Source organism: Rhipicephalus sanguineus, chromosome 3 (genome assembly GCF_013339695.2).
Source record: "Rhipicephalus sanguineus isolate Rsan-2018 chromosome 3, BIME_Rsan_1.4, whole genome shotgun sequence".
NCBI classification, from domain to species: Eukaryota; Metazoa; Arthropoda; class Arachnida; order Ixodida; family Ixodidae; genus Rhipicephalus; species Rhipicephalus sanguineus.
The window spans coordinates 158126655-158198743 of record NC_051178.1 but is presented as its reverse complement, the minus strand read 5'-3'; the positions used below and the strand labels follow the sequence as shown (position 1 = coordinate 158198743).

Sequence of the window (72089 nt, the reverse complement as noted above, 5' to 3'; positions counted from 1 at the left end):
GTTTCGTTCACTGCCAATGAACGGCCACTAAATCACGTGGAATGCTGTTCTAATGTGTTGCTCGTACAGGGATACCTGTCAGGCGTTGCTCGCCTTTTCGTACTGTACCTTTCATGAAGTTGCATTCAATGTCTAAATAAACATTCATTTATTCATTCAAAATCGGATAATCGAAAAATAATACCTTGTCTGTCTTCGTATTGGTGTCTTAAATCGTTCTCATTTTGAACTCGCCTAATTCGTTGCTGTACTTTCAGATATCCCAAACTATCAGTGAAGTAAACTGCGCACTGGCCTGTCGCAAGTTATACAAAGTCTTTTATTTCTTTTATTTTTCTTGGTAATGAAACAATAACTAGACAAAGTTGGAGCATTTAAAGTTTTTATTTGGCTTCCGTATAGACCGATAACAAGACACCCTGCTTGCTTCCTCTTCCCACTTCCCACTCGTAGAGAATTTTGCACATTCAAAACAGAAATTGTCCCATAAAAAATGTTCTCTTTCTCTGATTATATATATATATATATATATTTCCGCACCACGATTAAATGGGCAATGGTAGCTGCAGTATCAAAAAAGAATGAAGAAAACACCTGGCATGTTTTGTTTGTTTGTTTGTTTGTTTGTTTTTTGCATTGCTTAACGAACCGCAGGCATTTTGACCGTTTCTCTCTACGTATCTATCTATTATCTATAGCCGCCTACGTCTGGGTGCTCTCGTGGTCGTCACCTCAGCTTGACACATACCAAAATTTGCATCGGAGGGAATTAGTGTATGACGATGAACAGGTCATTACGTCAATGGGTTGAGACACTTGTCTCGTACGTCATGAAACCATTTCCTTCAGTCCCGTGTGGCACATACCCGTAAATCGCGGCCCATGGAATGCGGGTACGAGCCACAGGTTATTCAGTTTGTATCAACCCAGGAACGGCGATAACCGACTTTCAAAAATATATGCGCGATTGCGGTATGGAGCTTGTGTCGCAGGAAATGCGGACAGGCTTCGGCAGCATTCTCGGTGAGGGAAATATTAGATGGGCCGAAAGATTGAAAATCACGGTCAGAGCCGCAATCGAACCCAGGCATTCTGCGTGGCAGTCAAGTATTATTCATCCACAGAGTTACGCCAGTCAGTAGCGTGCAGCTGATTTCGATAAAACTGACATATGTGCTCTAAGGTGAGTAGCGACTTCACGTCGGACCATACAGGATACCCTTTGGGCGTCGGTGTAGTCGACGAGCCTGGTATACGACCACGGTCAATCCCGTAGCCAGGGAGGAAGGGGGGGGGGGGTCTTAGAAGGCCCCTCCCGCCAAATAGTTGCTTCCTCCATATAGGTGCTTTCCTCAAATAGTAAGGTCTTCAGCAAGTGCTCCCCGATCTTAGCATCGAAAAAAATTCCTCGCTACGGACCTACCCATGATATACTCATAAATACTTAAAATGCACAAAGTCGGTCCAATTCGCAACGCTTGCCTGAAAGCAATAAAACAAAATTCGGCATAAGCCATTACTTGCCTACTGCTTCGCATGACATCGATTCCGAGAATGAGCGGGATCTGCCGTAGTTTCAGGTCGAAGTTGCGAGCGGAGAAGGTTAAAGAAATAATAATATCTGGGGTTTTACGTCCCAAAACCACGGCATGATTATGAGGCACGTCATAGTGGCGAACTCCGGACCATCTGGCGTTCTTTAAGGTGCACGAACATCGCACAGTACGCGGGTCACTATAGCGATTCGCCTCCATCAAAATGCCACCGTCGCGGCCGGGATCAAACCCGCGACTTTCGGGTCAGCACCCGAGCGCCGATACCACTGTACCACAGGGGCGTAGGCAGAAATTTTTTTCGGGAGGGGGGGGGCGAGGGCACCTCCATGATCTGAAGTGGGGGCAGGGCAAGCGGAGGATGTGGTCGAGTGTAATTTTGTGCTGTGTATGCCATGGCAAAAAAAAAAATTCGGGGTGTGTGTGGGGGGGGGGGGGGGGGGGGGCACGGGCCCGGTGTGCCCCCGCCCTTGGCTACGCCACTGCTGTACCACCGAGGCGGACAACGTAAAAGAAAGAAAAATTAACAAAAGATAGGAACAAGATATTTCCCCGAACGTTTCAGACTTCATAACGCGGACTTCGGCAAATTATATTCATTGAGCTCAAGTCACAACGCACCAACTGAGACGTTCATCGCTCATCGACCGGCACCGAAATGTCCGCAGACGATGCGTAGAGGCATTTACTTGCGTTCATAGAGCTCAAGTATACATTTGTTTGAAAGTTTAGGCAATCTGCTTTAGACCAATTTTCCGCTACTGAAGAGCCGTGGGTTGCGTACGAAATTAATCCTTACACTGCTCCTATACTGCCAACTACGCACGATGAAATAACGCTGCGTTAGGGAGGCTTTTTGCAGTATACAATTCAAATATTCCCTTGTAAAGCGACGAATCGACATGCAACTATCTATAGTTTTCGTGTAAGCGATAAAACACCGCGAAGAAACGCGCTACCGCAGTGTTCGCTTAATCAAACGACCTCGGGTCAAGATATATAGTGGCGGAAGACGTAACTTGGAAACCGATTGTTGAGTCATAATAGCTTATAAGAACCGTGACACAAACAGGCAGAAAAAGAGAGAAACGAGGGCAACAACACGACGTATGCGAGCACTCTTTATTCACGTATTTCTCTGCTTAGCGCCAGCATGAACTAGTTAACAGTTAACTACGGCGCTGCTCCGCTGCTCTCGACGTTGGAGAAACATGCGTATCATGCATACGCAGGCGCGTGGTCCTGCATTACGAGGGTGGGTGGGGGGGGACCATTTATATTGGCGTCGCCTCCCCCTTTGGTGCCTGTGACGAAAAGAAAGCCTACTTGCACAAATTCCATGATTTTTTGAGCGAAAGCTCTACTAAACTGTCTCCCAAGGTCATTCATCGCATCACAATGACCGTGTGTGGCAGGCGTGGCGTCACGTGATCCTTTGCAGGGAGGTGTCGCAGCTGCGCTCGCGCGGAATGTTTATTGTGAATGCTTTTGTTTTCAGGCCTGTTCGTCGGCATTTCAACTGAAATATGTAAGCGCCGTGCGTTCCTAGTAAAATCATAGAAGTTATAGGACCTCGCTCAATACGGAAAGCCGAAAAGGGGGGGGGGGTGGCAACATTTTAGAAGTTTGTTGCCAATCACGATTTCACGATAGAGTCATTAAAGACATCTTTCGTAGGGAAAAACTACATCACAATCGTAGCTCATTCTGTCAGAGCGCATGGTACGTCTTAGTTCGGTTTTAGCATAACTCCTTTGGGGTATGGCGGCTCTCTGCGGGCATAGCCATGTCCGTAGGGTGACTTGAATGGGCATAGCGTAGCGCAATCGCAGAGCTATAGAAACTATATTTATTTGCAGGTCGTGCTAGCTGATGAAAATAGACGCATCGATTAAACAATACCGGGAATAAAACAGTATCACCAAATTTAAAAAAAAAGTACAGTTTCAATTAAGGATCACGAGTTGCGCCGGCTATTCGATCAGAGAAAATAGCGCAAGAAAGGAATGATTTCATGGGGAGTTGACTTGCCAAAGCTTGACTGCATGACGTAGTGCTTTCTATTTTGTAATTATTTCCTTCCGTACGTATTACTTACAATCACTTGCACGAACTCTCCAACTGTGCATCCTTCGGATGACTGCGGGGGACAGGCGCATTTACCGGGGTTTAGGACCCCGCCTCCCTCCCAAAACTGTTAAAAGGAGAGGGGGGAGGGGCTAACCCCACCCCACCGCCACTTTCGAGAGCGGTTACTGTCGGCAGCGCACCGACCGACCAACAACTATGGTGGTGTTTTCTCAATACAGCTTTCACTTAATTTGTACATTATATATCTCCTGCACAGAGAAGGCCGTCTTCCGCGTATCCGATCGATCTGCATCACCTTTCTATTGCGTGACCTGCAGCGGCCGCGGTGGCTTGCATGAAGGAGTAAAAAAAAAACGCAGGAAATAAGACTTCACGACGCACACGAACGGCTCGAGAGTGTTATACTACAATTCTGAAAATATTTATTATACGCTGATAAATTCACTCTCGCCAGCTGCTACGACTAGCCGCTGCCAAATTATCGGCGGCAGCCGTTTTCCATTCTATTCGAAAGAGGCATGGTTATTATTCCGAAAAAATTCCAAGTATTTCAAAAACGAAAAGTATTTCAAGTAGTTATTGTACGTCGGTTACAATTAGTTTTGAACAACCAACATCTGATTGAAAACCAGCAGATAATGAAGCCGAGGTAGGTATAGAGGACGTTAATTGTGCTGTTTTAAATGCATTGTAGTAATTATGATATAGATGTGAGGAAAGCAAAGTGGACGAAAAGACAACTTGCCGCCGGCAGGAACCGAACCTGCAACCTTCAGATAACGCGCCCGATGCTCTTACCAACTGAGCTACAGCGGCGGTCGTCCACCGTCCACTTTGTCGGTATCTATGTGCATGCAAACCTGGGTGTGTTAGTCAGCGCCGATCGTAGTCATGACGACGAGTGTGGAACACTCTTTATTTGTCAGCAGGCGTCACGTGGCATGTGATCCTTTAACGAGCGGACAGCTGACCAATAAGCCATCGCATAAAACCTGAAGGCATCAAGTCTGCCGGAACGAAACCCTCGCTATGAATTAATGAAAGAAGGAAATTTTGAGGGCTATAGTTTACTTGTTTGACACAACCTTAATGAAAACCAACAAAGTAATGGAGCCGAGAATGGTAAATAATTTTTTTTTTTTTACGCGGAATGGTTGACATCGTCCATCTCTGGAGTTTTGCAAGACGCGTGGCGCCACCTCTCGGAGCAGTATTGGGTAGTGCGAAGTCAGACTTCCTTGCAAAGTTTGCTGTGGAACCAGGTGCAACTAGCGAGTGCGAAACAGCGATTTTAGCTTAACATTGCTTAATATTGCGTGTGTTTGCGCATTTAACACTAGAGCTATGAAGTTCTCTCCGCTCGTCGGACGCGCCACCGAACCGCCACGAAGTGCTTGCTGGATCACTCGCTTGAACGACGGCGAAAACAAAAGCAGACGCGACAGCTCTACGCGCTACGAAGAAACGCCGCAACCGACGTTACTGTTGCGTAGCTTTCGTACGAAGCAGAAAGGCGAGCCGGTCACATGAGAAAGTGTGATAATGTAGCTCTGCTGTTATTGTTTTGCGTAGCCCTGCGTAGCCCTGACGGAGGACCGCGGTAACCTTGACTATGAAGCCCAGCAGATCGAGTCTCTGACCGCGGTGCGCGCCGTGTAACACGGAGTCAGCAGCTAGAGGCAGACTGAAGATGCGCGATGTACATTACCAAAAGCGTAGCCAGAAATTTTTTTCGGCGGGGTGGGGGGGTTCCTTTTTTTTATGTTCGTGCGTGCCTTTGTATGTGTGCGTGTATATATACACATGCAAAATCGAAAAATTTCGGGGCGGGGGTTCAACCACTCCAACTCCCCTCCCCCCCCCCCCTTGGCTACGCCCCTGAACATTACCACACAGCATCGCGCATGTACGTTTTGAAGGCTCGAAGCCCCACTTTGAACTAGCAAATGCTAACACGCGCGTCTACAAGTAAATCGCAAAATCTTGGTCGTGACCACCTGCAGCTTTGTTGCTTCCGTGGCCTCCGCGATTGCCGGGGCTAATCTTGGAGACCTTTGGTTGTATGTGTTGCGTGTATATATACACATGCAAAATTGAAAAATTTCGGAGGGGGGGGGGGGGGGGGAGGGAGTTGAACCCCCCAACCCCCCTCCGTGTTCTTTCTTATCTGCTTGATACGCCCGCTTGGCTTACTTTGCACGTATCCCCATTTGCAGTATATACAAACTGAGACAACCGTCAACAGAACATCCGAGTGTGCGTAATAAAGCAGCCCAACGCAGAGGAAGCCGGGAAGGGACGCAAACGAAAAGGCAAAAATCGCCGAGGCCATTCGATCGTCCCTGATAAAGCGATCATTGTGCCACTGATCGCAAGATACATAGCTAACTAAATTGATTGTGTATGTACTTCATCGCTTTGACATTATGTATATACCCAAATCAAACATTTAGTCGCTACAGCTAGAACTAACGTCGGAGGGCTTGCCTCGAACTCGATGTCGTGCGATGCTCAGTCGTACTTGCGAGGTGCAGCGCGCCGAAATAACTGAAACTGCTCTTGCATTGTACCCGCAGCTCGCTTTGATGAACTTCCTACTTCTCCGAAGTGTGCATTGGCTGAAGAAGCTTTCCACGTCCTTGATTTTCACGAAACCGTGCCTCGACACCAACGAAAGAGGGTGTTGTTCTATTGTGGCTCATTCGCCTCGGGACGGTTATCTTTGCACTACACAAAGGGCTACTCTTTGCACTACACAAAGAATAAGGATGGGTTGGGGCTCATTCGGCAAGCATTATCAAATCATGAATGGTAATCTACCACTATCCCTCAAGAGGAAGGTATATAACAGCTGCATCTTACCGGTACTTACCTACGGAGCAGAAACCTGGAGACTTACAAAGAGGGTTCAACTTAAATTGAGGACGACGCAGCGAGCGATGGAAAGGAAAATGATAGGTGTAACCTTAAGAGACAGGAAGAGAGCAGAGTGGGTAAGGGAACAAACGGGGGTTAAGGACATCATAGTTGAAATCAAGAAGAAGAAATGGATATGGGCCGGGCACGTAGCACGTCGGCAGGATAACCGGTGGTCATTAAGGGTAAGTGACTGGATTCCAAGAGATGGCAAACGCGTGAGGGGGAGACAGAAAATTAGGTGGGTAGATGAGATTAAGAAGTTTGCAGGTGTAACGTGGCAGCAGAAAGCACAGGACCGGGTTGATTGGCGGAACATGGGAGATGCCTTTGCCCTGAGTGGGCGTAGACAGGCTGATGATGATGATGACACAAAGGGCCAGGGCTGCGATGAGAGCGCTGGTGGCGGTGCTTTTCACAGTGTCGTCTGGGCAGAGTCTGACGTCTATGGGACAAATTTTCAAAAAATAATTAAAGATGGCCTTTTTTATTTTTAAACAATTTTCGAACTTACTTCGGCGTTTCTTTGTGAACATACGTATCAGTACAATTTTCAAGTATAACGGCGCGTGTAAAAGCCGCGAAAATCGTCTCAAAAGAAAGCGCAAATATCAAACTACTATCTACCAAGTTTTATTATCCTCAGTTTAACGTTTCTACTGGCAATAAAGTACTGAATTACGGTTATTTTTGGCCGTTTACCATATATTTGTGATTTTGTTCTCATAATTCTTTGCGCCACACAGAGAAATAAAATACTCATCAGGCGTTCTTTTTCGGGAAGAAATATTGTCACCAAGAAGCGTACTCAGATGTTCGAAAAGGCGAATTTGGCGGAATAGTGTTTTGGGCGGCCGAAAATAGTATATTTTATTAGGCGAACAAAGTATTTTCCCACGAAACTACCGTCAGAATAATTGTCCTGGGTGCAAAACATGCACGCCTACAGAAAGTTTTATCCAAATCGGGAATGGCGACCGCGACATCGTGTTCTTTCTTATCTGCTTGATACGCCCACTTGACTTACTTTTACAGACTTCTCCAAAGCATTTGACTTGCCAACCGCAATGTTTTGTCAAGAAAGTTGCAATTTTATGGTATCGGAGGCATAGCGTTTAATCGCATCATATTTACAGCACCAAACTCACATATTATAATGATTGTAGGCTGATTGTAGTGGTGTGTGTCGCCCACTCCCCCCCCCCCCTTTCCTTTTCTTGAACAACTGAACAAGATCATATGCCAGTGCTGCGGAATTATGCGGAGTTGCAAGTTTCTACATGTCCCGATCCCATTGAAAAAAGGCTTAAAGACACTAGTGTCGGTATCATATTGCCAACAAGTTTGCGCGTTAATTGAACTGCATGCAGCTAAAGACGTTTGATCGGCTTAGCTAACACGCAGAAATTGGATTAGGAAAACAAAAAAGTTCCACCACGTGAAAGTGGGTGACCCTCTCCACTGAAGCTCTGTGCCCCTTACGTCGTGTTGGTATTTTTGTACCCGGACGGACCCCGGACGCGAGTTTGTAATATGCAGAGCCCTCAACGCATGGCAACGGCAGCGGCGCGCTATTGGCTGCGCGCACACAGGGACGCCGCTGCGGAGTTCCGCCTAGCAACGGCCGCGCCGCGCTCTCCTTCTCGGGGTGCCTTCCGCGGGAATTTTAAACGGTGAACGCGGCCGCTGGGCCCGCAATGTCAATCTGGCTCCCAATCTCTGGCCGATGCAACCTTGGGTCCTTGCTGGTTATTGTTTGTAATTTATCTATATTCTGTCAGTCGCGGTGCTGGCAATTATTTCCAACTGAGCTTCAGTCAATCCTTATAAGGTGTTATGCATGCCCAGGTGCGTTAATCTCTCTATGCTGGTGCTTTCGGGCAAGCCTATAGGGCCTGCTTAAAAGCTTTCCTTACGAAAATATTGATTTTGTCCTTTTCTGTCTTGTTCCATTTAAGCCTAAGAATGCTAGCCTCCTTCATTCCGTGATATACTTGTTTGTGATTCCCCTGATCAGCCACTTGCCTTAGTGACCTTAGTCACTATTTTTATAAGAGTATTGCTCTTAGTTGGCTCCGACTCAATGTTGAGTACAAGGACCCTAACTTGTTCAATGATGGGGACCTTTTCGTGCAAGTCTGTATCTCCTCGCACTCTCTCTCCTTCATGTATCTCTTGGGCCACCTCCTGTTAAGTATGGGCCTGTAAAGTTCTGATTTCTCTGGTGAAAATTCAAGCCTAGTGCCTGTGAGGTAGACTTCCACTTTATCTACCACTTCCTGTAACTTCTGTTCTATTTACCCATCACTGCCTTGCGAGATCCATATGGCAACATCATCCGTGTATACGGAGTGATTGATTCCTTCGATGTCTTCACGTTTTTTCTGACAATCCTGTCATAATGAGATTAAGAGCATGAGCAATATCATGGAGCCCTGAGGTGTAACTAAACTGTCCATACCCCTCACCTCAGACTCGAGTTCCCCCATGTTGAAGGTAACCTTCCTATTCGTTAGGAAGTATCGGATGTAATTGTATGATATTTCTCCTAGGTTTAAGTTGGTGACCTAAGTGAGGTTTAAGTTGGTGACCTAAGTGAAATGTGCAGGTTTGTGGAATACTTTCGTGAGATCTAACCATAATGTAGATCTGGTTCACATTGCGCTCTGATTGCTCTCATTATTTTCCCATCCTAGGTACCTACGCCATAACATATGAAAATAACTAGAACACAATTACTTATGTGGCTGCGGCACTTTTTCGATTTTGTTTCGCCAACCGCACGCCACGTATAAGGGGAGCCAAGTGCACACATAATACGACCTAATTGAGAACGGCTGATCGTTGGACATTATCCCCAAAGCATGAAGTTAAATTACCACAGAAGATTCCGCAAGTTATTTTTGAAGTTATGAAACACCATTTTTGTATTACCTTTCACACCTTGATGTTGACTTCACGAAGTCTACAACCCACGATGTGTTTGTCTTCAAGCAGTAATCTTCTACACAGCCGCGAAAAAAAATAATAAAAAAAACACAAAGGCACACTCGAACCCACGGCGATCACGTCTTGCGACAACGCGAGATCGCAAAAAACACTGGCGACAACACATATATTCACGTGAAAGCGTTGTTACGAGCGGGTGTTTGGATCCATCCCACCGCTGCAACCAGTTGTTACGAGCGGGGACGTTGTCCGATGTGGACCCAGGGGGTAGCGTGGAGCTGAGCGGCGACAGTCGTACCGCAGGCCCAGGGACGTCCGGAACAGCAGGAAGCCGAGGCAGAGAGACCGACGTTGAGGAAACTTAACAGAGGTTTATTTACAACATCATAGAGGACAGGATCGTCAGAGCGACATCTAGTCCGATCGATCCGTCCCGAGCAGACGCTCTGCTGCTCCTTAAATACGCTTCCTTCCCAATAGAGGGAAACTCCTTAATTGGCAATGTCCAATCACAAACGTGCATGCCTTTGAAGCTGCATAACTAGCAAACGTCCAATCACAAGCATGCATGCCCTTGGAGGGTCCGTCTCTTCGACACATAGGTCACCGCCCCCAGGATGGCATGCCAGGGACCACTGCACTCTCACTCTTCACGTCCGACCAGTTCGGAAGAAAAGGGGGGGGGGGGGACAATGCCACCTCGGGGAACTGATAATCCTTTTACGAACAAAGGCACCAGCTTTAACCAAAAGCACACTCGATGCAAATACGCGTCCCACGGAGGGGACCCGCGTGTAGCAGCCAGCTTCCCGCCGAAGCGCTCAGTTCAGGGAAAAGACAGCAGGTGTAGGTAAATCTGTCCTCCGAAATGAGGGGGGGGGGGGTGTCCAAGAAGCAGGAAAACTCGTTTGGAGACAGCTGGCCCAGGACCTTCGTATCTGCTTTGTAACAGCTTCCCCGGCGGCAGGCCGAGACCTCGACGTACAAAGGTTAACCACCTTTGTGGGGAGAGGTCGATGAAGACTATGCTGGTATGCCGAAGTCGTGCACACCCCGATGCTGCTCTGCTGCATTCCTCTGCTACCTCCGGTGACCTCGAACATCTGGTAGCGTCGTCCAAATTCGGAGAAAAGCTTCTTGCTCTGCTGGCCTACATTTCTTCTCGAAAGACAGCACCTATGTCAACCACGCGAGAACCACAACCGCCAAGCAGGCCCGTACTCTCTCCCTGAGACCCACCAGGCTTTTACTTCAAACAAAATGACCTGTTCTCAATTACAATAGTAGCAGCAATTCCAACAGCCAAACCTGAAATAGGCTGCTCAAATCCACAAACCCATGTCGTGATGAAGCATGACCACAACAACAAAAAAAGGCAATTGCAAACCTGTCACATAAAAAAATGAACCTAAATACACAAGCCAGAGTACTCGATGCCATCAAGTTCCCAGGGAACAACGAGTAAAGCCCTGAGCGTTGCCACTGTTCAATTCGTGGGACACCCTGACGTAATGCTTCATTGTGTCCTCGCATGACACGCAAGTGAAACCTTACAAAATATTTTCAAACTTAGCTTTCGTAAAACTCATGGAGGGCATTCTCCTTTTACGCACTCAACTCGCTCTGATGCGTGTCCCTATTCTTTCGATAGATAACATCACACGCATAACGATAAAAAAAAACGTAGCTCTAAAACTAGCTATTAAATCATCAAAAGACAACGAGGCCGCAAAAGAAAACTATATCATACAAAAAAAAAACAACTACCCCAAAAGGAAAAAACCTTTTCAGATGGCCAACGTCACCATTCCCCGAAAAGGTTACAGTCGCCTAAACAACCTTTGCGTCTCCCTCGTGGTTTCCAGCGAGTGAGCGCGTGCACAACCCTCTTCCCGAACGTGAGGTTCTTCTGCCGCAGCAACAAATCTGATCTGTTTGAAAACACATAGGAATACTGTGTCGGCAGATAGTCAGACACGGCAGCCTTTGTATGCAATACGCCAAAGGGGCCCTCGATGCAAACCTTAGCAATCGGAAGGCATACGTTTCGCGCTTCCGCTGCTTGCTTAAACCAAGCGCGTTCTCCTGTGAACTGCCCCGGTTCTACATACGAGGAATGCACCACGTCCATTGTTGCTGCCGAATCTCGCAACACGCGACACTCCTTTCCATTTACTCTGAGCTCTCGGATATATGGCTCCAAAAGTTGCGTGCTTTCCTTCCCGCTGTCAACTGACAGGCAAGCAACCTTAGGATTCTCGCAGTACGCCGCCATATGACCCGGCTTGTGGCAATTGTAGCACACAAGCGGACGCCTCTTTTCAAAAGCCCTCTTTTGGTGCTTTTCCTGAGCCACATCGGCTTCTTTTACTGCCTCCCCCTTCTCTACGGGTTCAGCGTTGCGCTCTCGATTATCTTGGACGGATTGTCCTTTCCACTCAGTCGCCTTTCTATTCTGGCCCTCCCGCTGTGGAATCTCCTTTCTATCAAGCGCACGGCGCGAGACGAACTCTTCCGCAAGTTCCGCGGCCTTCGAGACAGTGGTTACGTCCTCCCTGTCTTGCACCCAGAGCCTAACGTCTTGGGGCAAACGACGGTAAAACTGCTCTAGACCGAAGCACTCCATCATTTTCTCTTTATCCTCAAACGCCTTAGCCTCTTTGAGCCACTCCCTCATATTCGACATTAACTTGTATGCGAAGTCAGCATACGACTCGTCTTTCTGCTTTACGGCGTTCCGGAACTTCTGCCTGAACGCTTCCGCTGACAATCTATACCTCTTTAGCAGGCTCGACTTGACCTGGTCGTAATCATCTGCTTCTTCTTTTGTCAAGCGGGCAATTACATCGGCAGCCTCACACGGTAGTAAGGTAAGCAAGCACTGCGGCCACATCGTTTTGGTAACACCCGCCTTCTCGCACGTGCGCTCGAAGTTTACCAAAAACAGACCTATGTCCTTTCCGGAGCGGTAGGGTTGCATTAGGTCTTTCATCCTGAACGACTTCCGTTCTACTGCGCTAGACGCTTCGTTACCTCCACTATTACTTCGAGCCTTGAGCAGCTCGACTTCAAGGCGCTTCATCTCAAGCTCCCTTTCTTCCGCTTCGCGCCTTTCTTTTCTTTTTTCCGCTTCGCGCCTCTCATTTCTTTCTTCCGCTTCGCGCCTTAGCTTTTCTTTTTTTTCTTCCTCAATTAGCTCTAGACATTCTGAGAGCTCGTCGTCGTCTGCCTCAAGATTCTCAATAGCCTCGATAATCTCTGGCTTTCGCATTTGTTCTCGAGCATCCAAACCCAAACTTTTGGCTAACTCTAGCAAAAGCGGTTTTTTCAGTGCCTTCAGATTCATGGTTGCGGCAAGTGCTGCTAACTTCACTACTACTAAGACGCTACGTTCCCATGCACAGGTCAACGTAGAGTAGTTACCCAAAATTACCACCTTTCCTACAAAACTCGAGACAAAGCCTGGTAAAATCTCAGTGAAGAAAAGTCAAGCACTCACCACACCCTGCAGCCATGATCTCGGCGGAGACGATCCCGATGCTGGCACGAGCTTGTTGCGACTTGTCGTGAGCAGAATCCCGTCGCTGCCATCCAGTTGTTACGAGCGGGGCGTTGTCCGATGTGGACCCAGGGGGTAGCGTGGAGCTGAGTGGCAGGTGTCGTACCGCAGGCCCAGGGATGTCCAGAACAGCAGGAAGCCGAGGCAGAGAGACTGGCGTTGAGGAAACTTAACAGAAGTTTATTTACAACATCCCAGAGGACAGGATCGTCAGAACGACATCTAGTCCGATCGATCCGTCCCGAGCAGACGCTCTGCTGCTCCTTAAATACGCTTCCTTCCCAATAGAGGGAAACTCCTTAATTGGCAATGTTCAATCACAAACGTGCATGCCTTTGAAGCTGCATAACTAGCAAACGTCCAATCACAAGCATGCATGCCCTTGGAGGGTCCGTCTCTTCGACACATAGGTCACCGCCCCCAGGATGGCATGCCAGGGACCACTGCACTCTCACTCTTCACGTCCGACCAGTTCGGAATAAAGTCCCTAGATTTTCCAGGGAAATATCTAGGGATTTTAGTTCGGTAGAAAGGGGGGGGGGGGACAATGCCACCTCGGGGAACTGATAATCCTTTTACGAACAAAGGCACCAGCTTTAACCAAAAGCACACTCGATGCAAATACGCGTCCCACGGAGGGGACCCACATGTAGCAGCCAGCTTCCCGCCGAAGCGCTCAGTTCAGGGAAAAGACAGCAGGTGTAGGTAAATCCGTCCTCCGAAATGAGGGGGGGGGGTGTCCAAGAAGCAGGAAAACTCGTTTGGAGACAGCTGGCCCAGGACCTTCGTATCTGCTTTGTAACAGCGTGTTCAGCGTTAAAAAAATAAACAAAAGCAATCAGCCCAACACAACAACGATTATGTCTTGCGACAACGCAAGGGCTCAAAAGACACAGCGGACAGCACAGATATTCAAGGGCGAGCGTGTTCACTGTTAAAAAAAAAAGAAAAAAGCGTAAACGCGCAGTGGAACACAACGGCCGATCGCGTCTTGCTGCAGCGCCAAGGCACAAAAGACAGTGGCGACAACACAAATGTTCATGGGCGAACGTGTTCACCGTTATAACAAAACAAAATGCACAAAACACAGTCGAACCTTACGGCGACGACGGCGTCTTCGGTCAACGCGAGAGCAGTAGCAGTTCACAAGCGGTGACGAAAATTCCACGGGGCCCGGCGGCGTAATTTTCTTTCCTCGGGGGATCGTGCACGCGAGAAAGAGAAGGGAGGAGTGCGAGGAGGAAACCGCGACGGGCGGACGGCTGTTCTACCGCCGGCCTGCACAACCGGGAGGACGTCCCGAGCAGGGAGACGTTGTTTTCACAACTCGCCCGTCTAGGGCGGGGCTTCTGCTCCGCGACGTCATTTGTCACGTGCGAGGCAGTTTATTTTTCTCTCTCTCTCTCTCTTTTTCTGTTTGGTTTGATGCGCGCATTGCACGGGCGCGGTGTAGACTATACTCGGCGACAACTTTCCTTGACAGCACTGTGGAAGCTACAGAACCGAAGTGCATGCCTGCTACCGCGCCAAGAAATAGTACTTACGTTTACTGATAATTTTCTCGTTTTTCTTGCTGAAATAAATGTTGCTTTATTTATTATGAGACTGAAACAGTTGCGGGAAGTCGTAGGTAAAATACAGTTATTGTTCACCGCGCAAGAATGCCTTCCCTTTTCTTTCCATTTCTTAGACAGCACCACCTTTTCAGCATGCCCGTTTTCCAAAGTAAACATGGCGTCCGTGACGTAGTGGGTCAGTGTGCGGCCGCAAACGCACCGTTTAGTTCTCCAAAAAAAATGTACTCGTATTATGACACTAAAACGTACTCTGAACAATCGAAATGTCTCTCCCGTTCACATTCCCTTCACATTTTTCGTGAATATGTTTTCTAAACGCGTTAACGATGCGAGCGAGCAAAACCGAAATCAGCCGCAAGCTGCCGTACTACTTGCGGAGCAACACGAATGTGCGGAAGCCCCGCCTCCGTAGCCTTCGCTCCAATGTCAAGATAAGTTGTCGTCGAGTATAGCACAGTTGTCCAATGTAGCGCGTGCAGTGCCGGTTTGGCCACACTTCGTGTCTGCGTTGTCGGCGTACCCGCGCGTCTAGAGTTTGGTGTTCAGCTACTAACTACGGACATATCTACTAGCGCGAAAAACACACAAAGGACGAGGTAAACACGGCAGACAGGACGCAGCGCTAATCTGCCGTATTTACCTCGTCCTTTGTGTTTTTCGCGCTAGTAGATACGTCCGCAGTTAATACGCACCAACTAGTCCAACTCGCTTCTCTAATTCAGCTACTACTTCGCGTACGCAGCTGCAAGAAACGGGGCAAATAAGGAATTAATGAATATAAGTGTGTTTAAAGCGGCTCTTCGTCCCGGGTCAGACGTTGCAACCACCTACTACCTGGTACTGCGTATTTTCTGTTTGTGTGTGCATGTGTGTGCGTGTTTTACACACCATCAGAAGGGGGAAGGCTCGTTCCTAGGAGAAGCTATCGCATTGTGTGCATGTGTGCGCGCATGCGCGTGCGCGGCTGCTTCGTAAGGACTACACTCTTGACGTTTCTCCGGCGTACTAATGAGCGGCAATGTTGACCTACGAGCGCCCATTCTAGAAGTCATACAAGCATACGCAAGAACATATGTAAAGAGGAGTCAGACAACCTTCCCACCCGGAATGAACTCCTGGAACTACGCCCCTACGCGCTAGGCTTTTTTGTATTTTCTTTTGGCATGGTCGGCTCAGGATCTAGAGGTTATGTATCCATCCTGTTGAGCGCCGATTATATGATCCCTGTACTTCTCACAATTATATTCTGTGCTTGATAATGTGAGCTCGTGTACAACATGCAACCACTCGTGTTCATCGTAGCAGTGTTTGTAGATTTCCAAATTATTGATAATTTCCAAAGCTAACCAACCAGCTGAAATGCTGAACAGGAAATAAGTCTCAATTTATCAGCATTACGTGCATTTCATATACACTCGGATTTGTATCTGTAGACTGCAGCCTAATGAATTTGAAGGCTATCAGTCATTAACGTATGAGAAGTAAGCATGTCATTTGAGATTAGGTTGTTGGGCGTGCCTCCTCTAGCTTGATATCTACCAGTGTTGCGGAGTTGCCACTCCGGAATTGGAATGAATCCGGAATCATTCCGCATTTTCGCGACCCTGTAATGGAATGGGAATGGCATGGGGACAACGCTTGGTGGAATGGAATGGGAATGGAATTAAGCGCATTTTGTACGGAATGGAATGGGGTTGGAATTGCGTCTTTTTCCGTAAATAGAGCACGTTTTTGTCTATGCGCTGTTTTTCAAACTTCAAACATTAGTAAGTTAGAGCCTCGAATTTAGCAATAAAGCCGTATTTTTTAAATGGCTTGGCTGATTACAAGCACGGTACATTTATAAGCAACGTGCCTACTACAAACCGAGGCATAAGCTAGTGTACAAACAAATGTATTATCCCAGCAGATACTGAAGGGAGAAACAAATTATCCCTGCGAGTTGGTTCCCATTGATACCCCCACACGAAAGTAACACATACTCTAAGCACAGCCTGATCTTTATCTCACGAGCACTTTAGTACCTGACACACGCGAATAACCCTTTTCGATTTTAGGTACCCAGACCAAATGCCATCTTCATGCCAACTCCGGCGATTTTTCAAGGTCGATGGATCTCAATGAAATTCGCTGGGTACGTTCCTTTGCGCGTTTCCGTCATTTATGACAAATTACAGGCTTGAGACATGCGCAGATTGTTTGCAAATGAATTTTAAAGATTGTCTGCAAACGCCCTCCTGGCTTCCCACAATTATTGGCAACATTGCGTCTGTGACGTCAGTGTTGGCAAGGCGGCGGAAGTGACGCAGCCGAGGGCACCGCTAACTTCGGCGCTTAGGCCGCTACAGCGAGCGTCTGCTGTGCACAAGGCGACAGACAGCGTTGGTTTGGCCGGCGCTTCGCTGGTCGTCCCGGCTGTCACAGTTTTCATACTCCGCGCCGGCGTGACCGGCATACCTTGCACGACTTCCGGTTCGTTCGTAACAACGTCTACGTCATACGTAGACAGTACACTCGGTTGGGTTTCGGTTTCGGTGTTGCGCTTTTTTGCTTATTTAAAATTATTCTCCAATTTGCCGAGTATTTCAGCTATCGGGCCCGTAACAGGAGCGTCTCAGGAACATAAAAGCACCATTACTTTGACATGGCCGAAAAATCGCCGGAGTTGGCCTTTAAGTCCTGCAAGTGCCTTCTGAGAATAGGCTCCTGAACATCAACAGAACTGCTCATCGTCGACACGCAGATTCGCACTACGCGCTCAAAAGCTAACAGGACTCACGCAGCTCACTCGCGCCAAACCAGTCAAACTTGGTCGGACAGGGAGCGGGCGCCGAGCGCCAGCGCCTCCTCTCCCCCTCATAAAGAAAGAAACAAAAAAAGAGAAAAATAAACTGCCACACACGTCTCCCTTCTTGGTGGTTCGGGAGGAAAAGGAAAAAGGCACCTAATTTCTGTCTGCCTTTAGGCGACACGGCGCGGTGCCTTATGGGAGACCAGCGCTGGATAGGTGGCGCGCCGAAAAAGGGCGCCTGGCGGGGAGTCGCGACATAACTCAGCCGCTCGCATGGCCTCCGCGCCGCCGGCTAATCTCGGAGGCAATGCCGCTCGCACTCAAACGACCGGCCGCACTGTACCACGGTGAGCGCACGCGTGTGTGCCGTTCCCGTGCTTCATTTTGGCGCGAACACCTCGAGCAGCCATTGCGCCAATGATACTGCTCTATGGTTTAGAAAAATAACTTTGTCTGAAGGCTACTTTCTCAAGAAAGCATTGGAAAACGGAGACAAGTCCTACAGAGCAGACTACGTCTGTGCATACGGCGTCAAAGAGACAGTGCTGTGCCTTGGTGGCGACTCCGTCGTCACCATTTTCTGATTGCGCCCTGGGATTTGTGTCAAGCTAGTGCAAGCTCACAGCCTCCATTGATAAGTAGGTGCTGCGTCGATACCAGCTGCCCACTACTGCAGTAAAAAAAAAATAAGAGGCAAGGAGTATCTGCGTCAACGTTTTTCTGCCGTGATATGTATGCCCAGCCTGCGGTATGTATGCACGCGGACGTTGATCAAGCAAACCACCGTGCTAGCAGAGCACGTATGGTGTCGCGCTGTTATGCTCGAGGGCGCGGGACAGATTCCCGGCCACGGTGGCCGCATTTCGATGGGGTTGAAATACAAAGAACACCCGCGTACTGGGATTTATGTGCACATTAAAGAACCCCAGGTTGTCAAAAATAATCCTGATTCCCACACTTTGGCGTGCCTCATAATCATACCTTGTTTGGCACGTAAAACGCTATAGCAAGTGTCGATGTTGATCAAACACGTTTATTCTAAGCAGGCACAGGCAAGCGAAAAAACTAACACAGTACGTTAGGCGAATTAAACGGCGAGTAAAAATCCAAGATATTTGACCCCTTTCTAGCGAGGCATATAATTGCGATGGCACTTCGCCGCGGCAGCCAATACACAAAGAAGCTTTACCGCATCGGCTGACTCCAGTAAGCTAAGCTTCGAGTAGTCCGCTGATTTGTTCGTGACAACTCTGTCTGTAGCACAAGTAAAGTTCAACGGAGGCATCCATCGCGGGCGTATTTCTTATAACTTTGCAGCGGCTTCGGCGCGAACGTGCCCCCGTACCCATCTCGTAGACAGACAGCTTTCCTTCTGCGTAACTGTTTGCAAATGATGCAGACTACCTGCCTATCATTGCACGCGGTGGCATCAGAAATGAACTTGGTGGTGGTCAGATGAAAAAATTGTTACATATGTTGCATCCTGCATAATATGTACGTTTTTTTTACGACAAAACACCGATTAAATTCCTCTCGTTGGCCCCGGTTTCCACTGGTGGCCCTTACTATCGAATAAATCTAGCAGACACGCGCAATTCGGTTTAGAAATCAGCCCGACGCCACTAGACAGTAGAGCAAGTGCAGAACATACTGTGCTCGCCTGACTGCCGGGATGCAACGCCGCATCCGTTCATATTCATACGTTTTAGAAGGAAAAACATAGAAGGATACGTCCTCCCTCATTTCTACGTATTGTGGCAGTTGAATGCGCAACAGTACCGCCAGCATCCTCTTGTTTTGTTTCGGCGATACGCGCCCGCATCGCCTCAACCAGTCGCCACTCTCGTCCGCGGGAGCGGCTGGAGTATGCGCGCTTTGACCGCCAGGGCGGCCGCGGAAACTCCAGCGCTTAGGGTGCCTCGATGCGCGCGCCCTCTCCTAGGGTGGGGACAACCGCGTCGTCTGCTACGGCGGTACGCCATATTTGAGCCCACTCCTCCCGTCGCGTTTTGCTACCTCGTATTGAAACTTAGCAGGCTGTCTCGTACAGATAGTGCTTATCTCGCCCGGCGCAACCTGCAAGGAAGAATGAAACCAGGAGGATGATAAGGTGAATTAATGAAATCTTTTGCTCCTTGAGGGCGCAATGTGTGGGCTCTTGAAAGTGGTCAAATCCTTGGCGCCACTGGTTTAATAACAGACGTTACACAGACAGAAAAAAAGGAAAGAAACGGTGCCGCGGTATGGAATTTCTCACTGTGTTTTTGATACCCAATGTAGATGCATAGTTTGCACGTAAGCTGGCCACTTAAACGAAGTATGAAATGGTTTCGTAACTTTCATACCATCACCGATAACGTTTATTAGACGTCCAGCGTGGGTGCGAGAAAAATTCCCCATCGGACGTCCAACGTTAGTGCGAGAGATATTCTCGAGAAAGTAAGTTTTGTCAGAGGAGCATACTTTCGCAAAATGCGTGTCTCTCATCGAGTGAAGACATTTTTTTATTATATGTAGTTAGAAGAGCAAATGGACAACTCAAAAAACAAAATGCACATAGGAGCTTTAATGGTGCACTTTAATCAATATTGAGAATTATTGAGAAAAATACAAGTTAAGTGAACGATATGAACGTCGGCACATATACATATTTACAAATCCATTCATGGCAAGTTCACCACAGCACACGTCTTGCTTGCATGTCCGTTACCTTTTTTTTCTTCCATTTGTCGTAGATGAATTCGAAGCCGCATTCGGGCGTAAGCAGAGTATAACAGCTTTCGAATTGTTTCATTGTGAACCTGGCAGGTTTCAACATTAAACTGCACCATACGACTTAGGTAAGCTACAACAGCCTGCACCGGAGATTTTATGCTGAGAAGGCTTTCCGTCCATTCTGTGATGCCCTTGAAATGCTCCTTGCACGATTTAAGCACACTAATCACTTGAGGACTGGCGTAATGCAGGTTGTCGCCATTGCGTATATACTCCTTCAGCCTTGTAAGATAAAAATGTTCCGTGTCACTGGAACCGAGCAAAGCAGATTTACACTGCTCGCAGTTATTTATGGCTTTGAGTACACCTTTCATGAGGAAACCGGCAATATGGAACACGATACTACATTCAGTTGATGTCAGTGCTTCAATGAAGACACTCTCCGAGTCATCGATTTCCTGTGTTTCGGCTTCAGCGCGGTGGTTTTCATAGCAGTTGTCTTCGAAATGAGCCTGCACAAACAAATATTTACGCAGGCGTCCAGTATATATGCAGTACAAACGGAGAGAAATAAGCCCTTTTATGAGGTATATAGACGAGCTCTGGCAATGTTTCAGCGACACTAAAGAATCGCACATCTGTTCAGCTCCTAAAGAATGGTTGGCACGTAAGGGAAACAGCTTACACTGTACAGTAATGCACTAACCTTGTAAATCCCGAATAAAAACAGCAGAGAAACAACATAACTCACAAGTGCGAGTAACTGCTTCTTGACATCGTCAAACAGGCTTAGAACATAAAAAAGTATTTTAGGAAACTACTCGCACGTTCTGACGCAATTAACTTCCATGCGTTTGCTGCATTGATCATTAAAAAAATAATCAAGAACTTGTGGGCTCTAAGCAAACAGATTACAAGGAGCAGCATAAATTCCAAGCGCTGCTACAACACTAGCTTTCACATATTTAAAATGCCCGTCGGATTTCCCCAATAGCCTCGGCACAGAAATACAAAATGCCTATCCACACTTGTCAGTTATGAGACTCGATCTGCATGACGAATTTAAAATATTCACAGCAGCATGCTAGGCTGCATCCTGTCTAGGAACATTAACGCAACTTATATCACACGTATTAGGTTTATACCCGCAACTACAGGCATAACCAGAAGTAATCGCAATTGTTCAAATAATGACTGTACTTACACTGCATATACGCGAAGAGTTTGCAGGATGCCATTTGTCCCGCTTTATCTTCACCGTCGAGAGGAGCCTTCTTTTAGGGTCTCTAGGGAATGAAAACATCCTCCAGCCATTTATTGCGTGGTTTGTGCACAGTGGCACGCAGCAACCAGGCATCTTGCCAGTTTTGCGGTCCGTAGAAAACTGGGAGCGTGCGAACGCGGCACCTCGCACGTGCAACGGCCTCCGGGGAAGTGGAGTGGGCTCAAATATGGCAGCCGTACTCGCGGAGGCGGCATTCACCCCCGCAAAGAAAGGCACCACCCTCCAACGGAGGGGGAGCGCGGTCATTGAGGCACCCTACCAGCGCTGGTTCCCTATAGGGGTGGGGTAAGGGGGGATAAAAGAAAAGTAGAAAGAAAGAGGAAAGGAAGTGATCGGATGTCGACAGGGGCGACGAAGAGAGAAGATGCCGAGAAGCGGAACAGGCGTCCGTCAGAGCGGTTTCCTCCTCGCAAACGGAGGAGTGCGAGGAGGAATCCGGTCTCCTGGGGGTGAAGTCCGGCGGTGGAACAGCCATCGGCCGGTGCCGGTTTCCTCCTCGCACTCCTTCGTTTTTTTTCTCGCGTGCACGATCCCTCGAGGAAAGAAAATTACGCGGCCCGGCGGCCGCGTTCACCGTTTAAAATTCCCGCGAAAGGCACCCCGAGAAGGAGAGCGCGTCGTCTCGTCGTGGCGGCCGTTGCTAGGCGGAACTCCGCACCGGCGTCCCTGTCACTGACCTCCATTAAAAAGGCTGGACGGCGCATCCCCGCTCTGCGAGGCGGGCGCTTGTGAAGCCACCGGAAGGTCCCCTGTTTGTCCCGGAAGCTGGCGTCTTCTGTCCGTCTCAGTCGCGCAATTCAAGTATTCTCGGGTGGCAGCTGTTGTTATGATCGTTTTTCTTTTTTATTTTTTCAAACTCTGCGATTATGCCTCACTTTAGACGCCGACGAACGCTACACGAAAGATGACGAACGCCGTGCCGACGCCGTCCGAATACGGCGGAGCGCGGCAACGTACAAAATGCGTAAAAAGTAATGCAACATTGAGGTACTTAGCGTGAAATGTCTCTCCTGGCGACTTTTCCGTTCTATTCGTACAGTTTACTGCGCTACAGGCAGGTATTTCTTTAAAAAAGAAGAGAAAAACTCTCTTCCGGGACAAAAACAGCGGCTTCCGGTGGCTTCACGCCCGCGTGCTCGATGCGCCATCCAGCTCCTCCTAGTGGAGATCAGTGGTCCCTGTGTGCGCGCAGCCAATAGACGTCAGACTCTGCCCAGGCGGCGCTGCGAAAAACACCGCCACCAGCGCCCTCATCGTAGCCCTCGCCCTAACTGGGTAGTGCAAAGAGAGCCGCCCGCAAGCGAATGTGCATAGGCCGCAATATAACCCTCCTCTTTCGTTGGTGTCGAGGCGCGGTGTCCTGAAAATCAAGGACCTGGAAAGCTTCTTCCGCCAATCCACGCTTCAGAAACAAAGGAAGCTGTTCAAAGCGAACTGCGAGTACGATGCAAAATAAGTTTTAGTTATTCCCGCGCGCTGCAACTCGCAAGTACAAGCGAGCATCACACGACACCGAGTTCGAGGCAAGCCCTCCGACATCCGTTCTCTAGAGCCTAAATGCGTTAAAATCGGGTATATACGTATGTCACAGCGATAAAGTACCTACATACACGATCAATTTACTTAGCTATGCATCTTATGATCAGTGGTACAAAACTCGGTTCATCAGGGGCGAATGGCCCCGGCGATTTTCGCCTTTTCAGTTGCATTCTCCCTTAATTCATCTCTCGCTTCCTGTGCATTGGAGTGTTTTATTACGCATCCTCAAATGGTCTCTTGATGGTCGTCTTCCGTTTGTATGTACTGCAAATGGGGATACGTGCGTGTCCACTTTCGCGGGGTACAACCAAAGGCAAAACCGTGGCCTCCGAGATAGCTACGGCAACCGCGGAGGACACGGGCGAAACAAACCTGAAGGGGGTCACGACCAACATTCTGCGATTTACTTGTATGACGCACGTGGTGTTAGCTAGTTAGAACAAGAACTCTGAGCCTTCAAAACGTACATCGTACATACGTCTGCGATGCTGTGTTGTGACGACCAACTCGTCGCGGTGTGCGTATCACGCGTCTCCAGTCTGCCTCTAGCTGCTCACTTCGTGTTACACGACAAGCACCGCGGTCAGAGCCTCTGCTGGGCTTCATAGTCAAGGTTACCACGGTTTTGCATCAGGGCTACGCAAAACAACAGCAGAGCCACACATTCATGCCACCGGCTGTGGAGAACGCAGGTACTTCGGTTACCCAACACGCTCGCAACGGCCCGTATCCAGCGCTCTCGCCTTTCTTCTTCGTACGACAACTATGGAAATCGGTAAAACTGAACGTTGTTATTCAGTCTTTTACGTCCGTGGCAATTCACAACGCAACAGTGCGTCTTTTGCGGAGTTTCTTCGTAGCGTGCGGAGGGCTCTCGTCTGCTGCTGTTTTCGCCGTCGTTCAGGCGAATTATCCAGCAAGCACTTCACGACGGTTCGGTGGCGCGTCCGACTAGCGGAGAGCAATTCACAGCTCTCGTTCTGAGTGCTAAATGCGCAAACACACGCGATATTAAGCTCAATCGTTGTTTCGCACCCGCTAGTTAGGTCCCATAGCAAACTATGCGAGAGAGTCGGTCTATGCACTACTCAATACTTCTCCGACAGGTGGCGCCACACATCTTGGAAACTCCAGAGTCTGACGTCTATAGCGCGCCGCTGCCGTTGCCATGCGTTGAGCGCTCTGCATATTACAAACTCGCACCCCGGACAACGCAAAATCAAGCTCAGCAGTGAAAATTCCTTCGATGCTATATGCTTATTTCGCAAACGCTCGTCGGCACAGGCAGTTATCTAAAAAAAAAAAAAGAACGAGGCAAAATTTCAAAATGAAACCGTTACTAATCAAATCTTTGCTTTGATGGTAATTCCTTACAAATTTCTTTCAGTAATATAAAATATTAACAGCATGTAGACGCTGTTGTATATTTATTATTATTTTATAATAATTTGATGAAGTCTTGTTAGAAACCTACTAGTCTTTCAGTGGAAAACTTGTACTGCGCTGGCAACATTGTTGTCAACAAACTGCGTGCTCGACCGGCACGCGCAAAAACGTGTGTTCGTTGTGAGAGTCGCGCTGTTAAATGTATGTACCTGTTTTGCTGTTACTTTGCTTCTCGTAAAGCTATAGTTACTTTGCGCATAATCGCTTACTGCAAAAGCTGTTGCTGACGCGAAGAAGGCGAAACGTAGTGATTCCTGTTACCATTCCCCAGCAGTACAGGCAGTGGCTGCATGGTGTGCTACTTCACTTCAGTCGCTGAACGTGTTGTCTAATTACCAGGGCGAACTAAACGTTAATGTCATGAAAAACTTTACGGTTGTACTTACGTGCGGCGGGATCTTAGTGTCTTGATTCGTTGTATGTAAAACACAGAACGTGTATGATTGACCATTTGCATTGTCACATGATCTGCCAGATAAACAGGCTTGCTATGATATTGTTACCATACTTTGCAGTGACCTTAGGACTCGAGGTGCTAAACTCAAAGACGAGAAACAGTCAAGATGGACTTGAACTTAATCGTTCAACGGGGATCGGAGAAATTGGACAGAGCAAATGTGATCAAAAAGATTAAGACCGCTTTTCAGCGTAAGTATGCTGTGCTTCTTCTCTGAGGCGAATGCCTACCTTTACAGCAGACGTACAAGTAAAAGAAAAGTGCCTATGTTGCAAGGCCATTCTAGCTATTTCATAATGAACAGGCGTAGCGAAGTTTACCTCGGAACGCCGTTTCCTGTAGTGCCACATGGCTTCTAAGCTAGAGCTAAGACCGAACGTCGCAGCCTACCCTCCTCGCAGCGATTCACTGAACGAGGATGTTCAACCAAAAATTCTTATCTTATTTCATCCAACTTCGCTTTTGCCAGTTGTTTATGGTTTTCAAGTGTTTTTTACCTCCAGTAACAATGAGGAACGAGAAAGAAAACTTTCCATATTCACATTTACCAGACGACCTTTTTTCTCATTAAGTTTCATGGCTACTGTAACTCTAGAAATACTTTTTAGCCGCCTTTTTGTTTTAGAAAAGTTTACAACAGCAGCTTGTCTCACAATGTGTGAAATTTTCGTAAATAAACAGGTCATTTAGACTGGTTTGATGCCTGGGGTAGCATGCGAGGGTTTATTGGCCATGTTGTTTATTAAAACATCATGTGCTATGTGGTGCCATGTGGCGAAAGACAAAAAGGAACAAGGATTCACATTCACCACCATGGCAGTGCTGGTCAACACTTCCAGTGTCACACGTACAGAAATATCCGAGAAAGTGGACAGTGGAATGGCCACTGCTGTAGCTCGGTTGGTAAGACCATCGCACATATAATGCGAATGTCCCTGCCTGCTGCAAGCTGTGTTTCCATCCACTCTCATTTCCCTCTCTCTTTATTTCATAAGTACTACAGTTCAGTAAAGTACTGCAAATAACTCCCGTTATGCTTTCCTTGGTTTCATTATATATTGGCTTCGTACAACTGTGTCTAACAAAAGAGGTGCACCTCAAGCTTTTTCGGCTCTTTCTTTCACTTTGATATGGTTAAGGTGATTTGTGACGGTCAACTCACTGTCAGTTGTGAGACTGCATGTTGTTTATTGAATAAACTTCTCTTAGAATTGGATTTACCATATGTTGACTGAAAGTCCAGTTGAGGGTGCCTCAAACCACAAGCCAGTGTCTTATTAAACAAGTAATGTAGTGTCTTCAGCTTGGTTCAGGATTGGTTAATACAATCTGCTGTCAGGCCAAGCGTTTATGGTGAAAGAAACATGTGCCGTATGGCTTCATTGCTACTGTTTCTAGCACAGCAGCTTATTCCCTGTGTCTCTTTCTTTGTGCTGCATTGTCGCTTGCGTATTGTATGTACAAAACAGCCGGAATTACTGCTGTATGATTTAACACCTAACAGTCATGCTTCTTTTTTGTTATCAGTGGGTTTTGACGTCGTTGCCCTCAACGTTGTCATCGGAGCGGATGCACTTGGTGCTAAAAACAAGGCAAGTTAAATTGGCTGTATTGTCTGTCTCTTCATTTCTCAACGAAAATTGTAACCTACCTGTTGAGTTAAGGAGGAGTTGACAGTTATTGTGCTGAATGGCAAGAACGTGCTCTTTCTTTGCCTGAGGTGTGTGGGTCTCTCAGTCCAGAAAGCCGTTGGCTGATGCAGCCACAACCCGTGCCTGGTCTACCAGACTTCACTGATCTTCGAAGCTCTGTGTCGTTAACATTGCCACCCACGTTTCTTTAATTGCCTGGAGCGTTTCTGAAGCTTCATCTTGATTGTTTTTCTCACGGTGTGTGCACGCCAACTCCATGTGTTGGCAGATGTTTGGTACTTCACAAAATCGACATAAGTATGAGAATTTCGTGGGGTGAATCCATTGCATGATAATTCCATGGACATGTGTATTCCGAGGAGGGTAGTGGCTTCTTCCTTGCTTAATTTTAGATGTAGTAGTGAATATCCTCTTTCCAGTTTGTGCCGCAATACTGTGGCATAGTTGATGGTAATGTCCTGCACCCTCGTTGCTTTTATGTCGAGTCAAGGGGGAAAAAAGGATTAAAATAGTGCATCTTATGCAGGACATCTGCACCTGTTATTTTGAATTGGTTCAATTGTTTTAGAACTTTATATCCTAAAGGAACGCCATCAAATATGAAACACTAAGGAAACCACATGCCCTTACGAAACAGATAAATATGCAGTATATAGTTTGAGGTCTTAAACACCTTGGGATGGGTGCTAGAAATGGTAACGCAAAGACATACATGATGACTTAAATTTTTAATAATAAAAAGAACTGTTGCACATATTAGTGCATGGGGTCAAATGGAGGAGTCATGGCTACTGATACAATACGCTGATTTCCGGTCACCGTAACAGTAAGCTGAGTTAGTCAGGTAAAGTGAACAGAACAAAAATACTGCAAAGCTCCTTCTACTGTAACGCCATAACACAAAGTACCCTTAAAGGTGTTCTGAGCCACCCCTTGTCTGCTGTGAACACCTCAGCCAAATCTTATGTGCGCAAGGAAAGTTTACAAGTGGAGTACAGTGTTTCAATGGTCATTTGATGATTACTTAGAAAAGTGACTCAGGACCCCTTTGATGTAATGGCATCTTGTACAAGTGTATTTAGAAATGATTGCCACTCAGTTGTTTCAGCACTTAGCATTTTCATTCTCCACTGTCCTTACCATTGCAGTCTTGGGACTCATCAGTGGATTCAAAAACAGCTTGCAGTACCTTCTGCAATGTTACACTGTGTCTTCACTTGTACTTTAGAGGCAGCTTTCAACAAACAAACAAAGCCAGGCAAAATCGGTTGTGCATGTAGCAGTTACATCAAATGCTAATTTCTTTCTATTTCAACTTATTCTCATTTTCATTACAGATTCCAGAACCTCCACAGTACTCATTGGCTCACCCAGATCTCCAGGCATTGACACCACGAAATCGCAGGCTTAAAATTCTCACGCGACTGACTGCTAATTTGACGGACAGTGCAGAGTCACATAGGCTGGTGAGTGTTGTCTGCTTTTGTAGATCCTGGAGTATATATATTTAATTCTTTTGAATCAATCAAAGCACTTACAACCTAAAAAAAAAAGAGCCTTTACAATACTACTTGATTACCCTGGCAGTGCTAAATAAACATAGGCTAGAGCACCTGCCTTGGTCACATGGCTGTTATATATTGCGGCGCTGCTAAACACATGATTACTGGCCAGGAGAGCCACATTTTAATGGTAACAGAATGCAACACCTGTGCAGTACTATTTAGGTTTAGGTGCATGTTAAAGAACCTCAAGTGATCAAACTGAATCCACCTGATGAGACCAATTTTTAGCTGCATAAAATCGTGTATAGTATACAGTCGACGTCCAATTTCCCGGACGCCCGAAATTCCGGACATGCCTGATTTCCCGTACTCATCTGTGGCACCATCAGGTTCCCCATAGAGTCAATGTATTAAAAAGTCCGAAATTCCGGACGCTTATAGCCTTCGCCATCCGATTTCCCGGACTTTTTACTGTTAACCGCCGACCCAAAGTCACCACCGACGCCGCCATTTTGGTTGTTTTCCTATCCTCGAACCCACCATACTCGCATCGCAGGTGTGGCCAGCAGCACTGCCGCACCGCACCGCGGCTGCCGTAACCTCGAAACCGCACGTGTCAATCCGTTGCCAGCCGTAGCTTAGCCAAGCCAAACCTCACTGTGTTCGTTCACGTGTTGTTTTGTCAGCTCTGCGCGCTATCTTCAGTGATCACGTTTCCCGGCCTTCAGCATCCACCGAGTTTCTAGCTGTTTCGTGCTGCGCTTTTCGTCGAGCGGATTCGCTGTTTACAGCGATGGCACCGACTGCTCCTTCGCCTTCGTCCACGCCTTCGAAGCGCACAAAGCACCCTTGTAGGCTCACGATGGAGAAGAAAGCCGCCATCATTGGACAAGTCCAAAGTGTTTGGTCGCAGACAGAGGTAGGGAGGGAGTTCTTTGCGCCCTAGTGCTGACCTATTAGGTAGCGCCGGCCACGTCGTATTTTTTCTTTTTTTATAAACGGCTCTTTCCAGAGCCACCTAAACGATGCATTGGCTGAATTGCAGTGGGAATCTTTTACTCCGGCTGTGACCCTCTCCGTCAGCGAAAAATACCTACCAAAAAGGTGCGTTTTCACGTGCATTCGTTTTTCCGGACTGCCCGATTTTCCGGACGTTTTCGTGGTCCCTTGAGGGTCCGGGAAATCAGACGTCGACTGTATTACTGGTCAAATGAAAATCATGTCAAGCAAATCCTCAGTTGTTCTTCCCTAGTAGACAATTGCACTAGCATTGATGAAAAAAAAAGAGGCTGTGATGCCTTGGGTTTTGCAGTCTAGTCATTATACCGTATGGTGAAGTAGCGCACTTTTGATGAGGACAAAGGGGACAAAAAAGACACGACACTCGCTACACTCGCAACTAAATTTACTTCAGAAATAATACTTCATATGCATGTGTGGGTACATGTATACGACGTATTATATATATATATGAAGCGTTATTTCTCAAATAAATTTAGTTGTGAGTGTAGCGAGTGTTGTGTCTTCTTGTCCCCTTTGTCCTCGTCAAAAGTGCGCTACTTCACCATACGGTATAATGATCAGTCACTAACTAGCCCAGCTCTCAACCCTCTTGCAGTCTAGTACCTCATTTCTTTTTAATGTGTGAATCATGGGCATTTTCGTGTTCAGACATACATGCAACAGCCGTCATTTCCTTAGTTTGCAGGTGCGCTAATCCCTGTATAACCACGACCGGACTGGAAAGGTGCGTGAGCATTCCATCTTACGGCCTTCACAGTGCATCTGTTTCCACCTCCCGCCGCACCACCATGTTGTCGCTGCGACCCTGATGTTGCATCCATTGCGTTTGCGACTGCAGTCCACGCAAAAGTAGACGTGCAACGAAGAAAAAAAAAAAATCGTCAGACCCCAAGCAGCAAGCAAAAACGCCTATAGCTACGACAGGGTCGCTGCACCCCTCGTGTTGAGCAGTGGCTCTAACCGCAAAGAAACACTACCATTGCGTTGAACTCGATTGCAATCGAAGGCTGTAAGACAAAATGCTAGCGCGCTTTTCTAGTCCGGCAGTAGTATAACTTACCAGAAAGCGTGCATGTAAAGCACCGACATGCTTTAAACCTGCCCTATAGTAGTGAGCAAAATCCTGCGAAAACTACAGCTTCATATTTATGCATGCTCAGTTGCCATTGGACATTTCATGCCATTCTTTTCAAGGTACCAGAACTGATCAGCATTGGGCTCAGTCAGTGTTTAGAATGGAGAAAACCTGAGCAAAGCAGCAATTTGGGCGAGTTGGTAGAGCTTCTTCATAAACAGCACGCATACATGAAGACGAAAAAAAAGAGAAACAGACACGAGCACTGACTATCAATTTGATAAAGTAAGCGCTCGTATTGTCGGTTTCTTTTTTTTTTTTTTTTTTTCATCTTCGTGTGTGGAGAAAACCCGGAAGTGCTTGCAGCTCTGTCTGCTGGTGTGGCATAGTTTAGGCATCTACTTTGCAACAGGCATTTAGTAGTTCGATGAAATGTTACAAAACAAAATTCAGCTTTTTACTTTATCTCTCCAGCGCTCATTTTTTTTTTAATTTTTATTTTTTACCTAAGAGGGCGCCTTAGCCTATGGTTTAATAACTCCAATTTCCATGTTAAAATAATATGTGCATGTGAACATAGAAGAAGGGATCTTGAAAGACAGCTGTCATATTGGTATGGTAACTGCTCTGGGTGTGCTCAATTTTTACTCCTTCTCTGTTTCCGATTGCATCAGTGACCAAATGCAAATAGAATAAGACAAAATGGATGTTTGCTTGCGAATACCTTGGCAGAACCAAAACGAATGCATGTTGGACAAGTGCTGTGATGCTGTGTCATTGTTTTCATTGATATTGCAAACTTTGTCTTGATGATTCTGTTCTCACAATGATAGACAATAATTTAAAGGATGGAATGATCGAAATTAATTGTGGAGGTGTGGCAATATTTTATGCGAGCACTCGACGGGCACCACACCATAGCTCTGCCCTCCATGTGACCTCAACTGTGGTAGCCTGTGCTATGGATAGCATACTTATCGCTGAAGTTTTTATAGTGAGATGTTGATGACTTGAGCGCTGAAATATCATTGTAGCACCTTGTCATAAATGTGCTAAAGGCAGGCTTGGCACAGACAACCCCACTTACATTCCCATCTGTAACTCATGCACAGTTATTGCAAAGACATGGCACTGAGACAAAAGTACTACTCAAGGTTGCTCATGAGGACAATGAACAATTCAGCTCGTCTAACCTGTGTTACTGTCTTAAGACTTAGCACAAGTTAACTAAAAACACCTTATATAACTTCTCAGTCACCTTAGTTATCCGCTATAACATTCGAGGACATGGTTAATAAGAAATGATGCAGACAATAATGCCAAGGAAAGTACTTTCCGTGGCATTATTGTCTGTTAGTTCTCATTAATATTGTGTCTAACAAACAAAAACAAGCCCTTAAAGTTCCCTTTCTTTTGTTCATTCAAGGACATAGGAAACTTGCTTTAATTAGTGGTAGCATCACTGTTTTAAGTTATAAGGATTTCATCTCTTGTAAACAAATGTTTGTTAAGTGGTGTTTATGTTTCCTTGACGTTGCTTGAAAAAAAAAAAAACCCTGCCCCATTCAGTTTCAGTCTCCTGTTACCAAGAAGTATGACATCCTTGCGATCTCGGTTACCCAAGAAAAAATGTTCCAGGTGGGTTTCTTGGTTCCTACAGTTGTACATTTTGTTAAAACTACAGTAGACTCTCAGTAAACGGAAATCTGTTAAACGGAACTGCTGCTTAAATGGAACAACTGAATCTGATGTGATTGGTTTCGTACATGAATTCTGCACCCCTGTTCATCTCTCAGTAAACGGAACTCCTGTTAAATGGAACACATTTTCCTGGTCCCTTTAGGTTCCGTTTAACGAGAGTCTACTGTATAGCCCAGTGAACTGTAGAAGGAAGTCAGTAATAAGAAAGCTGTATTTAAGTACCGTACCGAGAACATCACACACGTTTCAAGGTAATCTTTATTGGAGCTTGACAGTAATCATGAGCCAAGCCTAAACAGCTTTGCTGGTACATGCGAAACTCGATTTAAAGAAGTGATCACCACACTCGAATCATTTCATTAAATCAGGAAGTGCGTAAAATTGAGAAAGCAATTTTTTGGTCCTTTAAAATTTGAAATTGTAGAGTAGCGACACACAAAAGCTACCATGCCATTGTTTTTGCTGCCAATCCATGCTCGCACGTGTGAGAAGTTTGCGAGGGCAGTCCAGACATGGATCTTCCAATGTTGCCGGGACATAGGGGGCACCATGTCCGGGCGATGCAAAGTGACAGTCACATGTAGCTTTGATAGGCTACCGATATGCAAAAACGCACAGAAGGAATGCATTGATTGTGTGAGAAGGCCGAGAAAGAAAGTTGTGAACAGATGATCAGTGCTATCTGTCGCCTAAATCATTAAATAACAAAAGCAACCACTGTGGCCCCTGCACCATCCGGTATGTAAGAGCGCTACCAACTGACAAGTTCATCATTTCGTGCATGGGCGTGGCGTGCAGCCTCGTAAAAATAGAGCTGGGACTATGCATTAATGGACTGCCCAGATATTTTAATGCGATAGCGTTAGTGCGCACACTAGAAGAAAAACCCGTCTGTGTCATAATTAGAAGGAAATGACCGCTTTCTTAGAATAACAGAGAGCTGAGCTAGTTGGTACGTGTTCACGTTAAAAGACTGGGCATGCAAACACAGGCACAAGAAAGAAGTCAAGACACCACAAATGCCATGGTGGCGTGTGGTGTCTTGACTTCTTTATTGTGTCTGTGTTTGCGCATCCAGTCTTTTGTAACATGAATACCTGCTAACTAGCTCAGCTCTCTGTTATTCTAAGAAATGTAATCTTCGAGGAATTGACATGGGCCCCAAAAGACACCACAGCCTTCTAAACTCGGGAGAGCTAATGTCAGAAAAAAGTAATAAATTCAGGGGCTGAAATAAATTTCGCAAAAGGGGACAGGACAAGTGTTTGCCTGTTTTTGTAACTTTGCGTGCTGCTAAGAAAAAGTTTCTGATATGCCCACTTATCTATTCTACTAAGCGCCAGCATGATAGTGGCAATCATTAAAGCTCTCGTGAGTGTTCTTACATGGAATTAGGATTGACTGGATAAGGTGTCTGCTTCTTCATTGTTTTACTCTTAAGGACCTGACATTTTATTTTGGGACATGTCTCTCATGCAGCCAGTTTGGAAGGACATATTGCATTTCACTGGTATCCAAGCTGTTTAATCCATGCTGTTGCATCTTGCCTTCAGAATTTCTGCAACCAGGGAGAGTTCGACATAGTCTGCCTCCCACTCGATGACAGACTCCCATTTGTGGTGAAGCGAACACAGTACGGAGCTGTAAGTGCTTCATTTTGTGTGTCCCCTGAATGCATGCCACTGTCATCAACTCATTTCTTTAATAGCTATAATTTCGTGAAATGTGCTGAAATAACCATAAGAGATGTTCAGGTGAAGCAATAATTGTTTGAACTTCTATTTGTACATTTTAAAGGGCACTTTTTAGGCAGGTGTGAAGTATGTGTGGTATTCAAGAGTGTCACCAGACAAGTTTCTTTTTCTTTTTTTGTGCATATCATATGATGTCAGAAAAAATAAAGTTTTATTCTGCCGCATTTTTTCAAAGTTTTCCTTTTCCTTTTTTGTTGCTTCTATGTAAGTATTCTGGAGGCAGTGGCAAAGCAGAAAAAAAACTTGCACATGTAATGTCTTCATGCTGAGCATTAGTGTGTAGGGATTGACAAAATCTTGTCTATCATTCACCGTAGTGATTGTTGCGCAACCATTCCGTGACGACTTAAATTTGAATTTGGCAAACTTGTCATATGATGCTCTGCACACCTGTGCGCATGCGTGGCCATGGCGCAATAAGTGTCACATGCGTTCGAGGGGCAGTCAGCGACGAGTCATTGCAGCGTGTGCATAAGCCATGCGCCCTACCAGGATCAAGGTTGGCTCTTCATCACACGAGAGTGATCACCACTGCCGTGAAGTCTGTGTTTCTTGTTTTGGGTGCCTAATTTTTAATGATGCTCAGTTTTTCTTGTTTCTAATTCTGAGCTAATAACTAATGTTTAGTTTATATGCTGACGGCTCCTGCTCCTGCCTGTTCCTGGTGAGGACGACTGGCGAATGCAACAAAACAGCTTAGTTGCATTGAGTGTCAGCGTATTGGTCACAAGTATAACAATAATACTATTTCAGTGATACATAATTTTCTTGTTTTACTTCAACAGGCTTGACCTTTGGCTTTCGGTGTATCTTGGCTGACACAGAATTAACTAAGCCTGTGGTTTTCATGGCTAAAGGTGTTTGTCAGCCATATCTTAGGATTTGCATTTGCCACTAGCAGAATTGCTGTACTTGGAAGACAAAGCTTTCAGTTAAGAACTTCAAGAAGATTTCATTGTTATGTCTGCTTTATGTTGGAATCATTTAAATACATAATCAGCATAGAAAAACATGTAATAAAACAATGCACCTCCAGAATAAGCTGTTAGCACCTAATTTCGTTTACACTTTTCATCATGTCATCATCTTCTGTTGACTTATATGGTTCTCACTAACAAAGAATCGAGCCGCTTTGCTTCACTGTTTTTTTTTTCACCCTTGGATAGATAAGCGATGGTCTCGAACATGGCAACCTTTATGTACCTTATGAAAGTTTATTGGCCAATTGTACACTTAGAGCAGTGGGATCGTGAGGATATTTTTCATTTATGAGCCACAACGGCCATGAGCGGCACCAGCGTATACAGCCACTGTTACATTTAGGAGGCGTGTGCAAATACCGCAGTACGTTTGCCACCATTTGCTTTCATTGGTATAGCTGTGCATACATTGTGTACGGAGGGTTTGACTCCTACGGGCAGCAAATGGTCTTTTTTTTCACTTTTTATTTTTTTCTTAGTAACCGTAAACTTATTTTTATTGTTTTTAATGTTAGTCTCTTTCTTTATGCTTCACGTTGCTTCATGTGGCTGTTATTAGCAAGAAAAATAATCAAGAGCATTGGTTCACCTGGCCATTCTTGCTCATACTTAGCCACATTTTAAGCCATTAAAGCCAGGCGCCATATGTGCGAAAATGCACGCGACAGCGACAAGCGACGAAACGGACCATTCGCGCGACGTGTCACGTGGTCGATATCGCACGATCGCTTGGTTTTTCAGATTTGGAATCCGTCGCCCGGAAGTGCTGTGCTCAAGCAGCCAATAGCAAAACATCAGAACAGGATGTACATCAGTGGCGTACTGCTGGTTGTCACCACTTGCTTATCGACGCGCACCGACAACAACGTTCATCAACATGGCCAAGGGCGATGAGCGCGACGTTGACGTCGTTAAACACGAACATGTGTGACGGGACCTCAGTGACGGGAACTGCAAATCCCGCGCCATCTGTGACGTGGCTTGGCGACACATAGCAGCAGTGATGGCATCGAAAAAAATACTGCAAGACAATGATAATCATTTTATGTACCATTATGCAACAAAACATCGTATTTTACATTGCATACTGCGGACAACGCGCCACTTTTGGTACGAGTAAACGCCCTCATGCCAGCCACAGTGGAGATCGCTCGCCGAAGCCGTCGCGTGAATGGAGTTTGCCCATCCAAGCAACCACATGTGCAAAGGCGATCTACGTCGCATCGCTCGTCACTGTTGCATGCATTTTCGCGCATATGGGGTTTGGTCTTTAAAGTTTACAAGTCTTGGCAACCCTCTTGTTCTAATGTTGCACTTTTGGGATGAGACATCTTTGTTAAGTTCATGCATGTACGAATTTAATACTTAGCTGTAAAAACGCAGCCATTTTTTTTATTACACTGCATGAAAGAGAAAGGCTGTTATTTTTCAGAAAACCAAGGAAGAGAGGAGTTATACTTTTCAGGAAACCAAGCACGTTGTTAATGAAATTATTATGTATCTGCTGTTAATTATATACATTTCCTGCATTGCTTTATTTTGTCATTTTTCCTTCGAATTTTTGTTCTGGAATGAATGACACACTGTTTTTCAGGTTGTTGATCTGGCTTTAAAACTGTACGTTTTGTGCTTATGCTGAAAACTTGTAGCTATTGTCCCATACCATTCTTAACAGCTATATTTTACCACAAATCCACTGTAGTGTGGAGTATTTAGTCCACCGCTTATAGCACAAGGACAGTTCTGTGATGAATTTTATTAACGGTTCCTGCCTTTCTTTCTTTGTGCAGGCCACAGGTCGTGGGCTCTTCTTTGAAATTCAGTATGCTCCATGTATCCGTGACGAGAATTCACTGCGGAACACAATCGCCAACTGCCAGACTCTGATGCATGCAGGCAAAGGCAAGGTAAATACTATGTTTTCTGTTCTGCAGTCATTCCAAAGAGATGGGAGAAAGTGATAGCCTATACCGACATTTATTTATTCATAATATCATCAGTTGCTCAGAAATCGGGTCACTTTGTTCTTGCCCGAGAGCCGTCATTTCGATGTATGCTGCCATGTTTTGCACTCAAAGCTCTTGGGATAACTTTTGAGGCTCCCCGCTAAAGTTGAGAAATAGCGTGCTCACCACGAAGCCTAAATGCTGTTTGGGTCTTGCGCATGCGCAGTGGTTTCAACATGATTTCTTTGGGGCTCGTTTGGGGCCCCTATTCGAAAACTCACCATTATTGTACTTAGAAGTAATTCACTGGTTTGCACTCATTAGGCTTAACGAAACAAGACATAGACTTTGGGGCAGCTCAAGCAACCAGTCAAACCGACATTGTTGTGCTCATTGCTCCTTGAGGAGAATCGTGGTGGCCTTGAGTTGCCGTGACACCATCCTGGGTGTGAAAACCACCGTCTCAGTGCTTGCTGTGGTAGTGGTACCATGGTACAGTGGTGAAATGTTTTATGGAAAAGCACGAATGATTTCACTCGATAGTATGCATTTGGTGACATTAATGTCAGTGGAGATATTTCACAAGTGATATGAGTTACTTAGTGCGAGATGTAATATGGGCTGACATAGCAAGTCAGGAGCTTCTCAAACAGACACAGGGTGAAAGCGCATAAGATGAAGACAAACAGGCCATATGACCAGGTGAGAACCAGAGTAGGACAAGAGAGTGCAGTTAAGGTAGGAATTGCTGTGTCGACAATCTTAAAGAATTGCTTACTTGGTTTTCTATAAAAATAACCAATCGCAGGCCACCGTACATGCAATGACTGCATGAGTAATGGCATCATGATTGAATGATGTGGCTGATGCTGAATGACAGTGCCATAATGTCGAAGGTTCTGAAGGAAGCCACAGCCAAACAGGAAAGTAGCCAGCAGTCTCATGACACCATGAATTTTAGGCAACAGTGGCAGTAAGGTTACATCTTGGCAGCTTGAAAATACATACACCACATATTTGATTGTGGTAGGTTTGGCGTAAAATGAAATATCTTATATATCAGAATGATTGCTTACTAGTGTTTGCCTTCAAATAACATACAGTTCACTTAAAGGGGCCCTGCAGCACTTTTTTAGCATAGCCAGAAAACACTGCTGATTGGTAGTCTTGACTCCTGAGAACATGTGAGCCAAAAATTATAGCCCAGCACACGGCCTAGAATTTACAATTCATTCTCTAAGTCGACTAGAAATCGCTCACTCTTCTCTCGACAAATGATGCCATAAACCCAAATGACCGTGCCATATACCCAAAGTCCACGGCCATTAGCTGACTTGAGCATTGTGAGCTGCATACTTACCGTGGCTGCCGCAGGATGCAGCGACGTGCCCACGCACGCTTGCGACCACACTGAAAGTAAGCCGCACATTCGAAGAAAAGGAAAGAGCAGAAAGTGCTCAAGGTCGTGATGCTCGCTGACGAACGAACGTAGCTTCTTGCCTACTTGTCATTACCCCACTGCGTAGCCTTCAGCGCGCTCGCAGGTATGAAAGGAGAGAAAAAGCGCTTACAACGTGCGACGAATCCCTGTAACTCCGCCCGTACCTGACAGATCCTAAAAAAATTTGTGGCAGTCGATTTGTGAGGCAATAACCTCCGTCATTGAAGCCATTGGATGATCACTTGGAAAAGTCTTGCTGGGTTACACCAGGCTTGCAGTCATTCTCTGTTGCTCGTGTGGTTGACTCAGAAATCTTTTTCAGCACATTCATTATTACGGGGTGATGCAATGGACCAGCATGCTTGTGAGAGTATGAACATGTTTCGTATATACACACATTCATGTACAGATCAGCAGTCTATTGGTCTAAGAAAATGTGAAGTCACGTAACTAGTATGTATGTTCTGATGTGCCTTTCAGACTTATGACAATTTTACTTGTTTCATGTCGTTTATTTTTCTTATCCTTTGAGCTGCCTGCCACCGTCACATGCTTCCAGTAAACCTTCCTTTATACAGCAATGCTCATATTATTCTTTTTGCGAGCTCTTGTATAAATGAATGGATTGAGGCAGTTGCAGCCAGTCAGTAGCTTTGCATCAGAATGTTAGCAGCAGTGACAGTAGAAGCAAAAAAAAGTGCCAGACTGATCATCTTTGATATTGTACAATGCCTTCTGTGCATACATACGTTTGGTAGTTCTAAAAGGAATTACTGCACTTGCGAGTTGGTACATGCAGGTATCAGTTTGTACATACCACTCTACTTCCCACAGTTGTGTTGTTTTTCTTTTCTTTTTTTGTAGTTTGCTTGCCAGATCTCTTGTTGCTGTTCTTGCCATGTAATAGAAGCTCTTACTTCCGCAGGGGGTCATCATAACAAGTGGAGCATGGATGGTAAGTGTTAAAGCATTGTCTGTGCATTGACGCCACTTATTACTTACTAATTACCAGATATGTGTCAAATGGCAGTGTTGATTCTGACTAGAAGATATCCGTTTAAGGTTCCAGCCTTTTAGAACAAATCAAGACTTGATTTTAAAAAAAAAAGAAAGATTGGCTTGATTTAGTAATGGAATGCAATGCCTGGGGCCTAGGAAAGCGCTTTTTCTATCAGATTGCCTAATGGCTTAAGTTGGTGCAGTTAGTGTAAGTAATTTCATTTTATAAGTACGTACAGTACATTTTTTTAAGACACAAAATATGCTATGACCATTATCACTTTCAATCGTGAGTCCATGTCCAAGTTTCCTTTTCTAGGTGTGGGTGTCTGGCCACACTGAAATTACTGGTAATGAGCTTGCTAACCAGCTTGCCAACAATACTTGTATCTTGTAGCTGGCAATCCCACAGTCCAGCCTGCCTGACACATTGTCTTAAACATGGCATTATCCTCTGCCCCTGTGCATCATTGCTGCTATCACTTTCACTTGTGTGCTAGAGGAGCTTGCAGTATCACGTTGTGAGTGCGATAACTAGTGTAAAAAGCCCATGACTTAGTATTAACCAACTCATTTGCCATGACAACAATATTGTGGCCGGTGTTGGAAAATATAGGATACTGCTGGCAGTCAGCCTGTTCTTTAAACTGCTTCACTATATATGCTGGCCTAAATGGCAGTCCTCACAATGAATTAAAAGCATGGTACTATACGTGATTATCAAATTGTTATGTCGTGTGCTTTCCCGACATTGGAGTCAGTGTGCAGCAATATCAGCTGAGCTGTTTTTCATTACAGGCACAAGTTTGTCCAGTAAATTGTTCTCATCTCTGTTGTAATCTCCCCTTTTCCCTTTCTCTTACCACTTCGTGATTTCTTTTTTATTTTGCAGCCTCAGGAACTGAGAGGACCAAATGACGCAGCCAACCTGTATCCTTCTATAGCTCATTGAATCACAAACCATCCTGTTGCTTTGATTTTAATGTGATGATTAAGTTGTTGGCTAAACTTTGTTCATTTGTCCCCCTACCTGTATGCATGCTGTTTAAAGTTGTGCGTTCACTCAAACCTCACAACTACATGGTGAGCGCATATCTAACAAGGTAGTTTCTAAATGTTTGTCACCAAATATTCATCACAAGCAGCCATGACCCTGATAGTTGTTACAGGTACAAAAATGGATATCACAACAACTATCTCCATATACTTGCCAAACACCCAGACGAAGGGGAAGAGGCTGCAATAGCTTTAGCATACCCATCAGCCACTGCATCATGCATTGTCACTGACTTTAAAGCAGCCTTAATTAATTACACCAAGGGACTCATATCACCTCAAGCATACCGAGTTCTCATTGGAACACATCCTACACACAGAAGAACTATTCAGCTGATCTGACCACCATGCAATGGTCATTAGGAACAAATCTGCACACGACGCTGTCCAAGAAAGCGTCCACTGGGAGAATCACTTGCGTCTTCCATCTCTCTCCAGACGAGAAATGCCCAAAAGAGACTCAAGAATGACTGTGCCCCCAAGAACCAGATATAGAAAGAACAGTTTCTCAGTAGTACGGAGAAATGGGACATTGAATGACTACTTACAGAGAAATCATCGTAGACTGTCTAAATATTCACTGCAAATAGCCTCCTCCTGGCAAATCATTACGCAAACATCAAGCAACTAGTATGTAGAAACTTCTACAGACAAGCACTTTCCCTACACCACTACTCATGCACCGAATACACCCAGAAGCATGCTCATCACGCTGTAAGACATGCAGTGCATCACATGCACGTCACATTATATGGGCGTACTCATCAGCTCGAAACACTATCAGGCACAGCATCGAAAACCCTGAGCAATGGGAGGCTATTCTGATCAGCGAATGCCTAGAAGACTAGCTTTAGGCTGTCCAACCGGCAAAGGATACCGCTGCGCTCCAAAGTCTAGCCTGTGTCTGACGGAAAGGGGAACTGTAAGGGACTAGCTTCCCGGCCCCTTTGCTACCCATTTGAACCCAGTAGGGACTTTTTTATAAAAATGTTCTATCTCTTTCACCAGGTGTCCACGATATGTAGTATCTGGTGAGAAACATTCAGAGCATTTGATTGCAGTGGGCACCTGACCCTAAGAGCCAAGTGCCTGTCGCAATCACCACAACAGACCTGCATTCTTTTAGTAATTTAGCGGAAATTGCCTGTTTTTCGGTGTACCATTTCTCCCACTTTCGGGGTCATTGTATTTCAGTTCCCATCACTCTCCCCTTGTAGAGAAGCAACAACCCCAACACTTAAGTGCCTATCTCACCGGACTCAGCGAAAGCTGTTTTTACTTGTAAATAGACGTCGGTCTACTCTGCTCTTGAGCTGTAGACATGCATATTTCTCGCCTCTGCTAAACTGAGCTCCCAACTGATACATTATGTACATGATTTCGCGCAAAGCTGACGGGGACAAAATTCAGAGTCCTGTGTCTATTTTTTCATCATCCCTTTCGGTTTTTTCACTGAATTGTTTGCCGTGTTTCTTGCCAGTAGCATCAGCACGTAATGAATACATCCTTATGATCTATGTTGCACATAATGAAGATACAGTAAAAATTGGGGGACGCTTAAGCTTTGCCTATAAGAGTGGAACGCGATAGCGATATCTGGCCCCATCCTCATGGTGCTCTGTTTCGCTTGTCATGTTCAGTCGCCCGGTCTCACACACGCACGCACACACACACACATGACATACCTATAGTAAAGGTAAAGGTTCCTGCCCTCTTCAACAGCACTTTTATGACAACAGTGTACCCACTACCTGTGTGTAAGAGAATGTGTGCACTAATGTGTATGCTCTCTGTAGTGGGTGGCATGCTTTTAACCAGCGGCAATTACGCGTGTGATACTTTTTCGAAGTTGCGAAGCACCCACTACGTGTTCGTAAGGGGATATGCACAGTAATGTGTGTGCCTTTTGTAATGGGTGGCGAGCTTTAAACCACCTACTCGTTATGCAGTTCACATGATGTGACAACCAATGGCAATGTACGCTTGTACCCCGTTTTACTGCGATATTACATCTCATACTGTGACACCTGTACATAGGACGCGTATGTTTGTGAAGCATTAAAGTTAATTTCAGTGCAGTTCCAAGCAATGGAGCGGCTCTGTGGTAGAACACCTGCTTGCCACGCAGACGGCCTGGGTTCGATTCTCACTCAAACCTAAGATTTTTTTATTATTCATTTTATACACGATGATGATTTTTCGCTCATAACCAATGATGCTAACACCGACGCCGACACCGGAATTTCTGTGGAACGAGCTCTTTAACGCTATCGCATTAAAATATCTTTAAATGGAGCCAGAAGGGACCAGGAATATCTGTTTAATTTAACAGGAGTTTCATTTAATGATAAGATAACGGTGTATCGGGGTGCAGCACCCAAACACAAAACCAACCAATTTTTAACGGGCAAATCTTAACACACATAATACACTTAGGTACGATGTGTGTGCACATTGAATTCATTGTGGTTAAAATTGATGTGGAATTATGTACTCACTGCAGCATTTCTCATTAGCTAGTGCATTGCTTTGGGACGTTGAGCGCAATAATTTTTAGATACCCTGTTTGTAGCACTCTTGTGCAGTAAAGTAGTTTTTCCTTGTATGTTCTTATGAAGACCTGCTTCGTCTTCTAAGAAACTTGGAAGTATTAACGTCAACAATGGCTTATATGCTCTCGTTCACGAGCTTGCGTTCAGTCGTTATGGCCTGAAGGACTTTATGATTATACACAAGTGTTCCACATTTTGCTTGAATTTCTTAGGAGCAGTGCTCTTTGGCAATGCTCTTGCTTTGGTTGCAGCTGTCTGGCCTTGACATTATTCACAGTGGTTTCCTGTTTGGACTTTCTGAATGCACAACACGAGAGGCTGTCTTTGGCAACTGCAAGAGCGTCATCAAGCATTCAGGTAGATATATGTGTCACGGTGAACTTATTTGGCTCGTCCTTTTTAATGTAAGACCACTAGTCTACACATTGAAGCTTAGTTGTCGTCAAGACGTATTTTTGGGCAAGTTGGTTCATACTTGCAGTAAAACAGCGCCAGCGTAAACAATGGACCAGATGAAGAGGACCGACACGTACACAGGGAGCACTAACAACTGAAAGTTTATTTAATAGTTGCATAGAATATGTACTGACCGTACATGAATGAACAAAAAATAGGAAAATACAAGAGATATGAAAGAGCATGACATGGTCACCCCTAATGCGTGTGCAAAACGTGTCCTCTAAGGAATCGGACATCTTTCTCCGAGAGCATAACAGATAGCATGCTGACATAGAATTCACCGAGCTTTTTTGTATCTAGAGCTTCAACAACCTCCCTTGTTAACCTGTTAGTTGATTTGGACGTGATGCTAGTGTTTTCAAATTGAGGTGTGCATCCACAGTCCCTACAATGAATACCTAGATGCCCCGATACCACTTTTGTTGTGTTGTACATATGCTGTTTCAGTCTGTCATTTAACCGTCATCCTGTTTGTCCTGTGTATGACACCCCACAAATCAATGGAATTGTGTAGACCACGTTTTCAGTGCACTGTACAAACCTGTCGTGATGCTTCTTAGTGCACACAGGTTTCGTATTGCCTTCATTAATCATTTGACAAATTTTTGCAAGCTTGTCGATTGTGGTAAAACCACCTTTACTCCTGCTCTTTCCTCCATTTTTTTTTCAAGCTTTGTGAAACGGAATAGCGGAGACATTCCTTGTACATTCTTGTGCTCCCGCACGGTTGGCGTTAGCGCCTTCCTTTTTCAACTTGAGCGTCTTTTCTCCGATGCCAGAAATAAGTAAAACCTCATTGATTCGAACTCGGCTATTTCGAAATCCCACTTAATTCGAAGGATTTCTGCGTTCCCATATTTTGCAATGTAAATTTGAGTACATAATTTGAAGCGGCGTGAGCACCAGCCCGGTTAATTCGAAAACTTTGGGTGTCATGTGCCAATTCCCAATCCCGATTTCCACAACAAATCCGCGGAAACGACGGCCCTTAGGAGTCACAAGGCAGTGCAGTGTAGCGATCCTAATGAGTGACAGCTGAGGCACCCCAGCCTCGCTGCTGCCAGCGCAAAAAGAAACCATAAAAAAATTCGGCAGATCCCACGTACCGTGGGAGTCGATGTTATGCGAAGCGTGTGTCGGGTAGTTGACTGTGGCATCACCTTTTTTTACTGAGCGACACATTACAAAATGACGCTAAAGATTTGTATAAAATTTATTCGCACACTTATATATGTTGAAGAGCCGCGTATGTGTTATATATAACCAGTTGTTTACGGTTGGGTAACGCTGCCAATGGCAACGTGGGTATTACCAACACCAGAAGCGGTAAGCTGTTATGTAGTGCTTATACGTGTCCCGAGAATGCACGCACGTTTCACGAACCCGTGTGCATGTGTGCAAGAAGTTCTTGACAGTTCTTGAACAAAGGCATCACCGTGATCAGTGAGCACCAGCAGCTGGTCACGACTTGTTATAGGATCCGGTCGTGATCGTGGTGACGAGGGGTCCATGTGTAGTGAAGTATGTGGTATAGTAGAGCTGTTGGAATTCGTGGATGCCTCGGTCATTTCGTCGACAAATTGTCTGTCGACAGAGTCGGCAACATGTCGGAACCTGAAGCCACCCTTCGCATTGGTGAGGTATAGGCCGTCGAGGCTGGTAGGCCTGGATAGTGCTACGTAGACCAACATCAGTGGATGGTGTTTGTCGTATTTGTAAACTACCTGGGCGTATGTGGCCTACGTAGCCTAGTCTACAAAGCGGCTGTCAATCAATCTGGCATCATCTTCAGTCAGCATGAGGCCATCGCCCAGCCTCGTAAGAAATGAAGAGGACACTGCGTCGTCCTGGCGGACGAAGGGCACTTTACAGTGCGGTGATGTGGATATCATATGTAACTTTCGTTAATGTATTCCCCCGGGGTCGAGCAATGCCTCAATATAGCTTGCTGAATCATAGGAATAAAAACGTAATGTTTATTATACTGCTATAAAAGCAGACTCAGCACTAGGACCACAGACGTTAATCGGATATGACGCCTGTATCGTACGAGTACGTATCGTAGGAGTATCATGTAGTGTTTATTGCTTTCTTGTAAAATTAGATAGCCAGCACCGCAACCACAATTGACGTTGCACCGCTATTACGCCTGCGTAGGCTGTTTTTCCAAACTAATTTATAGACCTGGCGTGGCTCAGTGGTAGAATACCTGATTGCCACGCAGAGTGCTTGGGTTCGATTCCTGCTGGCATCCTAATTTTCATTCTTTCCATTTGTTGAGTCAACACTGCCGATGTTGGTTTTCCATAACGCTCTAGCATTTAAGTTAACAATGTCTGTTCTCGCCATTCCTGGGTAGATATAAACTGTCAATCACCTGTGGTGCATACCCGTACACCGTGGCCCGTGGTAAACGGGTACGTGCCACACGTCTAGTGGAAAGGGTTTGACGATGTACGCGACAAGATTTTAACGTTATTCATGTCATGACCCGGCAGTCATATTCGTCAAAACCTCTTACCCTCCCATGCAAATTTTGGTCTACACCAAGTTAAGGAGGCGATCATGAGAGCACCCAGACGTAGGCGGCTAGATAGATAGATAGATAGATAGATAGATAGATAGATAGATAGATAGATAGATAGATAGATAGATAGATAGATAGATAGATAGATAGATAGATAGATAGATGGACGGACGGACGGACGGACGGACGGACGGACGGACGGACGGACGGACGGACGGACAGACAGACAGACAGACAGACAGACAGACAGACAGATAGATAGATAGATAGATAGATAGATAGATAGATAGATAGATAGATAGATAGATAGATAGATAGATAGATAGAAAGAAAGAAATGCTCAAAGTGAGGTTCGCTAAGAAATGCTTCGCATTTAAAAAGCGGTCTCATGGTTTCTTCAAGTAACATGAACCAACTGGCCCAAATTTCGGCACTTCTGCAGCTGAAATGCGCACCTGTGGAAACGATGGTGTGCTTGTGTAATTTGTGTGTGCGCTTGTCTAAAGCTGTGTAATTAAATATCATTAAATGTATTAGTTAAGGCGAAAATAAAATATAGCCAGAGTAACTGTTGGCTATTGCAAATACTATGCATTCAATTCACTTCCAATGCGCCTTTCAATTTTGAAGTTTTGACTAAAGTTATGTGGGACACCCTGTTTACACACACACACAACACACATTAAAGGGCCAGTAGACAGACTCCGACTTTTTTTTTTTACACGCACCAAGCAAGCTTGCCAATTCTTACAGTAGACCGCGGCGATCACATTTTCCGAATATTACAGCACTGCGCGATGCGCAGACCCTCCATTTCGAAAAACAATTCCCGCACCTCTTTCCTTCGCCTGACCGATCCTCCTTGTACGCGTAGTGACGCAAACTTGCCCATGGACAATGTGACGTACCGCTGAGTTCACCAGTTGTTCTAAACCAGGTCTCAACAAACAGTTGTCAAGTTAACGTCAGTTCCCGTTCGCACCCACCGCTACGAAAGTGGGCCTTGTTTCTTGGCCCTGCGGTGATGTGCTTTTGGTCACGCATTTGTCGGGTTGTCGTGCATATATTCCTTGCACTGCATAGCACCTGCACGCACTTTGCCTTCGACATGAGCAAAGGTTTAAAAATACCGAAGAGCCAAAAACTGCCCGTCAAGTTACGGAGCACGTGCGACACGGTAAACAATAAACAACCAAGAGCCGCAGCAAGCGGAAGGGCATTGCGACTGATCTAGCTCGCCGATGACGTCACTTGCTGACTTCGTGTCACTTTGCCGAAGTGGGCGGAGTCACGATGACGGGCTACGCCCTCCCCTCCCTGTAGCGAAGAAGGGTGGCGAGGCCGTGCAAAAATTTGAAACCAGCTGAAACGGATGTTCTAACCCCTGTAATGTCCTTACTATAGCACGTACTCGCAACACTCTTGCGGCAGCATGTTCACATAGCAAAAGTGCACATATTTCTCTTCATTAAAATTTTTGGACCTTGGTGTGGTTTACTGGCCCTTTAAGGTTTATTAACTGAGGAAGCGTAGCACGAGAAGACAGGGACAAAGAAGATATACAACACTGGATGAGTGCTGAGGCTGAAGCTCACATGTGAGCTCCTCCCCGAAAAAAATTTCTGCCAAACCACTCATGGCATTAGATGTTTTACTGTGCATGGTGTTAAGGAGGTTCATGTCAAAATTGTTTCGTGCTGCTATAAAACAATGTGTAGAGGGCATGATTTGATCTCCTTCTGATGGCCCTTTAACGTACTTGAAAGTAGTGGTGCACACGAATGAACACATTAAAAAGTTTCATCAAATGTGTTGTGCAGCAGAGGCCACACATTAACATAATTCCCACGGTATCTAAGACCTGCATAACTTTTTACAATACATTGATCTGCTGTGTGTGAGTACTAAACATATTGTAGTAGTGCAAAGTTCGAAAAAGAAAGGAAAGAGAAGAAGGAGTGGAAGTCTTGTCCTTCGTTTACCTTTCTTTTTTCAAACTTAGCACTGCTACAATATTTTTAGTAAACACCAGTTCTCCCAAAAAGAAGTTATCCTGATGTGTGAGTAAGACTAGTGTTTTTGCTTTTTTGTGACCTGTCTGCTTTTGTTTATTGTGCAGAAACCAGGCGAAAGGTGGATCGAGCCATCATATTCTCAAAGACTGTGGATGAGCTGCCCGAGAAAGACAAGTGGCTTGTGGATGCCTGCAAAGCACCCGGTGTCCAAGAGGCAGCAGCAAAGCCTTCTAGCTCTGGCGATTCTCAGAAGCAAGAAGGACCTCCGCCAAAGAAAAAGAAAAAGAAGGGCAACTGTTGAATAGTGTAATATTTTCATATAAAGAAAAATAATGGCATTTTTGAAGATGCACATGAAGGCTCTGACTGTTTATTTTTGTTGTACTTGAATAAAGAAAATAACGAAAAGAAACCTGTCGATTTAAAAAGAAACTTAAGAAGGGCAAAGTATCGATAGCGCATGTAAGCCTGTAAGAACAGAAAGAAATTGACAAGATCAAAATGAAGCCGGAACCTATCCACTAGTTGTGGTGTTCGATTAGGTAAATGTACAGTATTTTGCAACTAAACTGTAGAGCAGAGACTGCGAATAGCCAGTATGTACTGACATGCTACTTTTCAGAGTCCTCTTTCTAAATTTTTCTGCGCTGTTTGTAAAGATGTACTACACAGCACATGAAAAAAAGAAAAAAAAAACCTTGCTGATGAAAGAAAACGCTTTCACATGAACCTTCAGTTTTCTATGCAGATGCTAAAACTCAGCCTGCCAGCGGCTACTTCAGTGTCACTTTATTAATAACGAATTTCATGTGTTTTTTTGAGACTCCATTTCCTGTGCTGGTAGTGTGGACAGAGTTCGGCATCAGACAGCACGTGGCCATTTTGTGAGCCCGAACTGCTCAAGTACAACATCTGTGAAGACATGTTGTTATAATCGCAGAATTTTGAGCAGGTGGCCTTATAAAGACTACACTGTAGATGGATTGCCATTTACTGCACGCAATTCATGATGCTATCACTGAGCCATACTGACTCGCAAAGATATATGGTCAGTTTGTTTTAGTGTGCCGGCTTGCACACTTTTAATTCTTCTGAGATGTGGTGTTTCACTTTCTTGAGCCTGTTGGCTAAACTCCAATATACCGCTAGTACTTTCTTTGATATGTGATGAAAAGTGAGATGCTTACATTGGTGCTGCAAAAAATAACATAAAAGCACCAATGAATTATAACTTATGGCATGTTTTGGGGGATTGTTTGGGAGCACTGTGGACGTATTATTATGAAGGTGGTGAAAGTGATTTTCAAAGCTGTATTGCAAGGATAACCAGGTGTTGAATGATGCTGCGGCTTCCTTATTAGTGGTGCCCGTTTGCACTAGCAGTAAGTAATGTTTAGCCTTTATTTTACATAAAGGTTACCAGAGCACTCCAAAACAGCCAGCCTAATATTCCCATCAGATTTTTTGTACAATAGTCCAAAGAACCAAGAGCTGTGCTGAAAGTGCATTCTGTGAATTCCTTTTAAACGTGTAATACATCTGAATACCCTGCATACTAGTAAGTAGCGCAAAGTTCGTATAGAGCTAGTCGCATAGGCACTATGCTTATTATTCCTTTATCTCGTGTCACATTGGTAGGGCTGAATAAAGCCAGCTAATGTGAGCATGTTGTCTCATTTTAGTCATATAAAATACGTACTCGGCGAAACACACACCTTCTAGTGGCTCGAAACAGTATGAAATTTGTATACAGGCACGCTCCTGGTAGATGTTGGTTGTTCGCCATAGCAGATCAAAATGCTGTTGTTAATTTAGGTCGTGCACGTGAATTCGGGTCAGATCTCCGAAGTCTTAAGTATGATGGCTTGCCACTTGGTGCCTTGCTGGCTAGCAGTGTAGTTTTGTCACTGCCGCTCTGGATATAGCTCATTTGGGCTGACCAGCAAATGCTTCATTTCAGCACACTGGAAAGGTGTCGCAACGACTTGCGGCAGCATCGATGCAGATGTTTTCGGCACTATGAATGCAAATAAACTGCCTCTCCAACGGAACTGAAGATGCTGCCGAATAGCCTGACGGGTGCAAACTTTAGATCAGCAGGAATGCACTTAACTGGGCTGGTTGGTACATGATTAGGGGCAGCGCCAGGATTTTTTTACTGGGGGAAGGTAAGGGAGGGCGGGGGCAGCCATGACAAGTGAGCTCCTTTTGGGGTTGCTGGGTGGAAGGGACTTGTGTTTTGACTATGCTTGCTCTGGGGGGAAAGAGGGGCAGGCAAAAGCTATGAGGAGGGGGGGAGGCTGTAGCCTCACTGTGCTTTCCCCCTGGCACTGCCCTTGCTTTACATCTGCCGTGTTTGCTGCAACGTGCATGTAAAAATGGCGGCTGTGGATATATCAATAGTTCATAAAGGCCATACAAAATTGAGGTGTAAGCAGTTGGATTTGAATGTGTGGATTCGGATGTGTGGAAACCACGACCAAAGGAGTACATACAAAACTAAAAACTGTAACCCGGGGAGACATGCAGCACACACGATGTATTGCTGCAGGCTGAAGTTGCCGTAAAAAATATCGCAAGCCTGTATATTACCACTACCACTACAAAAATAGAAAAAAGGTGCTACGAAGCAGTGCAGGCACCTTTTGTTAGGTTGCCACTTCACTACATTTATTCCGACACTTTAACAGGCACATAATTTTAGGCCTAATGCGATGGGACTTAAGATGTGACTGACGTCGTTACTGTGTTTTATAAAACATGGCTATCGTCTGTGCTCATTTCACGCGAAGACACTTCACAAACAGATAAAAAATCTATCTCCATTGCTGTGTGCACCTTTGAGCAATAAGGAGTTCCATTTCTATTCGGAAACGGAATGCTTATGTCTCAGACAGTGGCGACAGTGGCGGGCATCCAAATGACCAGGGGAACGAGAGAGTCGCAGCGGTCGCAGGGAAAACGAACAGTCCTTCAACACTCATTGAGGAGAGGGTGTAATTCAGGGGCGTGGCCAGAAATTTATTTCAGGGGTTTTGAGGTTCCGACTCCCCTTTATGTATGCTTGTGTTTTTGTATGCCCGCGGGGGGGGGGGGGGGGGGAGGTGCATTATTTGTTTCATATACACCGTGGTAGGGTCGTACCTTTCATCTACGATTTAGCTTTATTTTAGGTTGCTATTCCTTTTTATTGCGAAAGCAATTATATGGACACTCCAGGGGAATTTTTTGCTGTCGGTGTCGCCGTGAGGTTTAGTATAAAGTCCGAGGGCGATAACATCACCCTGCGCTTCGTATGTTATACCTGCGAGTGAAAGCGTGGAAGGGCAGCCGACGACGCGACTCGAGCGGATAGGATTCGTGCCGGCTCCCTTCCGTCGCGTGATAGGCCCATGGTTGGTCCCGGATTGGGGGGGGGGGGGGGGCAAAAGGGGGGACTGCGTACCTTAAGGTGGCGGTCGCGGTTGCGCGTGCCCTCTCTTGACAGGAACGAGCAGACGCCTCATACCTTGTACCTGCTGTGTTCTCACAGCTTAGTTTGCGTTGAAGCCATGGGCAGCTCGAAGGTCTCTTCGCTCGCTGCAGCGGCCATGTTTCCCTTACGTCAGCGTTTTAACGCGATAGCGTTGATAAAGCTCGTCTCGCAGAAATGCCGGTGTCGGCGTCGGTGTCAGCTTCCCCGTCGTTAGTTGTGAGTGGATAATCGCGATAATGCAAGTTAAAAAATTTAAAAGAAAAAACGCCGGGCCTGCGCGGCACACGCAGCACAGTCACATGAAAGCTGGAAGAGCGGCCTTTATAGAGCCCATTGTAAACTCTTGGGGCAACTAATTACAAGTACACTTGCAAGGTACCCACTGGGCCGTAAATCATCATAAGCGGAAGAACAACAACAAAACTATTTTGAGGGAAGAGGTAGAAAAGGGGGTACTCAAATAATGTTTGGGAAGTAGGGGAACACTTACTGAGCCATTATTCGTCATTCTGCGTAGAAGCGAGGTACCCGCTGCACATCTGCGGGACATTATGTGCACTTTGTTGAAGCTGTGGCTGATGACGATGAAGAATTATGGCTGAGCCCTTTGTAATAGGTTGGATGCATTAAACGACCGACTCGTCACGCAATTCACATTGTGTGACGCTTGGTTGTTATTTTACTCTTCTAACACGCCATATAACATTTTTTAACGCGATTCCTTGCCCGACATGACGCCTGTCTTTTTGCGGCGGCGTGACCACCCTTACTGCGCATGCGCATACCCTCTCCACACACCTCCTCTCCACTCACCCTCTCCCCTTCCCCTCTCCACTTTCTCTCTCAGCTTTCCATCTCCCCTAAAGCTAAAGACGTTTTCTGCGAGCCGTTCTTCGTATAACACTCGAATTTGTTGCTATCGCATTCATTGCTTCGCCCTTACGGCGAAACTGTGACTTCTCTACAGCAACTATCATCATCACCAACTATCATCATCATGAACCGGCACGCGCTCTATTCGTCTTCTGCCTCATATTCGGCTTCGCTCCCAGAACACGTGCGACGATTTGTCCGGCGTAGGATGCAATAACTGTGATGGGCGAGACGATGAGTACAGAGAGAGAGTAAAAGAAAGAGAGAAATTCTTGGTGAAAAAATTTCTTGGCGAGGCGGGATTCGAACCCCCGTACCCGGGATGCGAAGGCGATCGTCGTAACCACTCGGCTGTCTAAGCACTTTTTTTTCTTTTTTTTTCTTTCATGGTATTTATTACAAATGTGTGTAATTAGCATACATAGCGAACAAAATACTCAAGGCGGCCTCTACCAGCGTACAAGCGTTACACAGAAGTCCTAAAAGGGTATTAAAGCTATACATTTCATGAAGAGTGGATACCAGTCCGGTTGAAACTCTAATTGTTCGTAAAAGTCTTTTAGCTGAAGAGCCATTTGAATGAGATGCAACCGCGATGATAGCATGGGTTCCGCATGCCTATCTAACATGCGAGTTTTCCATAAACTGTGCATACCCATTAGTAATAGCATGTCAACAGGCATAGAATGGCTTTTGGGTGGCATGAGATAACGTATGCTATACGAATTTAAATCGAGTTGTTTTTTAAAAGCCCTTTGTAGAACGTCCCAGAAGAGTATGGCGTCTTTACAGCTGATGAAGCAATGTTCTATAGTTTCCGGAACTTCACAGAGGCGACAGTTAACTGAAGATACAAAGATGCCTTTGCTGCTTAACCAGGTCTTCACAGGCAGCGTCTGTGTATGCACTTTGTAGAAGAATGTCTTGGATGTTGGTGAAATAGGCATTTTCTTCACACGCACGAGCACGTCGTGTCCAGGCAATCCAGCATATAGTGAGCGGTACAAAGGTGCAGGAAACAACATATCTAATATGGCATTATATAGATCTTTTCGTGAACTAGAGAATAAATAGTCGTTAGAGAATCTTACTGTCAAAAACCGCACTGATTCATACACTTCACGCATGAATCCTTGCAAATAGGGAGGCGAGGCACAATTAGCAGATACCACTAAACTTGGTAAAACATCGACGAGATTCACTTGTAAAAATGTTCGAAGCAGCGGATGATCGCAGTCCCGAAAGTAGAAAAAACGGGATACCAATTGTTTAATAAAGAGATGCACCAACCCAAGACCACCTGCGCAAACTGGTCTAAAAACATTGTCACGCCTCATCGGCTCGTAACTTGATGACCAAATAAAGGTAGCAAAGATTCGGTGAAACTTCTGAATGTAAACCCTGGAACAATGTAGTATTTGTAGTACGTAGAATAATTTTGTTGCCAGGAATAGATTGCATGCTTTAGCTCTGCCAAAAATTGAGAGGTTATGGGGAATAAACGTCTGGGCGTAACGCTTTAGGCTGGGTACACGTTCTTTCCAATAATGTGCGATTGACTTATATGCATCCAATGGAACGCCAAGGTATTTCGGTGGCACACAAGACCATGCAATACCCTCGAAATTCGTTGGTTTATAAGCCCACGGGCCAAACCACAGTCCTAAACTTTTAGCAAAGTTCATTCGTGCACCAGAAATGGTTCCGAATTCCCGAATAGTGGACACCACTGTTTTTATACTGGAAATGTCTGTACAAAAGAACGCCAGGTCATCCGCATACGCTAATACTTTCACCTCAATTCCGTAAACACTGAAACCACGAACATTGCAAGATCGAATCACGCTTAAGCACAGTGGTTCCAAATAGAGGGCAAAAAGCAGTGGCGACAACGGACAGCCTTGCTTCACAGAAGAGTGAATCGACACAGGTTTTGACAGGTGGCCATTAACAATCAAACGAGTTGAACAATCACTGTAGCATAGTTTTATACCTTTGAATATAGTGGAACCAATGTTAGCATGTTTTAGAAGAGAAAATAGAAAGGAATGACGAACCCGATCAAACGCCTTCGCTAAATCCACTTGTAATATTGTCAGTTGGTCATACGAGTGGGAAGAATGTTCCAATACTGTGCGGGCAATGTGTATGTTGGTTTGTATTGAACGACCTTTCAGGCCGCAAGTCTGGTGGGCGCCAATAAGAATTGACACTGCAAATTGTAGTCTGTTTGATAGTATTTTTGCAAAAATTTTATAGTCAACGTTACACAGTGTAATCGGTCTGTAGCCGTCAACATGACGAAGCTTTTCTCTATCTGAGTATTTCGGAATTAGGACGGTGTGGCTTCTTGTAAAAGATTGAGGAAGGGTCCCCAGATTCAAACTCTGCGTGAAAATTTCCAGCAGTACCGGGCACAGTAAGGATTTAAAGGTTTTGTAAAACTCGCCCGACATCCCGTCGGGTCCTGGCGTTTTCGACATCGGTAACTGGTCAACGGCGAGTTCTATTTCTTTTAAAGTGATAGGCCCACTAATAGACTCACACTCTTCGTCCGATAAAGGAGTCACAAATGACAGAAACTGCGTTACTAGATCTTCATTCTGTTTTTCATAGGCATCGCTGAACAATGCTGTGTAATAAGCTTCAAATTCTGTCATGATTTCACTTGTATTAGTTACCAATGACCCTTGCGAATATAAATCTGGTATAAATTTGCTTTTTGCGTTGCGGTATTCATCGAGTAAGGCTTGACGTGTGGGTTCCTCTGAATGCAAGGTACGAGTATTGCGTGATCGAACACGGGCACCTCTGTATACAGAGGTGCCCGTGTTGCGCACTCCAGAGGTACGACACTTTACGCTATAGCGTAAAGTGTCGTACCTCTGGAGTGCGCATTTGGCATTAGCGATTTCGTCTGTGTAACAACCAGGCGCCTCACATTCAAATTCATATAAGTTTTGAAGATTCTTTAGCAACATCTTTTGTTCTAACCTTCTGTAAAAACCCCGCACTGATCCGATTTCGATAGCTACTGTCCGAACTTCTTGTTTGAAAAATTCCCAAGAGGCAAACAAAGGCATGTCAGCCGACAAGCAACTCCTCAGGGCTACGTGCACGCGAGCAGTAAATTCCTGGTCACTCACAATTGAAGAGTTGAGTTTCCAGAGTGCCCACTGCGGTCTGAAATATGATCGAGTGTTATGACCAATCTGCCCCACAACAATGCAGTGATCTGAGAACGAATAGGCTCCGTTTTGCATGACAGGTCGGGAGAAATAAGAGGCGCTGAAACATAAATGCGATCAATTCTAGTGTGAGTACTACCCTGTGCATGTGTATATGAGGGTAATCTATTCAGTGCTCCTATGTCAACAAGTCCCGCATTTTGAACTATCAGAGATAGCACTTCAGCACTCTTATCGCTGCGGCTAAACCCAGTACGATCACACGGACTGCAAACACAGTTGAAATCACCCATGAGCAGAATGTTACGGTCAGGATCTAGCAAAGTGGCCAAGCTTTCAAAGAAATTAGTGCGCCGCGGTGCATCATTGAAGGCATATACATTGATTAGGCGCCACGGCAACCCATACAACATAAAGTCGCATTGTATAAGCCGCCCCTCTGCGTCAACATTATAGGCAACAGAAGAATACGGTAAACTCTTCCTAAGAAACAAAAGGCAACCCGCCGATAGGCCTACAGCGTGCGAAACAATTACATCAAATACGGAGAGATATGGCCGCAAGGCCCTCTCCGTGTCCACTTCACTCTCGATCTTCGTTTCTTGAACGGCGACGAAGTCAAGGTGATGGCTGAACAGCAACCGGTGGAGCTGCACCTGCTTCTGCTTGGATCGAAGTCCACATACGTTGATCGTTGCAAAAGTGACTTTCTGAGGCAGCGCCATGGTGTCTACACTTTTATCAGAGCTGCATACGCCGGTCTGGTGGGGAAGGGGCGCGCGAATGCTCCCCATTACCGCCGCCAGGCCTCCTTGATCTTGAACGTCTGCACTTTCCTGCATGCTTTGATGATCTCCGACGTCGTGATTGTCTTGGGCCAACCGCCGAGTCACTTTCCTCACTCGTCTCAGGGTTTGACGATGCAGGGCGCTTACTTATAGAAACATCGACGGATTCTCGCACATCGGCACTAGTTAGCTTCTCACGTGGCGTTTCTACATCAGCATTACTGCTGGGGCTTTCCTTTTGTGTCAATACTGACTCATGTGCAGGTACTGCTTCCTTCTCTCCGCTGTCTGTCACATCTACGGTGTTTGACGCTTGTTTAGAGTTCTCCGCTCCAGCACAGTCACTAGCTGCGTCCTTGTCAACAGCACAGGGCTCAGCGGCGGCAGCATGTGGAAGGTCTCCCGTTGCATCGAGGACTTCCGTAGCGTCCATGATGTGTTCTGGAAACGCATCTTCAGGTGGTCGCATGCGATGTCGTAATTTATTGGCATACGTCGCCACACATTCTTCAGCCGTGTGTCCAAACCGCCGACAATCTTCGCAGCGTGGTGTCCTGCAGTGTCGACGAATATGTCCTACTTTGTTGCAACGAAGGCATAAAGGTGGCCTGCCGGGAATCAGCACTAGGCTTTGTAGACCACAAACTGAGAGCAGATGCGGGATGTCGGAGACACGGACTCCGTCACCAAGTGCCAGTACAACGTCTCGGCTAAGGGTCCTCATCTGCTCCATTTCTGACACCCTCCAAGTTTCCGCTGAAATCGACTTGATCTTTCCGAAAGGCTGAAAGGCTTCGTGCACATAAATATCTTCCAGGCGTTCAGGGAGCCATAACAGCTTCATTTTAACTTCCGTGGGTTCAGGGTCTATAACGACGCATCTTCGTCCTCGAACAAAGAATTCACCACAGGTTACTATCTTCACTTTAGATAGCGCAGTCCTGCAAGTCACCATCCAGACATGTGACATTTGAAATTGCCCGATCGAGGTTATATCAGCAAGGTCTATGATATTCCGGAGGGCATCTCGAAAGTCCTGCGCTCGGTATGGGCGGCCAGCAAGGTCTGCATGCAGGAAAACGGAGTCAGCGACGAGCTTACCAGTAGGAAGACGGGGCAGGACGATACGGTAGTCATTACTGCTGGTAGAAACCTGGGCAGTACCTCGGCTTGAAGCCGATTGATCCTTTGTAGCGGAGAACATCAAAAACACAACCGTTCCGAACGGCGTCTTCGTCCGCTAGCAGTGCATAGCATAGCCTTGTATAGTATAGCATATCAGGGCCGTGGGAAAGGGAAGTGAGGGTGAGGAGGAGGGAAATGAGAAGAGGAGAGAGAAAAGCTTAACATGGAAAGAAGGAGAAAGAGTGAAATAGAGAGAAAGAAAGGGAAGAAAGACAGAAAGAGAAAGAAATAGGGAATAAGAGAGAATCAAAGAAGGAGAGAAAGGAAGAAATAGAAATAAACAGAGACAAAGAAGACATGAAAAAAAACAGATGAGAAAAAAGAAAGACAGGAAGAAAAAAGAGAAATATAAAGAGGAACAAAGAAAGCCGTCCAGCTCCGCACTTCCTTCAGGCTTGGCGCCACTAGCGCGAAGCTGCCATAATCTTATTTTTCTTTTGAAATGTTACGTAAAAGTTCGGATGTATCCCACCCTTTGCATACGTGCTATGTGACGTAGAATATTATGATCATCATCGGCAGCAGCATCCACGCGCGCAGGGGACGTGGCTGTTCGCTCAAAGGAGAAGAAGATTGGGCTGGTCTCGTGCCACCGCGTCGCGACGACCGCTTCTGCAAACGACGGCGACTTCCTGGCATCTTGGCCAGAGTTCGTGTAGAAGACTCCAGCGTCGCACCCGCTGACACCACTCGTTCAAGGACCGAGCACACGCGGAAGAAGCGACATGGCCCATGCCGCGTCGACAGCCGACAAGCCTCCTGGTACGTTCGATGACCTAGTGAAGCACGCTGAGACTAATTCGGTAATTTAAATTAGTCACACATATATAACGGAGCCTAACCATGAAACTGAAGTAACTAGAATAAGAGCGGGGTGGAGCGCATTTCGCAGGCATTCTCAAATCATGAATCATAGTTAACCACTATTCCTCAAGAGAAAGGTATATAAGAGCTGCATCTTGCTGGTACTCACCTACGGAGCAGAAACCTGGAGACTTACAAAGAGGGTTAACATAAATTGAGGACGACGCAGTGAGCCATGGAAATGAAAATCATAGGTGTAACCTTAACAGACAAGAAGAGAGCAGAGCGGGTCAGGAAACAAACGGGTGTTAAGGATATCTTAGTCGAAATCGAGAAATAGGCATATGGGCAGGGCATAGCGCGTAGGCACAAGATAACCATAAGAGTAACACTCTGAATTCCAAGAGAAGGCAAGGGCGCGAGGGAGAGGCAGAAAGTTAGGTGGGCTGATGTTTAGAGGCTTGCGGGGATAGCGTGGCCGCAACAAGTACAGGACCGGGTTTATCGGCTGCCTGCAGTGTGCGCAGTTGCGCAGTCAGGCTGATGATGATAATGAAAGATTTACGGCGCTATAGAAGGGCGCATAACACTTGCAGCGCTCGTGTTGTGTGCTCCTTTTTTATGACCAGTCTTCGCGCTGTTTTTCCCTTCAAAGTAACTTGCAACGAGTTGGGTACACGCGTTGCGCGTGTTTCGTCTCCCGTATTAGCAGTATCAATTCTTTCACTAAATCCGCACTCACTGTCGAATATTATATGGTGTCAAAAACAGCATGACTTCTCAGTCGATCAAGTTAACGAGAATAGTAAATAGGGTTTGGACATTGCAAAAAGTGCTGCGCATAGACCACGTGTTATAGCAATGGTGTGGACCTACAAAATATGAAGTGTGGATACACGGCATGAAAAAAGCTGGACTTTTCAGACGGAGCGCATATATGTAGAGAAATAACGGGCTCCCGGAGTCAAATTATGAGACATTTTACGACCCTCAAAATGAGAAAATACCCACAAGCAGCCGAGCACCACTGTTAGGTGGGATCTCCGTTTATTAGAAGCGAGGCATTGCGACCTTGCAAGTATTCTAGCTCATCTGATAATGAAACAATTCCGAAAACTCTTGTTGTGTATGAGACAGCTCATAAGAAGCGTCCATACATATTCCAGTAATTTTTTCGAGGGGCTCGTTTCTTTCTTAGGCTCGACCAAATGAGTCCAATATGCAGTTAGGCCAAGCAAACCGTTGTCTTTAACGGTAGTGTAGTAATTTCGAAGTGAATTGAAATAAATTAAAGTGGATAAAAATCGCCCTTTCTGTCGGCGTGTTACGAACACACAACCTTCGAATTACGCATGCGATGCTCTAGCGCGTGGGTTCTCAAACTGAGTTCCGTGAAGGACGTCTTAGGGTTCCGCGAGCGGCCAGAACAATGCAACCCGCTCGCGTTTTACCTCCATTAGCAACTACTTTATTTATTTAGACAAGCAAATTTACATTTAACGAAGCCATCACACGCCGCATCCGCACACTGGGTGTCTGCGGGTAGCGAGAGACCCACGTGGTAGCAGCACTAAAGAATCGTCGTCCAGTGCGCGCCATGAAACTTGCGCGATTTGCGGACTCGTGGTGACAGAATGCGCGGAGCGCTGGTTCAAACGACGTTAGGGCACCTCGGCACTTTGTGGCTTATGGTACGTGCGCCGGCGTTCACGTGGCATAGTTTCGATACAAAGTGATTTGTTACTGCTCTATGTCGGTTTTGTAACCAAAACGTGTAACGAGCGCTTTGGTACGCGTAAGAGGCGTCGCTTCGTGCCGGCTGTGGGCTACACGAGCATTTAGACTTAGCTTTACGACCGGTGTACCGGTCGACGGCCGTTTCGCTGTGGCATTGGCCTGCCTCCTTTTCTGTTCAACAAAAATAAAACTGGCCTATGCGCTTACGCTGCGCGGTGCCTGAAGCATGCATGTGTATGGTCGGCGGGCGCTTTACGCTACTCACGGAGTGGCGGGAGTTCTACATCAACGGCGATGGCCTTCGATATTGAAGAAAAGAGAACAGGCCAACGCGGACAGTGTTAATACCGTGGTTGCGCGTGTAACCCCCCCCCCCCCCCCCTCACCCTTTTGCGCTTTCGATTGTCTTCATGCTCAAGAAAAGTTAAGGTTCCGCGGCACTCTGGAAAAGCCTTTTGGGGTTCCCCAAGTCCAGAAAGTTTGAGAACCTCTGCTCTAGCGTAATTCAAAGGTTGTGTTTTCGGATACCATTTACGGCAAGGGTAATTTTTCGTCCACTTTAATTCATTTCAATGATTTGATAATTACTACACTGCAGTTAAAGACAATGTCCCCTATGATTTGCTTGGCCGAGTTGTCTGTTGGATTCACTTGGTTGTTCCAGTGTATAAGTGACACTTTAAATTGGAATCGGTCGTTATCAGTATAAGATGGCTTACCGCAATGTTGCCGCGTCACAATGATTCACAATTGAGTTCCTAAGGTGAACGATATTAGTTATAAGTGTGTACATTGATGTAAGACATATGCGAAATTTCGGCAAGCGTTAAACAAGCGCACAATGAAAGCTTTGACGATGTGCTGATGGCGCTACGCACTGACTTGTATTTTAAGGAATTCGTTAACAGCCGAGACATGCAGCTAAATGTTTTAAGAACACGTTTGGGAACACATATATTAGCCTTTCAAATGTTGAAAGTTATGTCACCTGACATCGCGTCTTCTACTGCTCTTCCATGCGCAACCTGGCTGGTATGTATGCGTGCCGATCAGTAGCGTAGCGAGTAATCTTTTTTTTTTTTTTTGGTAGGGGGGGGGGGGGTCGACTATACTATAAGTTCAGCCATATGTATGTTCCTGCGTGCGCTTGTATCTGTGCGTGTATAAATACACATGCAAAATGGAAAAATTCCCAGGGGGGGGGGGGGACTTGAGCCTCCCCCCCCCCTCCCCCGGCTGCGACACTGGTTCCAATAGATGGCTTGCACTGACGTCACTGAAAGCGCCGGGTCGGAGCACCAGCATGTGGGGACGCGACGTTTCCGATGTCACATTGATGTTATCAAAACATCACATGCAGGTTATTTCATTATTCACGCACACAGAAACGTTCCTGCCGCGTCGTTTTCACATAGACGCAACTTGTTTGTCATCAAAGCCGCCATTGTGGAGTCCCAGCTCCTTTCAGAAGCTGCGTCCATGACGTCACGTGCAAGCCATTTATACAGCTCCAGTTGCTGTAACGCCTTGGAAACCTATTCGTTACCTGGAGTGGCGGCGACTACAAATGGCGAGGTGCTCTGGAATTGTGGAACATTGCGAACCTTTAAAGGACAGGGCATAAAATAATATAGGACGCAAGAAATAAACTTACTCACAGGGTACTGGTACAGTCTAGTTAGTTGTTAACATCATATCAAATACGGCACTCTAATTGAGACATCGGCGAACACGAAAAAATAACACTCACAAACGTACAACTGCCGCGTTTGCGGTCAGTTTGTTAACGATATGTGGAGATATACTGCCTCGAAATCTTAAGGTAATCTCAAAAGTTATCACCTGTACACCGCGGAGTGAATCTAAAAGGGGGCGATAACTATTACATCACGCCGCGCCCCAGCTGATAGGTACGAGATAGTTGAATAGTAAGAGTGAGTTACGTGTATTTGTGAGAAGTTGCAGTGGCCCCACTTTTTCAGCCTGCCAATGCTTTAGACTATAGCTCAACGCAAAATGTTGAAGCTCATATAAAAAAAGTTACTACAGGTAGTATAGGTTATGTTGACGGCACCGTTCTCTTATGGAGATAACTTGTAAGATTGTTCCCGCCCCATATGCATGCTGGGTTTTTTTGTATTGCAGTCGTGGACAAGCGAAAGGTGTCGGCGAAGATGCTCGTGTCGCTTTATCCCAGGGTAAGGAACTTGATTTTCAGCATCGCTATTATATTTACCACTCGTCGCCTGCCAACCTCGTGTCAACGATGGCATTCAACGATGGCGAGATGAGTTGAGGCAAAAAGTTGGAGGACGCTTGTGCTTCGCCGTAAGAGTAGAACGCGATAGCGTAATCGGGCCCCGTTCGCACTGCCTTCTCTAACGGTAGCCTCGCTTCGCTTCTCGGTGGGCACCTCAACCGTTCCGCAAGGACTTAACGTAACTTCGCAAGTAGTCCCTACTAACTGTTGTGACTTTAACTACGTCCCGTGTTCGTCCCTCATCTAATCATCCAAACTTCAAATTAATATACAGCAGAAGCTTGCACGTGAAATCTTTATTAGGCTGAGAAAAGAGAAGTGGGTGGCGTTGCCTTCGCTAACTGTTTGTGTCGATGGAGCGACATTGTATGAAAGTTCGATATTTTGTGCATTATTTTAGTGTGCGTTTGCTGTCACATACTACAGGAGCAACGTTAAGGTGAAATAAATCTGTAAATAACATATCTGTGCCCGGCGTCTCGTAAAGCAGGCTTACGCTTGCATTATCAAACGTGGTAGCAGGATTTTTCTGTCGTTTTTGTCTCAGCTGGAATGAGCAGAGAAGCACGACGATGCAAAGACATGCACTCAACCGTTGGCGCATGAGTTGTTACCTCCAGGAAATGGCGCTGTGAGATGTTCGCGGTCACGACCTTTCAGTAACGAAATATCTGTTCTTTATGAGCTGCTACTTGCGTGTGCTTTTATAGATTCCAAAGACTGCCACGGTGCTGCTGGACTTCTTCATCAAGCGCGAGAGCAAGGTCTCGCTGATGCGTGAGCCGCTGTCGCACTTCTGCCAGGAAGAGGTCGTCCTCCACGCGCAAGAGTGCCTCCTCAAGCTCAACAAGCAAGTCATCACGTACCAGGACATCCGCGATATGGTCGAGAATCTGGTCGGTCTACATAGCATGGTAACCATATCCCTGTACCGTATCTCCACCAGCCATCCCGCATAAGCTTATACCGTGTTAACGACGAATTACAGCCATAACGTACAGCTTTTGTGTCATATTTATGCATGTAGTGCGTTCAAAGTTACGTTCCAAACTTTGCTGAGGATACGCCCTTCTGTTAACTAACGTAGTTATAGCACTTGCATGGTGTTAAATTCCCAATTACATTAATTAAACACTGTTTTGATCCTGATAAACACACTGCATGATGTAACGCAGCAGATAGAGGTAACGTCGTAGCGATTTCCTCGCTTGTTAATTTGTTGACACGTTGAATGAGCACTTGCGGCTGGATGACGTAGGAGATGGAAGAGACCGCACCTCCCATTCGTGTACCATATTTCCTGCATACAATTAACCACGTTGTTCTCATCATGCAGTCATAGTAGCAATAGCTTTCGAGGCGTATTTCTTATTTATACGTGTACGAGCTTGGCGAGGGAGGTATTGCGGACGAACGCTTTCAATAATTAATTTTAGACGCCTTTTCTCACTCAGTGTATAAAGAAAAACACGGAAGTTGCGAAAGAGCTCGGTGTCACCGTGCGCAAGCTGACTATCATCGTGGGCGAGGTGGCGACCTCTTTGGAGAAGATTGCCGAAGTACCCGTCACGGATTGGATGGCCATCGGCGAAGCTATTGTCAACAAGCTTGAACGGGTGCGCATTCTACGTATTGTTCTATTCGTTAATAATTTCTTTGTTGCGCTGCAGATGACGAGACGAGGACGATAGGGCGATACAGGGACACAGGACAGGTGGTGACAGATGAGAGCGTTGTTCCATGCTGTTTAAAAGAAACGTTTCAACACGATAGCGTTTAAGAGTTCGTTTGCAGAAATTCCGGTGTCGACGTCGGTGTCGGCGTCGTTGGGTGTGAGCAAAAAATCAACGTTGTCCGTGACCGAAAAATCGAGAAAGATGCAAATAAAATAAATAATAAAAATCTTCGGTTCGAGTGAGAATCGAACCCAGGTGCCTACGTGTGGCAAGCAGGCGTTCTACCACAGAGCCACGCCATTGCTTGAAACTGCTTTGAAAAAAAAAAAAAAAACTATATGAATGCCATCTAGAGGGAGGATTCTTCTTAACGCATGTAATATTGCCGGGGAGAAGCGTGGAATCGCGCCAGGCGTCACAACATGGGAATTGCGCATCGAGTGGGTGTTTTAAAGGCCCACCCATTACAAAGCGCTCAGACGTACTTAATCACCATCATCAGCAAAAGCGTGAACAAAGTGAGCAGCTGCGTAGGTTCGCGTGTTGCCTTACGGACGCGTAGTGGACCCTTCGCTGATTCGCAAAAGGAAGAATAATGGCGTAGTGGGCACTACGCAACTGTATTTGCAGTAGACGTTTTAGGATAGTTTGAAACGGCCAATGTTGCGCGCAGAGGTTTGTTTCTTTGCGACACGGTTGAGGCATGCACCTAGAACTGAAGCTAGGCTAACAATTGAGAAGGCGATGCGATGCGCACGGGACCCGATTACACTATCGCGTTCTACTCTTCAAAGCGAAGCTCAATCATCCTCCAAGTCTTGGCCTACCAACATCACAAGTGCTGCATAGAAAGAATCTGAGGAAAATCAGGCTTAAAGGTACAGTAAAGGGGAACAATGAGTTGGTTTAGATTGATAAAGTGTGCTCGGAGAACACTTGTGTAGTTTATTTCACCACCATAGGTTTGTTATTAGAGGAGAAAACCAAGTTCAAAGTTTCATTTTTAAATTTCGCGCCGAACTTTGTAATTCGTGACGTAAAAGATTTCAAACAGCATTTAACGTATTTTGGCGCCACTGGCTCGACGAAATTTACGACAATGTACTTCGATTTAACCGATTAGGAACTACGCAGGCCCAAGCAGGCGCCGTCAAAAATATGTGACGTCACTGCAAATGGTGCGGGAATTCTAAGGTGGCGTCGCCACCTGTATTTTCTTTTTGCGCGTTTTCTCACTTATTAAGCGTCTTCGCGCAGAAAGCGTGGTGTTTTTGGTATCGCGGAAGACTACTTTACTAATGCGAGAAAAATCGTTTTCCTCTTTAGTGTCCCTTTAATACACATGCCCTGTCAAGTCATCCACGATGTCATTATGCGTACGCCGGTTTTCGTCGTGTCATCGAAATTCACTGCGCTTTACTAGTACGTGATAGAAATACAACTTCGAGAACTGATGGTTGCCCAGATGCTATGGGATGCATGGCTCAGCTCAAGTTTGGAGTGGAAGTGTGAAAAGTGAAGCCAGCGTTTGCCGCCGATTAATCTCGGAAACATGCTCTTTTAGGGTGATGCCTGCTTAGAGATCAAGTGGTTTTCCTCTGGTGATGTTAGCGATAGGTTAATTATAAAATAAAAGATCATTGTTCCCGACGAAAGTAACATATCGGGATAAGTATTGATGACTTGATCTCCAATAAAATTTGCCATGATTTTGAGGCCTAATAAGGAAACCAGTAACACAAATACACGTGTTCAGCAGTATCTGTTCGGAAAGAGTTGCGTTTGGGGGATTCGCGCTAGCCATTATCGAAGACCAAGTGTCCGGGATTGACGGCATGTGTCCGAATTAACCGAATGTCGAGCTATCGAAAGTATGAAGTAAAATGGTAATCACATGGTCCCTAATGCATTCACCTAATGCGACAAGAAGGCAAAAGCCATCTTTTTCTTCTCAGTCGATGTATTGCCCCGCCACCTAGCGCAAGCTTTCCGCATTTCACCTGGTTTTGCACTGCCTGCGTGATCGGCCCACGTTTGACCAAGTGACAATGTCATGTGATGACGTCATCATGTGACGTCATAGTGACGTCATGATGTCACAAATTTTGGCGAGCTGTGACTTCATGATGAGTTCTGCATCACTCGTGTTGGCGCCGTCGACGCAGGACACCAGTGAGCTTACGAGTTTGATGAGGCGTCTAAGGCTTTCGCCTTAATAAACGAGTGGCTGTTACATCAATTCACTTTCACTTCCGTGACGAATACGTAACTCCAGTACTTATTTTGCATAAGAGCAGTGTAAAAGCCATAATTTTCGTCATTCGCAACTTGGTTCACATGCGACTGCTGCTAAAGACCGAAGCGTATTCTGAACCCATCCTTTATTACGTACCGCCACCACTAACACCACTACGCGCACGTGACGATATTTTTTTTGGCCGGAAAAAAGGCCGGAAACTGATCGTCCGTCCATCACAATGTAGTATGCGAGTTTTATGCTAGAATGCGGACCGCGGCTGGAGCTCTTCATCTTCAATAGCTTCCGCCATGTTTGAGTTTTGTGACATTGCGCGCGCATAGCCCGAAGTTAAACGAAGTTACTGAGTCATGTCGAAGCGAAGCGCGAGGAAAACAGGACACAGTACAGAACACACAGGACAGGCGCTAAGGACACACAGGACAGCGGTGCTACATCCGATGTATACGAAACCGTCTACGGTCATAGCGTCCACGCAGTTCTCAAGGCACGCGCGCGGCCTACACTCAGACGAAACAAAACTATAGTGAGCACCGCATTTCTGCTGAATAAACCTGGTTCGCTAGTGCACAATTATGTATGGCAACTGCTCAGTTCTGAAGGCACGCGGCGAAAACGAAACTACTGCTTGTCGTAGCTTTTACCCCAGTCGCTATCAACGCGATCATATAGACAGCGCCCAGGCAGTTCGCGTGCGCTGAGTAAAAACGAAAATCAAACAAGTTTGCGGCAGCCGCTGAAACCTTGGTCGCCAACAAGGCGATTGTGGATGGCGACCACGCCTTTCTGAGGGCCTGCGGACGTTTCGGTTTTCCGCGAACGCCGTTTTCGCTTCTCGGTGTCGCACATTTGCGGCTCCTAGGATTGTCCGAATTGACCGGGTTGCTGCCAAATATGACCGAATTAACGAGAGTTTGATGCCATTAAACAATACATATGCTTACCGGGACCAGAGAAGACGTCCGAATTGTTTGATTTTCCGAATTAAGTAGGGTAGAATTAGCGAGCTTTTACTGTAACAGTAATAGGGCAACAATAATCTGATGATTTCCTAAATTGCGTAGCACTCGTCTAAAATTTTACGACAGCAATTCCCATCAGAAACGGAAAAGTTACGTTCGAAAACTTTAATCAGTTATTCTTATGACCTCTTACTTGGGCTGTTATGGCGTGTCCTAACGTTACACGTCATATAGGCATTTCACCGAACGCCCACGCGTTTCTACCAGCGCTCACTGGAGGTCATGAGGGCAAACTGAATAAGTGGGTTATTGACTTCGGAATATCGAATATATACCGAGCATCACTTATTCCCTTTGATACTGGTTGTCATTTGTAGTTCCGCGTAAGGCATTGAATTACCATTATTTTGGTAAGACACACACGCGTGAATGAAAAAGGCGTTGCAACAGGGAGAGCTGTTACGATACCTTCATTATCCACTATAACGCTATACTCCGGTTAGTTGAAGTTCACTGAAAGGACGTAAGAACGTCACATAGCTACTATTAAAAGAATTACTTGTCACTCTTTTTGATGAGTACTGGCTTGCCACATGCATAAGTATCTTTAAAGCTACACGTTAACTCTGTTTTGGAAAGCTGCGCCTGCCGCGACTCTCCGAAGAGAGTATAATGATTCCCAAAAAGGAGTTAACGGGTGTATTCAAAGCGAGTTATATATCCGACAGAATAACAGGTAAACTTTTTTTTTTCTTAGCGTGCACATCACGACTACATCGCTCCTTGCCGTACTTATAGTTAACTCAAGCTTAGCATTGGTTTAATATAGATTTCTTCCTGTTGCTTGCTTCGCAGATGAATCCACCTAAACCACTTCCGTTCTCCACGTATATTCCACGGATGCGCGACTTCAAGAACCTGAAGATGCTCGGTGCCGGTGGATTTGGGTGCGTTTACACGTTAATACTGTTGTGATTCCGACCGCGACACGAACGCGTGCGCGCGCACGCACACGCAGTAAGGAAATACATGGCCTTGTTCAATACTATACTTCAACACGGTGCGCGTGGTGTAAGTTGCCTTAATTAAGACTGTACGGTTGCGCCACCACAAAAAACAATAGGTTTAGTTCAGTGATAAATACTGTCAATAAATACCAATAAGTACACTTAGTGGTAATCTCTTGTCAGTTATTTTGAATCTTCGACCACGGGCCCGTAGTTCAGCTTGTAATGAACGCGATTGCACATGCACATGAAAACACATGCGCATATGTGTGTCTTAGGGTGACAGCGGGCATAGAGGCGACAAACTGGATCCGTCTGCCGCGGATAAATATAAATGCACGACCGCTTTCGTGTATTGCCCTTGTAGAAGTGTGTTTGCTATGAACTGGCCGGCCTTGGCATCCCGCGTGAACAACAGAGCCATCGTAGCAATTTCTGCCGATGAAAACTGTCACGGTAACAACTGATATGTTAAGGGCTAGGGTGAAAAGTCAAAGCACTCACGTTCTCTTGCTTGGCGCTTCAATGCGCGAATAAAGTTTGCCGAACACACGATTTGTAGGTTCTCATTCTAAGACAGCATCAATCGCACAGTAGCGACGTGATTTCTGTAAAACATATGTTGTTCCGTTGCATTATGTGCCTCAATTCAAACTGCACATAACATGCAATTTTTTACGCGCCATTGCACAAATTGAAGCCGTTGTCCGAAGCACTAAAACGAGATCTGCAACTTTTTACGTCATGCGGCCACACGTCTGGAAGGCGAGAGCGGGGGGAGGAGGGGGGAGGCACAATGCTGTCAGGAATTGCCAGCATTGACAATACAGCTAGTTTCTCGCTAAGGTTACGTAGTTCCTTTTTCTTTTGTATCACAGCCTTAGCAAGTTGTAGTGTGTGGAGGCGGTAACGTTTGCAAACCGAATTTGCACTCTCTGCAGAGCCGTGTATCTGGCCAACTACCGTCCAGCCAACTTCGTGGCGACGGTGAAGCTTGTGAACATGGACCGGTTCAGCCGTCACAAGCAGGCCGCCATGGACAAGGTTGTCGCGTCGGTCATCAGAAACCCGTTTCTCGTCAAGTACTACTGCTGCTTCTGTGTCAAGGTAAATTACATCTTGCGTTACTTTTGGATCAACACATAGCAACTGAAGCTAGTTTTAAGAAACAAAGGAAAACCAATGCAGCTATAAAAGGTGACACTAAGAATAAAAACCCACCATCTACAGCTGCGATTCGAACCGGGGCCTTTTGAGTGGGAAGCGGGCATTCTACCCCTGCACCACTTCGGCGGAGCCGCTCGCAACTCTTAAACGACGACACATTGAAGATTACCGATCGCAGCGCCGCAAGTGGATTGACCCTGTTTGGACCTCGCAGCTCGTTCCGAGCACTCCCCTGTTCTATAGTACACTCTACCTCGACTAAGAACAGCTTCGCTGTCGAAAAATTCAGAGCCCTTCCACCACCGTGACAGTGGAAGCCAGCGGCTGCGGCAGCGACTTCACGCCGTTTTCGCGTCCATTCGTGCTTCTGTGCGCGTTGGCGCACTTTCGATTAACGCTCTTGTTCCTCCTAGCCAACGACACGCGTCCGTCCCATAGCTAGTCCAAAGGGCAACTGTTGACAGCAGCGCTAGCGCGATCTCTATACGTCGCGAGACAAAGGGGCACAACGATTGGTGAGAAGTGCCGCCGCCGAGTATCGTGACACTTGTGAAAGAGGCATCGGCGGTGGTGAGGGGACGAGGGGCACCTGTGGCGAAGAGCGAGGGACGCCGTCGTTTCGTCCGCTTATACAGCGGACGAAACTAGCGCTTATACAGGTTCGCCGTAAAAATGTCATGCAGCATGTTACCTTCTCTGTAACACTCGAAGGTGAAAGATTGCTGCTCATTTGGTAATGCATTAAGTGCTACAATCGGGGACCAGACTTCTTGCAAGAAGCCGCAGTGTGAGAGACACGCATCAAATAACCTTCACGTTCTCATTCTGTTGCATTCGAGTCTCCATCTTCCGCAGAACTTCGGTCCCGTTTATTCTGATTAAACACTCGAGCTGCTTGCATCGTGGCAGGAGGCGTATGTGACCATCATGGAGTACATAGCCGGCTTGGACCTGATGCGTGTTGTTACCAAGGAGGAGTACTTGGAGATCGACTCCGTGCGCATCGTCATGGCACAACTGATCCTTGCACTAGAGCACATGCACTTGCGCGGGTTCCTCCACCGGGATATTAAGGTGTCCAAGTGAGTGGTTGCCCGCTTTTTTTTATTATTCTCTGCAGGCCAATGAATTTGGTGTTTCAAGCATGTGGGGGTGCTGTCATCCCCTATAAGCACAATACACAATGCCGATTCTAAATGAAATGAACGGTCGCTGACCGAGTCATTGAACAGAGAACCCGTACGGGTTCCTTGTTCACAATGCATCGTTGTTCATTGGCGAAAACAGGAACAGGCGTCGACCCAGGTGAAATGTGCAGCTGAACACGCAACTCGTGGCGCGATGAGCGGGCGTAAACTTGAGGCGTGCTTCCGTCTGTTCTGTTAATGGTATCTGTTATCTGCATCAGTAGGGTTGAGCAGAGGCTCCGCTGTCACGTTTTTTTTTAGCTGTGATCTCAGCATTATCTTAATATATATTTCTTGGGGTTTTACGTCCCAAAAACACGATATGACTATGAGAAACGCCGTAATGAAAGGCTCCGGAAATTTCGACACCCTGAGGTTCTTTAACGCGCATCTAAATACGCGGGCGTCTAGCATTTCGTCCTCATCGAAATACGGCGGCCGCAGCCTGGATTCGATCCCGCGACTTTCAGGTGACGGGCATAGGCGTGCGCAGGTTTCCCCGTGAGGGGGGGTGGGGGCAAAGTTTCATCGCATCCCCCCCCCCCCCCCGCGTTGGTCGAGTCCAAAGAACAACATGCTTCACAATGGATAAAAAATGAAAATGAAGCGATGAAGTGCCTCTCACAATGGCCTGCCTTTGGTCTCTGGCTTTCCTGAAGTAAAGATAGGAAGTAAACAGTTCAATCCTTTTGAAATTGTTTCTTCTAACGATCGAAGTAGGATACACGTGAGCTGCTGCGACTTCAGCTTCCTCGATGCACGGCACAGGCAATCCTTTTGTGCCAGAGCGCATCGGCACTTTTCTGATGGAGCATTTGGCGACAGGACGAATAAAGCCATCCAATTAGGGTTGCTTATTCGCGCGACGTACGTCGAACAGCTTTGAGCGTTAACTTTAGTGGCTGATATTAACGTACAATTTTAGCTTTCTTCCACTGATTATAGGCTGAAACTGGAGCGTTTTGCCCTGCGTAACAAACTTGCATAGGATTAAGAGGGCTGGTGGAAGCGTACACTTAATCGTGTTTTTTTTTTTTTTTTTTCAGCATGCTGATTCTGCCTGGCGGGCGAGTGAAAGTCATCGACTTCGACACAACTAAGGTTTGCAATGGTCACTGTGAGTGCAATTTGTTTTATCTTTTCGTTCTAACGTGATTTTTTCACTCTCAGAACAGAAACATTTTGTGTGCTTCTAACCGGCCAGATATTTACGTCTCCCGCTTAGGAAGTCGCATATTTGCCATAACGATTAAACCCGACCATGATATTTAGACCCTCCCAGGCACTTGCACGATACTTAGCCTATAGTGTAGTGCCACAGTTTCATCCGTCGATGTCCACATAAAGTAGTACTGTCTCTCTTTTCTAGTCATACCGCTACTATTATGACGTTACGATACAATCCTGTTATAAATCACTAGTGACATGATCTACTGACTCTGTCTGCCTATACTCCTCATACCTTATCTACTACCTCTGCGAATACTGTTGATTATCTCTACTTTCCTAGCACATTGACTTTTACAGACCTATTATATGCAGTGGACCATTAGTAACACAACAGAACAGCGACTGCAGCTCACTTTCGTCATTCTTGAAGACTCACTCGCATCACAACCTTTGCAAGGGCACGCAGCGTGGCCGGTTTTCAGTGCACTATGCACATGCTACGCTTCTCATTGCACAGCCTGCGAAATTAGCCCGTCAGTAGTTTTTCATCGACATCACCGACGAAGCCTGGTGATCGCCTTGTATGATGCTACCACGTTATAAAGAACATTGTCAGCAAGGGAATTTCTCGCGGAGCTTAATGCAAGAAGAGGGAGATCAAGGATGAACCACTATAGTGTTACAGCCTGTCAGAGCGTGTACTACGTGAAGAATGTTAAGATACGTAGAAGGAAGCCTGGAAAAGTAACGTAGCCTAAGCAATCTTAAAGGAAAGCTTCGCTTACTACCG

At 45.9% G+C, this 72089-nt stretch overlaps 2 protein-coding genes across 2 annotated transcripts; one reads left to right on the top strand and one right to left on the bottom strand.

The window, feature by feature from the left end:
* Positions 1 to 24467: 24467 nt before the first annotated feature.
* Positions 24468 to 47913, top strand: LOC119387579 (ribonuclease P protein subunit p30). Its single transcript, XM_037655010.2, has 11 exons — positions 24468 to 24562; positions 24937 to 25069; positions 26406 to 26470; positions 27868 to 27996; positions 31703 to 31771; positions 33388 to 33477; positions 36359 to 36475; positions 38881 to 38910; positions 39847 to 39884; positions 42840 to 42919; positions 47668 to 47913. Exons 2-11 carry the CDS (start codon positions 24985 to 24987, stop codon positions 47862 to 47864), a joined length of 900 nt encoding a protein of 299 aa, XP_037510938.1. The 5' UTR covers positions 24468 to 24562; positions 24937 to 24984; the 3' UTR covers positions 47865 to 47913.
* A 7927-nt stretch (positions 47914 to 55840) lies between these two features.
* Positions 55841 to 57102, bottom strand: LOC119386016 (uncharacterized). Its single transcript, XM_037653369.2, has one exon. The coding sequence runs from the start codon at positions 57089 to 57091 to the stop codon at positions 55841 to 55843; it is 1251 nt and encodes a 416-aa protein (XP_037509297.1). The 5' UTR covers positions 57092 to 57102.
* Positions 57103 to 72089: the final 14987 nt, after the last annotated feature.

What these genes read in the sequence shown, in the direction of transcription:
- LOC119387579 (XM_037655010.2), top strand. Translation starts at nt 24,985, where the DNA reads ATGGACTTGAACTTAATCGTTCAACGGGGATCGGAGAAATTGGACAGA. An exon ending in CCCAAGAAAAAATGTTCCAG is followed by an intron (nt 31,772 to 33,387) that starts GTGGGTTTCTTG and finishes TCTTGCCTTCAG; the next exon opens with AATTTCTGCAACCAGGGAGA. An exon ending in TAACAAGTGGAGCATGGATG is followed by an intron (nt 38,911 to 39,846) that starts GTAAGTGTTAAA and finishes TTTATTTTGCAG; the next exon opens with CCTCAGGAACTGAGAGGACC.
- LOC119386016 (XM_037653369.2), bottom strand. Translation starts at nt 57,091, where the DNA reads ATGTTCTCCGCTACAAAGGATCAATCGGCTTCAAGCCGAGGTACTGCC.